Genomic DNA, 65,207 nt, shown 5'->3' with positions numbered 1-65,207 from the left:
AAAACTGTTGGGAGAGAAAACAGGAGTGATTGCCTGGGGCTGAGGCGGGGGCTGGGGCACTGATGACAAAGACAAAGAGGCAGAGGTGCTGCTTGGGTGATGGACACATTCTCTATCTTGACTGTGCTGACAGTTACATGACTGTAAACATTTGTCAAAACTCAAAGGACTGCACATTAAAACGAGTTGACTAAATTATACCTCAACAAACTTAACATTAAAAAGTTACCTGGCCCTAGCTGGTTTGGCTCAGTGGATAGAGCATTGGCCTGCAGACTGACGGGTCCTGGATTCGATTCAGGTCAAGGGCATATGCCTGGATTGCAGGCTTGATCCCCAGTAGGGGGCATGCAGAAGGCAGCTAATCAATGATTCTCTCTCATCATTGATGTTTTTGTATCTCTTTCCCTCTCCCTTTCTGTCTGAAATCAATAATATATATATATGAGTTATCTGCCCTCGCCTGTGTGCTGAGTGTCAGCCTATGCACCCAAGGTCACGGTTCTGAATCCTGGTCAAGGGCACATACCTGGGTTGCAGGTTCAATCCGGACCGTGGTTGGGGCATGTATGGGAGGCAACCAATCAATGTGTCTCTCTCACATCAGTGTTTCTCTTTGCCTCTCTCTCCCCCTCCTTCCTTCCCTCCATTCCACTCTTTCTAAAAATCAACTGGAAAAATATCCTCAGGTGAGGATTAAAAAAAAAAAAAGTTCTCTGAAGATAGGCTCATGGATTGGTAAGCCCACTTAGAAGTTCTCCACACTATTTCTGACCAAATCTATCCTTTGTGTGAAGCAGTAAGTAGAAGAGTAAACTAATCTGAATTTTATTACTATTCCATTTCCCTACCCATCTTTGGCAGATGAGTTAATGAGGAAAAAATAACCAACAAAAGGTGACAAGCAGGGAAGCTGGGAGCAGAGATGGCCCACAGGCTGAGTGACCAGAGCTCCCAGACAGGCAGGAGCCGCAACAGCTCACAAGTCTCTTGATCCTCTGTTCAAAGACCTCAGTGTTACTAGAAGCTGTGGTGCCTCCTCCTCATCATCATCTGAGGGAAAACACTGCCACTTGCTTTAAAAAGTTAACAAATGTCACAACTTTAAGTAAAACACAACCAAGTATTTTCATTTTAATTAAAAAACAAAGTATTTTGCTATAACACAACAAAGTCTTTTCAGCACCAGTGCCGTCCCTGGCAGCTTCATCATTGTTGTCAGATTACCAAAAAAAAGGGGGGGGGTTTAAAAACCATATCTGGCCTGGCCAGTGTAGCTCAGGGTTTGAGGGTCAACCCATGAACCAGGAGGTCACCTTTCCATTCCCAGTCAGGGCACATGCCTGTGTTGCAGGCTTGATCCCCAATAGGGGGTGTGCAAGATGATGTTTCTCTCTCATCACTGATGTTTCTCTCTCTCTCTCTCTCTCTCTCTCTCTCTCTCTCTCTCTCTCTCTCCTTCCTCTTTCCTATCAATGAAAAAAATACTGTGGGTGTTTTCTAGAGCATGGACCCTTGCACCAAGAGGGCACATGCTGGAGTTTCGGGCTGGGGTTTTGGGCTCCATCCCCAGCAGGAGGTGTGCAGGCAATGGATGTTTCTCTGTCATCGATGTTTCTATCTCTCCCTTCCTCTCTCTCTAAAATCAAGAAAAACACATTGAAAAATATTTAAAAAATAAACAATTACCCTAAAGAATTTTTTTAGAAAACATATCTGACCGTAGGTCCAACCACCTGCATGCCAGACCCCAAACTCCTTTCTGTCCCAAGAAGAGGGACTGGCACGGCCTCGGCAACAGCAGTGGGGGAGGCCTAAGGAGTGAGGGGAAGGTCCAATGCTGTCAGGCTCGGAGCTGCAGGAGGCACGGACCACCCCTGTCTGACTCTCCATGCCCAATGGCCACAGCAGGGCCTGGCCAGGGAACATACTGGAAGGTGTTCCATATTTCTGGAGGGCAGTCTGCCTGATACAACACAACTGCACGTCTACACCCTTGGATGAGGGATAGACAGTCTCTGCATTAACCTGGTTATGAGTTTAGCCGAGTGCTCAAGGAGAAAGAGCAAAGACAGGCTCCTCACACTTGCTCATTTCCTACAGGGGAGTCTCAGGTGTGCTGACAAGAAAAGAAGCACTCAGATAAAGTGACCAAGACTTCAGCATTGAGCAAAACATTTTTAACACGTGAATTTCCTATTTGTGTTAAAACAGGGCCATCTTCTCGGATGCCTCCGGTTTGCTTGATCTCTAAGGCCTGGAAGGGAGGTGCCCCCTGGGAGCTGTACCCCTTCTGGAGGCTGAAAGGTCCACTTGCACACCTTTTCCACAAGGGGCGCCACCGTTCAGGGGGAGCTCCTAAGTCCTACAAAAGCAGGGTGTGCTGTGACCTAGACTTGCGGTGGACCCCTGAGACAATCCCTTTCAGCACAGATACCTTTGCAGACATTTCTATGTCACTGATGAGTGAGAATGGAAGCTGACCCTTCTGCGGGGCATCAGCTCAGTAAATAAGTCTCTTTCTTTTCTTTTCTTTTTTAAAATATATTTTATTGATTTTTTACAGAGAGGAAGGGAGAGGGATAGAAAGTTAGAAACATCCATGAGAGAGAAACATCGATCAGCTGCCTCCTGCACACCCCCTACTGGGGATGTGCCTGCAACCAAGGTACATGCCCTTGACCAGAATCGAACCTGGTACCCTTCAGTCCGCAGGCCGACGCTCTATGCACTGAGCCAAACCAGTTACGGCATAAGTCTCTTTCTTACCTGTGAACCGTAGAAATACATTTTCCCACAATACTGTGAGAAAGATTACTGATGTCATTAGAGTATTTTGCCTCTAAGGACTTATTTAAGAAGTATTTTTAAATTGTTTCAAATCATCATTTGAAATAAAGCAATTATGACTTTATTATTTTTAAAATATGAAAGTAACATGTAGAGTGTTGTAAAAAGTTTGAATGACTAGAAATAAGGAAAAAGTGACAGCCACCTCCCTCCCCTCTAGTTTGGTAGTCCCTCGCCCTATCTTGTTCTATGCAAATTCGAACAAATACATTCCCAGTGAATCTCAAACGGAAGACCTTTTGTTTCAAAGTTGCAAACTGCGGAAATGTAGAAGCAGGAGGCAGAAGGCCTCTCTAATCCTGCTGCACCAGTCCCCACTCCCGCTCCTCCGGGCAGCCTTGGGAACAGTTCACATAAACAAACCCATGAAGGTGCATGAATGCCGCTCTTCATGGACCAAAGTGGAGTCACAGTGTGCATCCTATCCACTACTTCCCTTTTTTATACAATAATATACATTGGAAGTGTTTCTGTATCAATGCACAGGCCTTCACCTCATTAAAACAAAGTAGCTATGACTGCCCTGGCCCGGAGGCTTAGTTAGTTGGAGCGTCTTCCCATACACCAAAAGGTTTCGGGTTCACCTCCCAGTCAGGGCATACAGCTAGGTTGTGGGTTTGCTTCCTGGTCAAGGCACATACCTAGGTTGCAGGTTTGATCCTTGGTCGGACTCGTGGGGGAGGAAACCATCAATGTTTCTCTCTCACATCAATGTTTTTCTCTCCCTTCCTCTCTCTAAGATTAATTTTTTAAAAAGCAGCTGTGACTTCACTTTAGGAAAGATTGAATATACATCTTTCCCTCCTCCTAAGAACAACAAAACCCCTGAACATTATTATTAAAACCACCAAATCCTAAGAATTCTGGGCTTGGATATGTACTGGGGGCAGGGCAGATGGACACAACGAAGTGCCCCACCCCTTCTGCCCATGACGTCAGAGGGTGATGTTTCAGGCTCCATCCCCAGTAGGAGGCATGCAGGTAATGGATGTTTCTCTGTCATAGATGTTTCTATCTCTCCCTTCCTCCATAGAGACACCAAATTCCACTCTCATGAGGGTGAAACTTCCTACATCAGAGTTTATCCAGAGAGAAGCACCAGCTATGGCTACTCACAGTCTCGGTCTGGGTCAAGAGGCCGTGACTCTCCATACCAAAGCAGGGGTTCCCCACACTACTTCTCTCCCTTCAGGCCCTACTGAAACAGGTGGTGGGGATTTTTTCTTGAGCTGCATTGTGCTCAGAATTTACATTCCAGATTGATGATTTAGTGTCTTAAAAAATTTTTTAAAGGAAATAAAATTACATAATTTCTACCAGGGCCATATTAGCAATGAAACATTTTCAACTGCAGAAATTGTGGTTTTGGTTCAGAAACAAGTTGTATATTTTTCACCCATGATTATGGGGGGGCGGAATCAGTGCTATGTGTTTGTGGGTTGCTCTGCTATGGAGATCAGCAGTTACTGTGACTAAATGGACCCATTCTGTTTAGAAATATATTTTAAATGTTTCATAAAACATTTAATCACTTCTTTCTTTGTGCAATTCTGTGATTCCTTTTCGTTTAATATCAAGTACATATATCACTTTAAAAATGATTAACAAAAACAAATTTTACAGGACTTATTTAAAAAACAAAAAAGGAACTAATAAAATGAACCCAGGGAATTCATAAAACTTAACAAAAAGAAGATAAACAATCCAATCAAAAAATGGGCAAAGGATCTAAATAGACACCTTTCAAAAGAGGACATTCAGAAAGCCAAAAGACATATGAAAACATGCTCAAAGTCACTAATCATCTGAGAGATGCAAATCAAAACAACAATGAGGTACCATCTCACACCTGTCAGACTGGCTATCATCAAAAAATCAACAAACAACAAGTGCTGGAGAGGATGTGGAGAAAAAGGAACACTTGTGCACTGCTGGTGGGAATGCAGACTGGTGCAGCCACTATGGAAGACAGTATGGAGTTTCCTCAAAACACTAAAAATGGAACTCCCATTTGACCCTGTGATCCCACTTCTAGGAATATATCCCAAGAAAACAGAAACACCAATCAGAAAGGATATGTGCACCCATATGTTCATAGCAGCACAATTCACCATAGCTAAGATCTGGAAACAACCTAAGTGCCCATCAGTAGATGAATGGATTAGAAAACTGTGGTACATCTACCCGATGGAATACTATGCTGCTGTAAAAAAGAAGGAACTCTTACCATTTGCAACAGCATGGATGGAGCTGGAGAGCATTATGCTAAGTGAAATAAGCCAGTCAATGAAGGAAAAATACCACATGATCTCACTCATTCATGGATAATAAAGACCATTATGAACTATTGAACAATAATAGATACAGAGGCAGAGCTGTCTCAAACTGAATGTCAAACTGCAGCGGGAAGGCCAGGGAGGGTTGGGGGGCAGGAGGGAGGGGGGTAAAAGATCAACTGAAGGACTTGTATGCATGCATATAAGCATAACTAATGGACATAAGACACTGGGGGGTAAGGGAGGCCAGGGGATTGTCAAGGGCAGGGGGCGGGGGGGAAGGACACATATGTAATACCCTTTGTAATACTTTTAGAAATAAAAAAAATAACTGTAATAAAAAAAATGAACCCAGACTCAGATCTTTGCACTAGTAATAAATTACATTAAGTGAGATACATCTGAACTGAACTAGGTTTATCAGAAAAGTCAGTGAAATTTCGGGTACAAATGACCTTTCAGGACATGTGACCTTGTCAGAGCATTTCATGCATAGTCCCTCATCTGCCCCTCAGACAGACAAGGCAACAACTCAGATACACACTTCCATCTTCTTTAAGATCTCAAGGTCCATCCTATCTAATAAAAGAGAAACATGCAAATTGACCCTTCCCATTGGCTAATCAGCAGGATATGCAAATTAACTGCCAACCAAGATGGCTGCTGGCTGCCAGGCAGCTGAAGCAAACAGGAGGCTTGCTTGCTCCAGAGACAGAGGAAGCTAAGGTTCCCGGCCTGTAGCAGCCCAGCTCTGAGTTCCGGATGCAACAAAGTTGCAATTATAGAATCTAAACAAGCTCCAGATAGCTGCTTTCAGCTGGCAGCGGGCACAGAGCTTAGAGCAGCAGTGATGGCAACAGTGTTTCAATTATAGAACCTAAACAAAGCCCAGATATCTGCTTTCAGCAGCTGAGGCCTCAAGCTGGAGCCGGCCTCAGAGCTAAAGCCAGCTCTCAGCTCCAGTGACAGCCATAGAAAGTAAATAAATCACAGAATAAAAAAAAAAAAGAAAAAAAGAGGAAAGGCTGGGAGCTTCAGTCACCTGCCAGCCTGAAAACAAGCCTTCACCCCCTCACCCAGACTGGCCAGGCACCCCAGTGGGGACCCCCACTCTGAAGGGGGTGCGGGCAGCCTAAAAACAGCCATCAGCCCATCATCCAGGCTGGCCAGGCACCCAAGCCGGACCCCCACCCTCATCTGGGACACCCTTCAGGGCAAACCAGCCTGTCCCCACCCATGCACCAGGCCTCTATACTATACTACAGGCAGGGCGGGACAGCACGAGCTGCCAACCGGGCCCCATGTGCAGCCCTGGGCAGCGGGGCATAAACCCCGACCCCAGCCGGGACCTCTGTGTGCCACCTGAGCCCCCAGCCAGAACCCCCATGCCGCCTGAGCCCCACACTGCTAAGCCCCGCCCCCAGCCAGGACCCTATGACTATTGGAGAGCAGGAAAGTGCCGCGGGCCCTGGGTCGCTGTGGTGATCTGGCCATTGGTAAGTAGAAAAGTGCACCCTGTAGGCAGCCCAAAGCTGTGCCTGATCCGGGAGCAGGAAAGTCCGGCCTAAGGGCAGCCCCCAGCTGGGCCTGCTCCCCCATCGCCATGGCGATCCTGGAGCAGGAAAGCCCAGCTTGCAAGCAGCACCCCCATCTTGACCATAGCTCAAGGGAGAGTACAACATGCAGTGGAGGCCAGGAGCCTGAGAGATCAACACAGTGGGGCTCCTGCTCCAAGCCTCCATGGTGTGGCTGGGGGAAAGCCCCCAGCAGACACACACACACACACACACACACACACACACACACACACACACTGAGCCACCAATGTGGCTGGGGGCAGACCCCCAGTGGGGACACACACACACACACACACACACACACACACACACACACAGTAACTGCTTTGGGGGGCAGGCCACAGCAGCAGACACACACACACACACACACACACACACACGGGACGCCTGCTCCGAGCCTCTGCTGTCAGACTCTGGCCATTAGGAGGACATCCACTGAGGGCTCCCAGACTGTAAGAGGGGCATGCTGAGCTGAGGGACCCCCCAACCCCCAGTGCACGAATTTCATGCACCGGGCCTCTAGTCCTACATAATAAAAGTCTAATGATGCACAGTGACCACCTGGGGGCAGAAGCTCAATTCAGGAGCTTCCCCCTGGTAGTTAGTGTGCTCCCACAGGGGGAGCACTGCTCACCCAGAAACCAGCCTCACAGCTGGTGAGCACAGCAGTGGTGGTGGGAGCCTCTCTCGCCTCCATGGCAGCGCTAAGGATGTCCGACTGCTGACTTCTCCCAATGGCTCCTGGACTGCAATAGGGTGCAGGCTGGGCTGAGGGGACAACCCCCCCAACCAGTGCACGAATTTTGTGCACTGGGCCTCTAGTACATTATATTCTTCCTGCAACTTATTTCTTTTTAAATGCCACTGTAGAACTGAGCCCACAATATACATAAAACAATGAAACACAAAAGGGGCCACAACTGTAAAGATGGGTTCAAATTCTGTAAATTTATGGTCAAAATTGACATCTTTCAAAGGAATAGTAATCAATTTTTATTTTCAACAAATGTATTTTAGTATAGCACTTCTAAAACTAAGCTTTAAAAGTAATTAGAAATTACCCCAAACATGTCAGCTTAGGTCAAATTCAATCCACTGCCCTCCAAGTCCCTACTGGTAGGCAGTTAGCAGTATCTCACGGGCATCCCAGTGGTTTTCCACATACGAAAGTTCCCTTCTCCCTCAACACCTAATACACATGAATTTATTTAAACTCTCCCTAAAGTAATATGTATTATCAACCTGGACTCTTGGAGTACAAACTCCTTCTGACTATTACCTTGTGTTTAAGGTGAGACTGCATTTTATTTATTCTAAGGTCCCAAGGAGAGGAGAGTTCAGAGCCAGAATGTAATAGAGAAAATAATGGCTGAAAAATCCCCAAATCTGGCAAAAGACATAAGCTACAGATTTAATAAGCTACACAAACCCCAACTAGGATAAACCCAAGAAATCCATGCCGAGATACAACTATTTTACTCCCAGTTCAGATGGAAGAACACCACTTTTCTTGAATCACGAGTTAGATGTCTACCAGGATAAGCTAAGCAAAACCCACCAACCCCTTCAGAGCTTACCTGCTTTCAGTGTCCTGACCAAAGTGTACATCAGCACCATGGACAGAACCCATTCTCCTTGACCAGCCACATCTCAAAGGGAGACCTCATCTGCATCTCCTAGGGCTGAAAGCAAGCCTGCCCTTTGTTCCAGAGGCTGACATGCTCTTCCAAAACTGTTCCCTACACACCAGGGAACAAGGGCAGACAGTGCCCCGTACAAGACAAGCAGAACCATGGGGGAGCCCCAGAGAACTGTCTCCCATCAAGGCAACATGTAACATGTAACTTACACTTTCAGGAAATTGTGTTATGAACGAGCACCCTCTCCAATAGGAAGGTTCTTCTATACAAATCAACTAAGGACGGAGAACCTGATTTGATAAAGGATGTGGCATAGTTATTCCTTGCTGTTATCACTAACATAGTGACAGTACACTTTCCTGGCTATCTGACAGCCTCTGCAGTCAGGAGCAGGGCATGGCGTAAGTGGTCCCTCTGATTTGGGGCTCACAAGACCAGGGTTTTGGCTGAGACTGCGGTCTCCCCTAAGTGTCCAGGAGGAAAGGAGATGCTTCCAATCTCACCCCGGTTGTGGGCAGAATTCGGTTTCCTGCAGGTGTAGGACTGAGGGTGGATCTCCTGTGGCTGTGGCTGCAGACGTCCTCAGCTCCGAGAGGCCACAGGGAGCTTCTTGACCCGTGGGCCTCCCCAGCACGGCCACTTGCTGCTGCAGAGCCCACAGAGCAGAGGGCCGGCAACTCCAGCAGAATGGGCGCTGCAGTCGGTGTGAGGGAACCCGTCATTGTGTCGGTGCCACCACGGTGGACATGTGCTCTCCTGCTGTCCTCAGATGTGTTCCTGGATGGGGCTGGATGGGATCAGAATCAGTGGGGTGGGTGCCAGGGTGTCCTACCAGGAGCCACCATTTGGGGTTGAGTGACAGTGTGTGTGTGAGGAGGGTGTGGGCACGAGGTGCCTGTGGACTTAGAAACTTGAGAGAAGTGGCCGCCTAATTGTCATTTGAATGATCTGACTGGGTGTGTCTCTGTCCCACAGCCTGACCATTTCCTGACCCAAGGCCCTGAAGATCAGCAAGTGGAGCAGGGGCCCAGGACAGGAAGCACTTACTGGGCTTTTCCCCAAAGGCCTCGGCTGAGAGTCCAGAATCACCGTCCATGGAACGACCAGGGAGGAGGCGCGATCTCCTGAGAGCTGGGGCTGCATCTGTGATTCTTGGGGGCAGGAGTCCTGCAGCTGTGGGTGCGGGTTTGCGTTTCCTCCAGCTCCCACTCTAGCACCCAAACTAGCCGTCCCTGACCAGGCCCCTCATGGACTTCTACCCTCTGCCCTGTGCACAGGTGCAGGCCCAGGCTCATGCAGCCCAGCCCAGGGCCCTGGGGCCACCGCACAGAAGTTCCCGTATCCTTGGAGGGCAATGGGTGAGAACCTGCACGGCAGGTTGACTACTCAGTCACATAGGACAATCTCCTCGCACCCAAGAGAGAAGAAATGAGATTTCTTTTTTTTAAAATATATTTTATTGATTTTTTACAGAGAGGAAGGGAGAGAGATAGAGAGTTAGAAACATCGATGAGAGAGAAACATCGATCATTTGCCTCCTGCACATCTCCTACTGGGGATGTGCCCGCAACCCAGATACATGCCCTTGACCGGAATCGAACCTGGGACCTTTCAGTCCGCAGGCCGATGCTCTATCCACTGAGCCAAACCGGTTTCGGCAAGAAATGAGATTTCACTGGCTCCTTCCTGCCATATTCCTATGGATCAAACTTTGCCCCCTCTATCCTCAGGCCAGGGAAATATGTGGGTATTTTGCTTTTAGGAAAATGACCAAAGAGTATGGAAGGCCACTCAAAGTTCTAAGAGTGACTCTGTTTTAGTCTGTTTGGGCTGCTCTGACAAAAATACCATAAACTGCATGGCTTATAAGCAACAATTTACTACTCATAGTTCTGCAGGCTGGGAAGGCCAAGATCATGGTGCTGGTAGTTTCAGTGTCTGCTGAGGGCCTGCTTTCTGGTTCATTGACAACCTTCCCTTCACTGGGTCCTCACTTTGTGGAAGGGGCACTAATGCCAGTCAGGAATGCTCCACTCTCATGACCTAAGCACCTCCTGAAGGCCCACCTCCAAACACCATCACATACAGCATATGGTTTCCACATGGGAATTTCAGGGGGCGGGGCAGGCACAAGTATTCAGTCCTCTCAGCACGCTCCTTCTTGGACTGAAGTCTGCGGAGAAGAGGCATTTGAGCTAAACCCTGAGGGTTGGCATTCCAAATAAAGAAATGAGGATGTACCCAGATCCCAAGACCACAAAGTGCAAGGAGTGTTTGGGGACACTCAGGAGATGATCTTAGTGCAGACATAGGTTTCAGCCAATTTTATATTTCAGGATAAAGAATTTGAACTTGATTTCTTAGGCCATAAGTTGTCTATTGAATATATATAGTTTTCACCTGAAGATTTATTTATTTATTTAGAGAGAGAGAAAAAGAGGGAGACATCTATGTGAGAGAGAAACTTCAATCGATTGCCTCCTGCATGCCCCCTCACCCGGGATCAAACTGCAACCTCGGTATGTGCCCTGATTGGAAATCAAACTCACAACCTTTTTTGGTTACAGGAGGACGCTCAACCAATTGAACAACGGGGTCAGAGCTCCATTGATATTTTTAAAAAATATGTATTTCTTTATTGATTTCAGAGAGGAAGGAAGGAGACAGAGATAGAAACACCATTGATAAGAGAGAATCATCAATCAGCTGGCTCCTGCACACCCCCTACTGGGGATGGAGGATGGAGCCTGCAACCCAGGCATATGCCCTTGTCCAGAATAGAACCCGGGACCCCTCAGTCCGCAGGCTGAAGCTGTATCCACTGAGCCAAGCCGGCTAGGGCTCCATTGATATTTTTAACCTAGAGATCCTATGCAGTGGGAGTGTAGAGCTCGGGAAAGTTTTCTAGTTTCCATCAGTGTGTGATTGTACAGCTAAGTCCACGGAGAGGGAGGGCAGGTAAAGCTGGGTTCTCCATCCAGGTCTAGGGGTCACGGGGGGGGGGGGTGTGTGTGAAGCTCAGAAATTGCACGCCATGTGTCTGTGAGGACCTCCATGTCTTTCCTGCACTTTTCACAGGGTCTGGCCCTACAGGGTGAAAGAGCACCGGCACAGAGGAAATCAGCGCGCCCCTCACCGCCCCAATCCCACGGGGGAGCGAGCAAAACCAGCCTGGAAGTGCGCAGCTCAGGGTGGAGGCAGCTCGGGCTCGTAGTGACAGGACCGGGCGCAGACGGAGAGGCCGGGACGGTCCTGTCACAGCTCAGACTCCAGCTGACCGGGTCCTGGTTCTGGCTCCACGCTGCGCTGGGGACGGAGGCGGTACCGGCGGGCGGCCCCAGCAGCCTCCCCGAGGCGAGTAGAGCCGGACCGCGGGCTGAGGCACCTCCCGCGAGACCCGGTCCTTCCAGGCCCCGCCCCCCGGGCCCCGCGCAAAGCAGGACGGGACACTAAGATGGGTCCCATCGTTTGGTTTTAGAGCGGCAGCCAACGCCCGCGGTCCTCAGCTGCCGGTCGCTGTTTCTCGGGAGCGGGGGACGGAGCGGGAGGAAACGCTGCAGCGGCGGCGGAGTCCCCGTGACCGACTCTGCTGTGGCCCCGAGGGCGCAGCCGGGCTCCCCGCGCCTCACGCGTCCCGAGTGACTCAGGCGAGGCCCGGCCGGCGGCTCTGCCGATCGCCGCGTGTCCCTGACCCTGCACCCGACCGCCCCGGCCGGCGTGGCCTGGGGGCTGGGCTCCGGGCGCCCCTCCCCGTGCCGCCCCCCTGCCTCCTTCCGAGCTGAGCTTGGTGTCCGCGCGGCCGCAGCTCCGGGCCGGCCCGCCCCGCGGCCGGCGCTGCCTGAGGCCCGGCTCAGCCCGCGGGTCTCGCCAACTCTGAGGCCCTGGAGGCGGCCCTTACGCCGGACCCGGCTCCGGTGCCTTCCGTGCCTTCGGGTTCCCCTGATCCGCCTAGCGGTGCCCCTGGCAGGTCCTTGTTCCCAGGAAGCGAGGCCGCGGTCTCCATGGGAGCGCATCAGTTCAATGCGGTGCTGTTACAGGGGCCCCGGGAAGCGCACACACAAGTTGGGGCCGCAAAAGATCTAAATATACTAATCAGCACAAAGTGGTCATTGTTCTGTGCAGGCGATTCTTTAATCACTGATTCTGTGGCTTCCTCTCAGAGTGTTAATATGTTGGTTATCCCGTTGACTAGAATATAGGAAGACCGGCTGGTTTTTGTGGGTTTTTTGTGTAAGTTTTATAAGGCTCTGTGGGGTGCACAGTCCTCTGCCAGGGGCTGTAGCAAACAGTAGCAAACAGGAGCCATACCAAGCAGCCACGCACCGGCTGGTTAGTAACACGTTTATACTAACTTAGACACAAAGGCTTCCTGCCAAATAGTGACATCAGTATTTGGGTTAGAGTAAGGTACTCCTGCCCAGTGTGTTCAGTGCAATCTCTGTGTCCTTGCTTAGATTGGCCTTGAACATCCTGATTAGGGTTCTCCTGCTCAGATTGGCCTTGAACATCCAGCTACTCTGATTAGGCTCCCACAGGCACTATCTCAGTCATGGCCCAGGTTTAAGTGTTCTCAAAACTGACTGATCAGAAGGAGGAAAAAGTGTCATGAATGTGACACAACCGTTATCTCAGGAATAACACTTAATTCACAGAAAACATAACTACAACCCTAGAGGAGTTGCATGGGAACCACAGGCTCAGATATTTCAGCCAAGAAAGCTGCTGGTGCCAAGAAGACCTCAGAGGAGAAACGAAGTCAAATTAAACTGTTTGTGATGTGAAAGCCATTTCAAACACTGTTTTTAAAAGTTGTCTAGTGCTGACATGAATGTTTGTTTTTATTCCTGTATTTGAGGATTGCAGCTTAACTGCTATGCCACAAAACCGTTTTTCATATGAGAGTTGTCTCTGAGACAGAACTGGCATCCACCTTCTACAGTGTCCGAATTTGACTGGCTGTCAGTTACTGTTCGTAGAAATGTTCTGGAAGTAAGGGGTGAGGGCTGTTTCCACCCACAGCTCATCCACTTCTTTGTAGTAATAAGCTGAACTGTAGTAGATTATGTTCTTTAAAAGCTAGAACTGTTAAGTTTGCAAACAAGCATGACTATTCCATTGCCAGTTATTTTATTCATGCCTTGGTCTTTTGGGTTTGCACCAGAAATTGGAATTGCTTGCCATTATGTGTTTAGGTGGATTGAGGCTCAAAATTAATGATGACATTTAATAGTTTCTTAAAGCATCAAGTGGTTCAACTTTTGATGAATTAAAAATGATATGTAGTTTTTGTTTCATTTCAATATGCCAGTGATCTGTTAGGTGTGCTTTTTAAATGTTGTCCTAGCATTTGAACAGAAATGCCCTTAAATGTTGAGAGCCATTTACTATAAAGTAAAACTTGTCTAAATCCTTAAATGTGAAATGTGGAGAAATTAGTGAGTAGTAGTAGGAAATGTAGGATCAATATTGTCGGACATAAGTGCTTATCTCTCAGCCAAGTGATTTCCTACAGTTGATTATGTCAGCAACTAACATGTAGCTGTAATGTTATGTGCTGATAGTGTAAGGTAACTATGAAATGGTAACTAATTACCTGAAAGAATCAGATCTGGAATGCCCTTTGATGTTATGATTACTTGTACACCTACAATGTGATAGGATTGTATGACACTCATCTAAGGATTAATGGCTCTTCTGTATACTTCTGATAATTTTCTTCTCGTTTTGATTCCAAAAGCTGGCCAGAATGTGTTTGAATTCATACAGAAATAATGTTGATATCTAAAATCCATGTTGAACTTCTCTGAAGAAAGGGCAACAATGATTGCAGCTGTGGATTTGCAGGAATTTGTTCCTTTCGGTCGAGACCACTGCAAACACCACCCTATGCTTTGAACCTTCAGCTTCAGCAGCTGCAGCCAGCCTCTGAGCTGTGGTCGTCTGATGGTGCTGCTGGCTTGGTGGGATCCCTGCAGGAGGTTACACTCCACGAAAAACAGAAGGTTTTATTAAGATTCTCAGTTTGCTTTTGAAATGTAGAGAGATTCGATCTACTTGTAATTTAAGGCTACCCAGATGCAACTGAGAAATGAGTATGATGCTACTTCTAGGGTATAGGTTAAGATTTGCTAATTTTTATCAAAGCTAAAAATAATGACCTTAATTGTATTATAGTGTCATGGCTGTTTAGACATATAACTCAGGGATTTATAATGAGAGTTGCTATGATTATGGTCCATTTATTTTTTTTTCCCAATTCAATCCGAACCTTAAACTTTTATTTTATTTATTTTTCGCTAAAAGTATTACAAAGGGTATTACATAAGTGTCCTTTTTTCCCCCCCGCCCTTGACAAGCCCCTGCCCTCCCTTACCCCCCAGTGTCTTATGTCCATTAGTTGTGGTTATATGGATGCATACAAGTCCTTCGGTTGATCTCTTACTCCCCTCCCTCCTGTCCCCCAACCCTCCCTGGCCTTCCCACTGCAGTCCGACAATCAGTTTCAGGCAGCTCTGCCACTGTATTTATTATTGTTCAAAAGTTTGTAATGGTCTTAATTATCCATGAAAGAGTGAGATCATGTGGTATTTTTCCTTCATTGACTGGCTTGTTTCACTTAGCATAATGCTCTCCAGTTCCATCCATGCTGTTGCAAATGGTAAGAGTTCCTTCTTTTTAACAGCAGCATAGTATTCCATCGTGTAGATGTACCACAGTTTTCTAATCCATTCATCTACTGATGGGCACTTAGGCTGTTTCCAGATCTTAGCTATGGTGAATTGTGCTGCTATGAACATCTGGGTGCATATATCCTTTCTGATTGGTGTTTCTGGTTTCTTGGGATATATTCCTAGAAGTGGGATCACAGGGTCAAATGGGAGTTCCATTTCCAATTTTTTGAGGAACCTCCATACTGCCTTCCATAGTGGTTGCACCAGTCTGCATTCCCACCAGCAGTGCACAAGTGTTTCTTTTTCTCCACATCCTCTCCAGCACTTGTCGTTTGTTGATTTGTTGATGATGGCCATTCTGACAGGTGTGAGATGGTATCTCGTTGTTTTGATTTGCATCTCTCGGATGATTAGTGACTTTGAGCATGTTTTCATATGTCTCTTGGCTTTCTGAATGTCCTCTTTTGAAAGGTGTCTATTTAGATCCTTTGCCCATTTTTTGATTGGATTGTTTATCTTCTTTTTGTTAAGTTGTATGAGTTCCCTATAAATTTTGGAGATTAAGCCCTTATCAGATATGACGTTGGCAAATATGTTTTCCCACGAGGTGGGTTTTCTTGTTGTTTTGTTGATGGTTTCTTTTGCTGTGCAGAAGCTTTTTATTTTGATGTTGTCCCATTTGTTCAGTTTCTCTTTAGTTTCAACTGCCCTAGGAGCTGTATCAGTGAAGAAATTGTTTTGGCATATGTCTGAGATTTTGTTGCCTTTGTATTCTTCTAGAATTTTTATGGTTTCCTGTCGTACATTTAAGTCCTTTATCCATTTTGAGTTTATTCTTGTGTATGGTGTAAGTTGGTGGTCTAGTTTCATTTTCTTGCATCTATCTGTCCAATTTTCCCAACACCATTTATTGAAGAGACTATCTTGGCTCCATTGTATGTTCATGCCTCCTTTGTCAAAAATTAATTGAGCATATTGGTTCGGGCTAATTTCTGGACTCTCTATTCTATTCCACTGATCTATATGTCTGTTCTTGTGCCAGTACCAGGCAGTTTTGAGAACAGTGGCTTTGTAATACAGCTTGATATCTGGCATTGAGATCCCACCTACTTTGTTCTTTCTCAGGATCGTTGCAGCTATTCGGGATCTTTTTTTATTCCAGATGAATTTTTGGAGAGTTCGTTCTAGATCTTTGAAGAAGGCCATTGGTATTTTAATGGGAAGTGCGTTGAATTTATAGATTGCTTTGGGTAGTATGGACATTTTAATGATGTTGATTCTACCAATCCAAGAACATGGTATGTTCTTCCATCTGTTTATGTCTTCCTCTATCTCTTTTTTCAGCGTCCTGTAGTTTTCTGAGTAGAGGTCTTTAACCTCTTTAGTTAAGTTTATTCCTAGGTATCTTAATTTTTTTGGTGCGATGGTAAATGGGATTGTTTTTATAATCTCTCTTTCTGAAAGTTCACTATTGGTGTATAGAAATGCCTCAGATTTCTTGGGGTTAATTTTGTATCCTGCTACATTGCCAAATTCATGTATTAAGTCTAGTAGCTTTTTGATGGAGTCTCTAGGGGTTTGTTTGTATAATATCATGTCATCTGCAAATAAGGACAGTTTTACTTCCTCTTTTCCAATTTGGATGCCTTTTATTTCTTCTTCTTGCCTAATTGCAATGGCTAATACTTCCAGTACTATGTTGAACAGGAGTGGTGAGAGTGGGCATCCCTGTCTTGTTCCTGTTCTTAGGGGAAATGGTGTTAGTTTTTGTCCATTGAGTATGATGTTGGCTGTGGGCCTGTCATATATGGCTTTTATTATGTTGAGGTATGATCCTTCTATTCCCACCTTTCTGAGAGTTTTTATCAAAAATGGGTGTTGGATTTTGTCGAATGCTTTTTCTGCATCAATTGATATGACCATGTGGTTTTTTTTTCTTTCAATTTGTTTATGTGATGTATCACATTTATTGATTTACGGATGTTGTACCATCCTTGCATCTATGGGATAAATCCTACTTGGTCATGGTGTATGATCCTTCTGATGTACTGCTGGATCCGATTTGCTAAGATTTTGTTGAGGATTTTGGCATCTATGTTCATGAGGGATATTGGCCTGTAATTCTCTTTCATTGTGATGTCTTTACCTGGTTTTGGTATTAGGGTGATGCTGGCTTCATAGAATGAGCTTGGAAGTGTTCCTTCCTCTTGAATTTTTGTAGTAGTCTGAGGAGGGTAGGTTTTAGTTCTTCCTTGAATGTTTGGTAAAACTCCCCTGTGAAGCCGTCTGGCCCTGGGCTTTTGTTTGTTGGAAGCTTTCTGATGACTGCTTCAATATCTTCCATAGTTATTGGCCTATTGAGGTTTTTAGATTCTTCCTGATTGAGTTTTGGAATGTTGTATTTTTCTAGGAATTTGTCCATTTCCTCCAGGTTGTCTAGTTTGTTGGAGTAGAGTTGCCCGTAGTATTGTTTAACAATCATTTGTATTTCTGTGGGGTCTGTTGTTATTTGGCCTCTATCATTTCTGATTTGGTTTATTTGGGACCTCTCTCTTTGCTTCTTGGTGAGCCTGGCTAGGGGTTTGTCAATCTTGTTTATCCTTTCAAAGAACCAGCTCTTGGTTTCATTGATTTTCTGTATTGTTTTTTTGGTCTCTATTTCATTGATTTCTGCTCTAATCTTTATTATCTCCTTCCTTCTGCTCACTCTGGGGTTTTCTTGTTGCTCTCTAATTCTTTGAGTTGTAGAGTTAGATGATTAACTACCATTTTTTCTTGTTTTTTGAGATAGGCCTGTAGAGCTATAAACCTCCCTCTCAGGACTGCTTTCATTGTGTCCCAGAGGTTTTGGATTGTTGTGTTTTCATTGTCATTAGTGTCCAGGATGTTTTTAATTTCTTCTTTGATGTCATTGGTAACCCAATGAATATTTAATAACATGCTATTCAGCTTCCAAGTGTTTGAGTATTTTGGGTTGTTTTTATTGTAGTTTATTTCTAACATTATGCCATCGTGGTCTGAGAAGATGCTTTTTATGATTTCAATCTTCTTGAATTTGTGGAGACTTTGCTTGTGACCCAATATGTGGTCTATTTTTGAATGTGTCCCATGAGCACCTGAGAGGAATGTATATTCCGCAGCTGTGGAGTGAAGTGTTCTGAAGATGTCAATTAAGTCCATCTGATCTAGTGAGTCATTTAGGATTGCTGTTTCTTTGCTGATTTTTGTCTACCGGATTTATCCAGTGATGTCAGTGGTGTATTAAAGTCCCCTACTATGATTGTATTGTTGTCGATCTCTCCCCTGATATCTTCCAGAAGTTTTCTTATGTATGTGGGTGCTCCTGCATTGGGTGCATATATGTTTACCAGGGTTATATCTCCTTGTTGTATTGATCCCTTTAGTATTATGAAGTGGCCTTCCTTATCTCTGGTTATGGCCTTCACTTTGAGATGTATTTTGTCAGATATAAGTATTGCTACCCCAGCTTTCTTTTCCTTTCCATTTGCGTGAAAGATATTTTTCCATCCCTTCACTTTCAGTCTGTGTGAGTCCCTTCTAATGAGGTGGGTCTCTTGTAGACAGCAGATGTATGGGTCATTTTTTTTATCCATTCAGCCACTCGATGTCTTTTGGTTGGAGCATTTAGTCCATTTACATTTAAAGTTATTATTGAAAGGTACTTGTTTGTAGCCATTTCTTTTTGTGTGTGTGTGTGGCTGTTTTCTTTCTGAGCTTGATGTTTCTTCTTTTTACACCAGTCCCTTTAGCATTTCTTGCTTGGCTGGCTTGGTGGTGATAAACTCCCTTAGCCCTTTTTTGTCTGTGAAGCTTCTTATTTCCCCTTCAATTTTGAATGATAGCCTTGCTCATAGAGTATTCTTATATTCAGTCCTTTGCTTTGCATCACTTTGTAGATTTCCGTCCATTCTTTTCTGGCCTGATGTGTTTCTGTTGAGAAATCATTTGATAATCTAATGGGAGATCCCTTGTATGTTACTTTCCGTCTCTCTCTTGCAGCCTGTAAGATTCTCTCTTTATCCTGAACATTTGCCATGGTAATTATGATGTGTCTTGGTGTGGGTCTTTTCTGGTTCACCTTGTTTGGGACTCTCTGGGCTTGTGTGACTTTTTTCTTCCCCACCTCAGGGTAGTTTTCTGATATTATTTCTTCGAATAGGTTTTCTAATCCATGTTCATCTTTCTGTTGTTCTGGCACCCCTGTTATTCGTATGTTGTTTCGTTTCATGTTGTCCCAAAGCTCCCTTAGGCTCTCCTCCTGTCTTTTAATTTTTTTCTTCATTTGCAGTACAGTTTGAGTGTGTTTTGCTTCCTTGTCTTCTAATTCACTAATTCGGTCCTCCGCTTCTCCCAGTCTACTGTTGATACTTTCAATGGTGTTTTTTATTGCAGCTATGTCGCTCTTCATTTCTTCTTGGGACTTACTTAAGTTATTGTTTTTTTCATCTGTTTCTTCTAGCTTCTTGCATAAGTAGTTGAGTTTTTCATCTGTTTCTTCTTGCTTCTTGAACATCTGGTGCATGTACTCTAGGAACCTTATTCTGAATTCTTTTTCCGTCATGTTGCATATCTTTGTCTCACTTAGCTGCTTTCCTGGCGAGTCCTCCTTTTCTTTCCTTTGGGGGTTTCTTTGTCTACCCATGTTTGATCTCACTGACATGACTAGTTGTTGAGTCGTTCAGTGGCTGGACCCTGGGTGGCAGTGGCTGCTCCCTGGGTGGCAGTGGCTCCTCGGGCTGTGGTTGCTCCTTGGGCGGTTGTGGTAGCAGCGGCTCCTCTGTTGATAGCAGAGCCTCTGGTGGGTGCTGTTCACAGCTGTGGTGGCTCTTCTGGCTGGTGGAGGGAGGCTTCACAGACAGCAACTGTTCCCCAGGCAGAGCGTGTGATGATCAGGAGGCCGCTGTTGCTTGAATCGCGGCCAGTCAGACTCTACGGATTGGGGGGGTCCCTGAATGGTTTTGGGGAACCCGGACGAGCCCCCAAATGTTATGCCCAGATTTCAGGATCCCCAAGAAACCACATCAGGGAGCCAGCCAGTCCGATGCAAAAGCATAAGAGTCTTTATTCGAGCTAGCTCGGCTCCCCCACCTTGCCGACGCAGCGACAGGAAGCAGAGAGCGATTATGATCCATTTAAATCTCTTTTTCTTCACTTAGTATATGGGACCGGATTTCATGTTATTTGATGGTTAGATAGTAGAGTTAGCAATGGTCCCTGCTGCCAAAAACTTCCATGTTTCTAGAGGAGAAAAGAAATGCCACATAAGTAGATACAGTACTAGATTTTAAATAGGGGAATGAGAAGTAAGTGCATGTTAAACAGTCAGTCTTTCTCATCTTAATTCCATTTCTGTATCCCTTTTGGGATACCAAAATTTCCAGCAGCAGAAGTCTGTAGTTAGGAATCCAAACCTTTCTCTGCCCTGTTCATTTTGATGGTTGGCACAAGGGCAGGAAGGTGAATGTATATGCAGTTGTGAATCAGGGAAATCTGCATGGTGGGTAAGCTCCCCCAGTGTCCCATGTGCACTTCACTGCCCCCTCTGCTTCACCCCCCATATGCTTAATACGTCTTTAGTCTCCCAAGAATGTTGGCTTAATTTTTGGATATATAGGTAAGGTCTAATTTTTGTTTATTTATATTTTTGGCAGCATAAAATGGTAATGTAATAATAAATACTTAATATAGAGTATTCTTGAGGTAAATTCTCATTTTTGAAATCCTGTAAGATATAGTATGATACATACACCCACACCCCCTCCTCTGTTAATCAGTGGCACCAAACCTAAGAGTTGGGCTTGGATTGAGTCTTACTCCACAGACAGAGAGTAAGAGACTTGTATCTGGATTGCTGTTCAATTTTAATTAATAAATCTTGCTCCATAATGTTGCAAAAGAAATAAAAACTGCTTAAACATGTCTTACGTATGTAAATTTTTAAGGAAAGCTGGCAGCTAAGGAGAGGCGGAAGTGAAATTGGAGATGTGGATTATGACAAGGAACTCAATGTGGCTGGAAATATGGTGATATGGAGCAAAGGAAGTACAAGCCAGGCCTTTACAAGGCCTTTATAGTTAATAGTCCTGTTCAACAGGTGAGTTGATTTGAATTTTAGTATTTGATTGATTATTGAGTAATTTTTTAAAAACAAAGCTTTTATTTTAAAATTTAACAGAAATAATAAAAACAAAATATAATGATCCCAGTAGCTAGATATATGTTTTAACATGTAGTGAAGATAATGGTAGGGAAATAAACATTTCATTTATTTTCTGTATCATTTTTTTACATTGTTCTTTGTCAATTTAATGGTAATGTTTAAACACTTGAGTAATTCAATTAGTTATTGCCAAAAAAATTTATAAGACTTAATTTTAAGGGTATAAGAATATATTAGCACATGATTATATTTGGTTGCAAAGTGTTGAATAAATAAAAATCAGGTTCATAGTAAAAATACTCAGAGAGTAAGGGAAAGGAAAAAAAATCTAATTTGCTGTCATTGCACATGCTCAGGTTGCTGGCTCGATCCCCAGTAGGGGGCATGCAGGAGGCAGCAGATCAGAGTTTCTCATCATTGATGTTTCTATCTATCTCTTCCTCTCTGAAGTCAATGAAAATATATTTGAATATGTATTTATATTTCATAAGTTTATATATAAATTTATATGTATATTTATATGTAAACTACATATATTTCTGATTATAAAAAAAGAGTAAAAACAAATAAAAATTAGTAATTAAAGGGACAGAATTAAGCATTTGCCCTGCCTTTTTAGGAGCCTTGCAGTTCATCTCCAGTTAATAAAGGAAAACACTTAAAGAAGAATACCAGCTAATAAATATAGAAGGATTGGTAGAATTTGAAAATCGCTATTCTGTGTAACCTCTTACTCCATTGTAACTTCTGATTCAGACAAGGATTTTGAACAACAGGGTCAGAGCTCCACTGTTCTATGATAGTTCATTACTAAGCCAAATGAGATAGTAATGCCATTGCGTGAAAGGTGTTAGCATGGCACCAAGGTGTCACCCAAAGTGAAGAAACAAATGCATCTCTACTTTGAAGCTGCATGTTGTTCTCCACCTCCACAACCTGGTGGGTTTACCATCACTAATAGGGAACAGAGGACTCTTTTATACCTACAGCTGTAATGTGGCATGGAGACATGATGTCATCTACTCAGTTTTCTTCCCCAAAATATTTGACATGAATATGTAGACCTAACTTCCGGTTATAGGAATTATGGGGGCTAGAGGATCAGTTTGTAAAATGAGATGAGGAATAGGTGGAGGTATAGATGAAACAAGAACCCCCAGAAATTAAGAATTATTGAAGCTGGCTGTTGGAGATTTATTATGTTACTCTGTTTACTTTATATATATTTGAAATTTTCTATAATAAAGACTTAATGAAAAAAACACTATGAGATACGATTAGACAAATCCAGAATATGGGATAGTCTACATTCTGGTCTCCTTAAAGAGTTAGTCATGGAGGGGGAAAAAGGTGGGGCCTATTCTAGGTTAAAAGGACATCACCAAATGCAGTATTTTGTGCACCATGTTGAATGAACATTGATTGAGTCCTGGTTCTAGAAAATTGTCTTAAAAAACATTTTGTGGAAATTTTGAAAAAGTTGCAAATGGACTGAATATTAGGTGATGTTAGAAACATTTTCTTAGGCAAGATGATGGTTTTGTGGTGTACAGGAGAAAATATTTATTTTGGAGAAATGCATGATGAAGTCATGATGTGGGGGATTTTCAGGTAGTCAGCACCCCCCACTCAAATCCCTCACATGCACATAAGCAGATATGGCATAATGGTAACCATTGTTAGATTTATTTGTTTATTTTTAAAACATTTTTTATTGATTTTAGTGAGGAAGGGAGAGGGAGAGAGAGAGAGGAACATCAGTAACATCAATGGTGAGAAGAGAATCATTGATCGGCTGCCTCCTGCATGCCCACTACTGGGGATTGAGCCCGCAACCTGGGTATGTGCCCTTGACTGGAATCAAACCCAGGACCAGTCCACAGGCCGATGCTCTATCCACTGAGCCAAACCGGCTAGGCCTTAACAACTGTTAGATTTAGATGAAACAGGTGTTCACTGTATTATTTCAACTTTTCTTACTGAATATTTTTAGAATAAAAAGTTTTGGGGCGGGGGAGAATATATTTATAGCAGTTGGATTAATTGTTGGGCTATTGACAAGAGATTTCAAGACTTTTTGAGTAATGTTAAATTCCTTAGTGGTAAGCACTGCAATCTTGGTACCTGGACATTGCTTTTTTGTGTTTTCCCCCATTAACTGTTTCCTGATGAACATTGTACCCTTCTAACAATATACTGGGAACAATAAACTGAATTATTCCTAAACTTGAGGGCATGTGTAAAAGCATTTCTGTCCAGGAGTGTTGAAGCCAGTGACCATTTTTTAAAAAAATATATTTGATTGATTTCCAAGAGGAAGGGAGAGGGATAGAAAGATAGAAACATCAATGATGAGAGAGAATCATTGATTGGCTAGGGTGCCAGTGACCATTTTGATATTTCCCCCCCGCCCCTCACCCCATGTAACCATATGGTTAGTGTAGTTGTGAAAGTGGCATGACGATATCCAACAAGTGTTTGTTTGTTTTTTTTAATATGTATTTTTTATTTTTCAGAGAGGAAGGGAGAGGGAGAGAGAAATAGAAACATCAATGATGAGAGAGAATCATTGATTGGCTGCCTCCTGCACAACCCACACTGGGGATTGAGGCTGCAAGTCAAACATATGCCCTGACCTGGAATCAAACCGTGATCTCCTGGTTCATTGGTTGATGCTTAACCACAGAGCCATGCTGGCCGTGCTCAAACTAATTCTTTGCTTCTATGTTTCCATCTTAGATTCTCCAAAGGATGATTGCATGTTTACTAGTTTCCATGGATGTGCAGTTAGTTGAATTGTCTCTTTTGTCTCCGTTTATCTTTTTTTTTAATTAAATCTTTATTGTTCAGAATTATTACATTTGTTCCTCTTTTTTTTCCCCCCATAACTCCTCTCCTTCCAGCTCCCACCCCACACTCTGCCCTCACTCCCCACCCTCTGTCCTCATCCATAGGTGCACGATTTTTGTCCAGTCCCTTCCTGCATCTCCCACACCCCTCCCCCCCCCCGAAGAATAGTCAGTCTATTCCCTTTCTATGTCCCTGATTCTATTATAATCAACAATTCATTCTGTTCCTCAGATTATTTATTCACTTGATTCTTAGATTCATTTGTTGATAGATGCATATTTGTTGTTCATAATTTGTATCTTTACCTTTTTCTTCTTCTTCCTCTTCTTAAAGGATACCTTTCAGCATTTCATATAATACTGGTTTAGTGGTGATGAACTCCTTTAGCTTTTCCTTATCTGTGAAGCTCTTTATCTGACCTTCAATTCTGAATGATAGCTTTGCTGGATAAAGTAACCTTGGTTGTAGGTTCTTGGCATTCATCACTTTGAATATTTCTTGCCACTCCCTTCTGGCCTGCAAAGTTTCTGTTGAGAAATCAGCTGACAGTCGTCTGGGTATTCCCTTGTAGGTAACTGAGTTTCTTTCTCTTGCTGCTTTTAAGATTCTCTCTTTGTCCTTTGCTCTTGGCATTTTAATTATGATGTGTCTTGGTGTGGTCCTCTTTGGATTCCTTTTGTTTGGGGTTCTCTGCGCTTCCTGGACCTGTAAGTCTATTTCTTTCACCAAGTAGGGGAAGTTTTCTGTCATTATTTCTTCAAATAGGTTTTCAATATCTTGCTCTCTCTCATCTTCTGGTGCCCCTATAATTCTGATGTTGGTACGTTTGAAGCTGTCCCAGAGGCTCCTTACACTATCTTCGTATTTTCGGGTTCTTTTTTCCTTTTGCTTTTCCAGTTGGGTGTTTTTTGATTCTTCGAATTTCAAATCTTTGACTTGATTCTTGCGCTCCTCTGGTCTGCTGTTGGGAGTGTGTATAATATTCTTTATTTCAGTCCGTGGATGCTTAATTTCTAGTTGGTTCTTTATCACAGCATCGAGGGTCTCATTAGATTTCTTGTAGATCTCAATAAGTTTATCGGCGGCTTCTAGACAGTTCTCGAGAGACCTTAAAAGTGTGGTTCTGAACTCAGTATCCTCCCTTGATAATTTTGTCCTGTTTCTTTGTCTCAGCATTTTTTACCCTTTCTTGGTGCACCCCCTAGTGGTCTTTGTGCGTAGTCTTGTTGTAGTTAAGCCTTGATTGTTGTAGTTAATACTAGTGGGATTTGACCACCAGGCCCACTGGCTATGAGAATCAGCTGTGTCTGCAGTGGGAAAACTTCTGTCCTCTGGAGAGGTGCTTATCTAGCCTTTGCCTGAGGCTATCCGGCAAATGGCTCTGCGCAGGGCTTGGGCGGGGCGGGTCCCAGGGGATCAACAGGGCAGGCAGGCGGAGGGAGCAGTTATGGCTGCTGTCAGTCCCGTTCCCAGAGGCTCTGCTTCTCAGAACCCCAGCAACCGCTGCAAACCTCGGAAAGAAAGCTGCCCTCACGTTCCGACCGATGCCAGACAATCCTGCTTCTCCCATTTGAGTCTGAGTCCCTAGAGACTCGCCCGGATCTGGAGCTCAGAGTCTGAGACTCCCTCCCAATTGAAAACGACAACCGCACCCTCAGCCACCAGCCCGCCCCACGCGCACCTCCGTACCTTTGTATTTTCCACACTGCGCCTCCTCTGAGCCTCGGTATGCTGTTCTCTTTCCTTCTAGTTGAAGAATCTCTCCTCAGCCAGCCTTCCTGTGGTTCTGGGTGATGTCCGTTCCGTCTTTTAGTTGTATTTTTGAAGTGGTTGTTTGAGGCAGCAAACTCCGGTGTGTACCTATGCCGCCATCTTGGTTTCTCCCTTGTCTCCGTTATCTTAAGCTTGCTTGTAAATAGAACAATAAGATTTTTAATTTCAGTCCTTTTGGTCTGGAAAACATACTGTTATTTAGTCTTCTTACTATATGGGGGAAGATATTTTATATTTGATTAGGAATCAATACCAGGTGTATGTGACTCAGATTTAGTTGAACAAATAAACAGGTAACTAAAATGCTGTATGCAGATAAATTAAAATGCCATGTAATACCTGTGTGTCCACAGTGTGGTGAGAGTCAGGGGACTGGCTCTGAAGGAAGGATATCTCAAAGAAGTTGCTGATTGAACTGGAAGTTGGGAAAAGAAGGGCATTCTAGACAGAGCGAGTCAGCCAAATGATTTATGGAAAAACATGGTGTTTTCTAAGTTCAGAATGGATGTACCCAGGGTTTGGGTGTGGAGAGATGCTTGCAGGTGCTGAGTGGATCCAAATTGAAGGGCCTTGTTTGTACCTGGCAACTTGAAATTTAAACTGTACACAGAAGGAACCTGTCAAGGATGTTAAAATGGAAAGTACATCTTCAGTTCTGTACTTTGAGAAGATATGACTTTGGTGGCAATTTGTAGGATGTGTAGGATTGGCTGGAGAGTAGAGACTGTTGTCAAGGATACTGTTCTATGATAGTTCAGGGAGGAAAGATTGGCTCTGAAGAGAGAAGACGGAGATGAGAGACAGAGCTGAGGGAATGTGCAAGTCCTTAGACATCAGGAGTAAGGGAGAGTATGGAAATACTATTGGGGTGGGGATGGGAGTGGCCTGAAAGAGATTAATGGGGGGAAAGGAGGACCTATGTAATACTTTCAACAATATAGATTTAAAAAATAAAAATAAAATAAAATACTATCTTAGAGACTGGGAGGATGGGATTTCATAAAAGGAAGCTGAGTCAATAATAGGTACAGCGTAGATTTTGGACATTTCAGGAGGGAGTGCAGCTCTAATGCCGGTTTTTCCTAAATTCAACAACCACAGATCAGACAGTTCAATTTAAAACTGGACAGAGGGCTTGAATGGACATTTCTCTAAAGATGTGTACATGGCCAATGAGCACATGAAACAGTGCTCAGCATGTTTAATCATTAGGCATATGCAAATCAAAACCACAGTGAGATACTATGTCATACCTACTGAGATGACTGATATATTAAACAATGAAAAAAATAAGTGAGGATGTTTAAACTGGAACCCTGTGATTACTGGTGGAAAAGTAAAAATGCCACTGTGGGAAACCATTTGCTGTTTCTCAAAAAGTTAAACCTAGGCAGGGTGGAGGGGATCAATGAGGGATAGAAAGGGACATCTATAATATTTTCAACAATAAATTTCAAGATAAATAAGGGGGGAAAAGTTAAACCTAGAATCACCATATGATCCAACAATTCCCCTTTTGAGTATATATACACAAAAGACAGAAGCATCGATCAGATGCTCAAACCTCAGAGGGAAGGTAGGGGAGGGTGGGGGTAAGGGGTAGAGGTCAACCAAAGGACTTGTATACATGCATATAAGCATAACCAATGGACACAGACACCAGGGGAGTGAGGTCATGAACAGGAGTGGAGTGGGGGGCAATGGGGGGTTAGGACACATATGTAATACCTTAATAAACAATGTTGAAATTAAAAAAAAAGATTTGAAAGCAGGGACTCAGTCAAACACCAGTGTTCATAGCAGCATTATTCACAATAGTTGAAATTGGAAACAACTCCAGTGTGTATGCAGAGATGACTGGATATACAATATGTGGTATATGCCTACAATGAAATATTTAGCCTTTAAAATGAAGGAAATTCTGAGATGTGCTACAACATGGATGAACCTTGAGGATGTTATACCCAACATAACATAAATACTGTATAATTCCACCTTCATGGGGTACTTTGCTTCGAATAGGTAAATTCATAAGGACAGAAAATATAATAGAAGCTGAGGGAGGGGGAAAGGGGGAGTTGTTGAATTGGCAGTTTCTGTTTGGGGCAATGGAAAAGTTCTGGAAATGGATAGCAATGAGGTTACACAACTTTATGAATGAATGTATTTAATGGTACTGAATTTGTACACCACAAAATGGTTAAAATGGTAAATTTTACACTATGTATATTTAACCACAATTGAAAAACCCATAAAATACCATTAAATAATTTCAAGTAAGTGATTGTTAGGCATGCTAGTGAAAGTTGAATGGCATTTCCTAGTTTATATTTTGCAAGATGAAAGGGGAAGTTTAGTTTTTCTAAAGATTTTTTTCTGACTGTCTAAGATTGATAAGATCATTAAGAAAACTGTAGGTTATGAATAGCTCTTCTGGTAATCTTTAGTTTTATAAAGGACATAGGGTCAATACAGGTTGAGCCACGGTTTGAGGTCACTTTTGTGGCAAGGCTTCTATCTAGTAGATTTTTAAAATTTTGTCTACACTTTTCTTAAAATGTATTTACACACATACTTTATCTTTTCTTATAATATTTATCATTACTTTGTTTAATTTTATTTTACCTTACTTTTTTTGTTCCCATGGTGCATGTGTTGAGCTGGTGAGGAGATAGTATATATCTATATATCATAATTATTTATTTATTTATTTTAAAAATCTTTCTTTTTGAAAAGTATTATAGATGTCTCCCCTTTTTTATTGTCCCCTTCTAGCTCACCATAATTCTTATTTAGATACTATTTGTTAACAGGCTATTATTTAGATGCAATTCTTAGATAAGCATTATGTTTTAATTTTAGGCATTTATCATATCACAGGGTAAGTCTGAAAAAGCCTACAATAAGTTTCTTTTTGGAATTTTATTGAACTTTTTGATTCCAAATGTATACCTCTTTTTGTTGTTGTTCAAAACAAAATGAATAATGGTGGTTTTGTCTAAGCATTTTTATATTATTCATTAAAGGAAGAGTCCCACATCTCTTTCCGGAGAAGGTGCTGTGGAGACTGTGGAAATGACAACAAAGAGCCTCAAATCTCGTGGAGAAGGTGCTTTGGAGACTGGAAATGACAACAGAGGATTTAGAATATCACTAAAATCATTTAGGTGTTTTGGTATTCCTTTCATTTTCCAGCATTGTGATTACTTAATTTTCAAAATGTTTTAACTGATTTCAGGGACAGGAAGGGAGAGGGAGAGAAATAGAAATATCAATGATGAGAGAGAATCATCAGTTGGCTGCCTCCTGCACACTCCCTCCTGGGAATAAAACCAGAAACCTGGGCATGTGCCCTGGTCAGGAATTAAACCATGACCTCTTGGTTCATGGATTGATGCTCAACCACTGAGCCACACCTGCTGGGCCAGCATTGTGATTTTTTTTCATATTCTTAGATCAACTTAATGTGAAAATGGAACTTGAATTGCTTTAGTTGAATTTTTTTATTGTTTAAAGCAGCGGTTCTCAACCTGTGGGTCTTGAGCCTTTTGGGGGTCAAACGACCCTTTCACAGGGGTCGCCTAATACCATCGAAAAACACATATATAATTACATATTGTTTCTGTGATTAATCACTATGCTTTAATTATGTCCAATTTGTAACAATGAAATTGGGGGTCAACACAACATGAGGAACTGTATTAAAGGGTCTCGGCATTAGGAAGGTTGAGTTTAACACAGGTTTAAAGTATTACATATGTCTCCTTTTCCCCCCATCGCCCCCTCCTTGATCACTCCCACCCCCCTAATTACAAGGAGGCATGATTTAAAAATCAATATCTGTTTCTTCTTCTCGGGATTGGGAGTATTTACTGAATTCAGACCACCACCAGAAGGTTGAGTCTCACCTTTTTAACAGATTTTTGTGTCTGAATCCTTTGGAAAGTTTCTCAGATGAAGGATGAAGACTTGTCAGAGAATCTCAGTCTGGATTCTTCTACACTTCTCTCACACACCTGCAATCTTTTTCCTTCTTCACTGGGTCTCTGAGGAGCCTAAATGGAATACTCTGATGGGAGAAGGAATTCATTCACTTGTTGACCCCCCTTGTTCAGTTGGCAAGGTAAATACTGTGTGTAGAGTGAAAACTTCCAGGAGTGCTCAGGTGACTCAGAAATTGGCCTTCTTAAGAACCCAGAGCATTTTTTGCAAAACACAGACTTATTTGAAGATACTGGCCATGTAAGGGCTTGTGAGTCATCTTTGTCCTAAGATCAGCAGGAAGTCAGGAAACATGTTAAACACTGGGGGTGACCCGAAGAGCATTTCATGTTGACAAGCTGACTGCCTGCACTGTGGTGGAAGGTCTATAACAATACCTGCTATGCTGTAACAATACCTACATTCTAGTAGTGCTTACAGTTCAGAGAATTGCAGTTTAGCTACATAAATTGTCAACAAGGCAGGGAATCATGATCCCCATTCGTGATGAGAAAACCTGTCAGAGTGTGTTTCCAAGACCATGATGCTTGGCTAGCTGTGGGCTCTCTGCTGCACTTGTGCTGTCGCCTTCTGTGTCTTTCAGGTTCCTAGTGGATCTACATTTAAATGGCGCTAACACTGCACTTTCACAACCTTGCCAGCACTCTGTTTAACACTGAATTGCAAAGGTCACACACTTGGGTATTGTGACCCTTGATAATAAATAAAATTGAATGGAATAAAAATATCAACATCTGAGTTAATATTATAGCACGTTTTCTAATTTTTGTGATTTTTTTGAGATAAGTTGTATTCTGAGACATGGCACTTTTAATTTTTTTATTTCTCTTAGGAAAAATCATTACTATCATGAAAATAGTTTTGTAATGAAATGATTTCCAACCCTAATCATGGGCTCTGGTATTTTTCACATATTTTATTTAGTTTTAAAACATCACAGTGAATTAACTGGTATTTCCCCATTTTCTGGAAGAAAATATTGAGGGTCTAGAGATGGTTTGTTGAAGAACAACAGCTAGTAGGAAATGGAACAGAACCGAGATCACACTGTTTATATAGTAGTTTCTACTGCACAAAATTTGTCTAGCAAAAGTAGTTGAGGATTCACTTATCATACTGGGCACTGGAAAGTCCAGAAATAGAAAAAAGAGGCTCTGGATTTGATTATCTTTTTACTCATAAGTATGTTTTTAAATTGGAAAGTTCTGTTGATGAATGCTAACTGTTGAGGGTAGATATTGTAATACCTTCCTAGTTATTTCTATGTTATATGTTCTTGTTGTTTTGGGGCCTTAAAATTGGAGTTTTACTTAGATCATTACTGCAAGGATTACACAGTGCTTTTCAGACTACTGAAGAAGTATGCATGATTGATCAAGGTAAGCATCTGTGTCATTACAGCTTTTGTGAACAGTATAGTGACATTTGCTTGTATTTCTGTTATGTTTGGACTCTATGTCATCAACTCAGTTCTAAACAACATAGAGGACAGCCCAGCTGATGGGGTGTCAGGTCCTGTCACTTGTCTTGTGCTCTCGTTCTTGAGGTCCCTTCCTTCCTCTCAGCCTCTCTCTCGCTTTCTCTCTGTGTGCATCTCTGTCTGTGCCACTGACCTGTTGTTCTCTCTTGAAGCTGAGTCCACACCCTTTTCCTTAGCACTTTAGTAAATCTTGGTTTAGGTAAGTTCTCCACTTTACTCTGAGAGTGTCTTGGTCTGAGAAAATATACGGCATATTGTGCTGCTTTATTATAACTTCTAGACATAACCTGTCAAGTCCCATGAGTGGAATAGATTTCAACCTTGACATTCCTAATACAATGATTCTAGTGTGAAGCCATCAAGCTTAGCACCAAGAGTACTAAGCCACATTGACTTCAGGGCCTCCTGATACCATGTGTTCTCTGTGAGCTGTCAACCTCTAGTATTGCCGGGTCCCTAAGCATTCTCTGCCGGCAGCACGAAGGATCTTTTGAAAATGTAAATATGATCATGTCTCTTATGAAAACTAACAGTGGTCTCCTATGGCCTTTAGAAATGAGTCCCTAATCCTTAGCGTGTCCGTCCAGGCCCTCTATGATCTGACCTTAGCTTCTTTGGCAGTCGTGTCTCTCCCTCACCCCTTCTCTGTGGTCACACTTTGAGATCCTGATTGGCATCACACCCTCCCAGCCCAGCTTAGAGCTGTGCCATGCCCTGTGTCCCAACGTCTCCCTCTGGAGTCGGTGGAAGTCTGGTGTTCTTTCAGGCACCTCCCATCTTTCCCCTGTCCTGCTCTCTGCTCTCATAGTTTTTGTTTGGGTTTTTGTTGTTGTTGTTGTTGTTGTTTTTTGCAATACCATGCAATGCTACAACCTTGTCCACCCTCAGGAGTGTTAAGGATCTCATTCAGTGTGCAAGCTGAGAATTATAGGCAGCAGAATAGTGATGAAGCTAACAGTAGGGATTTGTCTTTCTCACAAAATAACAAGTGCACAGGTAGGTGGATCCAGTATTGAATTCAGCTGCTCAATGATGTCAGGGTAAGCTCCCAGCATCAACGAGAGGAAGAAAAGTCCGTACATTTCTTCTGTGTGGACTTGTGGAGGAAAGGTGTCCAGACATTCAGGGATGACTGTTTCACAACGGTTTCCTAGTGTCTTGAAGTTCCCTGTCTCATGGGGCAGTTTGGTGTCAAACTGCTCCTGAAGGAGGTGCCTCAGCCCAGGAGGAGGTGGTGAGGGGGAAGGGCAGTGGGGACAGCGGGGGCGTTAGGGACTAAGGGGTGGAGTGAGGAGGCTGGCGAAGGGGAGAGAGAAACATCAATGATGAGTTCTGTGTGGACTTGTGGAGGAAAGGTGTCCAGACATTCAGGGATGACTGTTTCACAACGGTTTCCTAGTGTCTTGAAGTTCCCTGTCTCATAGGGTCTATATTATCCACATATAACTTGTTAGACGTATATGTTTTAATTGATCTCAGAGAGAGGAAGGGAAAGGGAACAAAGACAGCGGGGGCGTTAGGGACTAAGTGGTGGAGTAAGGAGGCTGGAGAAGGGGAGAGAGAAACATCAATGATGAGAGAGCATCTTTGGTCACATAGCCCCTAGCGTGCAACCCCGGTACTGGCCCTGACTGGGAATGAAACGGGGATCCCTTGGTTCTGGGGTCGACGCTCAAGCACTGAGCCACACCAGCCCGGCAGCCACAGGTCACTTTAAAATGAAACTTTTATTCATTCAAATTTAGTAAAACGTAAAATTCACTGAGACGTTTAGGTGTCTCTTGTTGGATAGCTGAGGAGTGTTGGCTTGGTGTATTGACCAGCTGGTTTGCCTTGAAAGCAAATATGAAATGAAAGAAAGGAAATGTGTCTCCCCTCAGAGCAAGAGTGTTCACATGAGAACGATGAGCTTTGGATGGTTGGGCCACCGCACTGAATGGATCCCTCTTGCACAGCGTGCCTCCTTTGGAAATACTCACCAGTGGCATTCCTTTGTCCTTTTCTGCTTAGAATTTTCTGACATGATGCTTTTCATTTTAATTATAGATTGTTGCAGTGGTGGTGTCAGTGAACTATGGCCCTTCCGGTAGAACCAGGGCTGTGTACCTTGTTTCCGGACCGTCCTGTTCCAGTGGAACCATTGCCTCTTCCTAAGCTGAGTTGGACTGGTGAGTTAAATTCTGGGCTCATGGAGGAAGGGAAATGATTAAGGAAGTGTTTAGTGGAGGGAGTTGTTTTGAGTCACTCCTGTTGCAACCAAAGCAATGCTCTTTTGCTCCCTAGTGATTTTAAATATGGTTAAGAGCTAGTCTAGTGGTTGTTTCTGGCCAAATAGCAAATCTAGCTAAACAGCGAGGGAACTAGGATGCCCCCCATTAAGTGAATTTTCCTTTTATGAGAACATTTCAAGATGCAAATTGGCACTTGGGAAAGTTTAGAAAGGTTTGATTGAGTCTGGCCAGTGTCGCCCAGTGGTCCAACTGGGCAGGAGTGCACAGTTGGTGTGATTCCGGGTCAGGGCACAGGCCCGGGTTGCAGACTGGATCACCAATAGGGGTCGTGAAGGAGGCAACCGATCAATGCTTCAATCTCATCATTTACGTCTCTGTCTCGCCCCTTCTCCCTCCCTGAAATCAATCAAAGTGTATTTCTAACATATATATTGAGTCTAACCCCGGCTGATGTGGCTCAGTAGATGGGCATCTCCCCTTGCACTGAAAGGTTTCCGGATCAGTTCCCAGGGAGGGCACATGGCAGGGTTTTGCGGTCAATTCCATGTCGGGGGTGGGCAGGAGGCGGCTGATGTGCCTCTCCCCTATGTTTCTCTGCCTCTCCCTTCCTCTCTCTACTGTCTATCTATATATTGGAGGTATGATCCTTGTGTCAACCAGAACCTACACATGAAGCAAAATGAGAGGAAACTGTCACTTCTAGTAGATTCACTTCTGACAGTTCACTAGTGTTAACATTTTGGTGTATATTTCTCCAGATTTTATTTCCCCATTTTATAGATATCAGAAAAGAATTAAATGTTTCAAAACTGATTTTAAAACTGTATTATACAGTGAGCATCCTTCCATGTCAGCATATATGAGCATATATGTGTACACATGTGTGTGTGTGTGTGTGTGTGTGTGTGTATGGGATTATGTATAGGTACAAGAGTAGACATGGTATACACGTGTTTTTAATCAACAACTTTTTTATTCAAAAAGAGCACTTAACTTAATGGGAAATAGTCTACATAAATAGGTAGGTACTTTTAAAAATTATCATTATTTACTATTAAAAATGTACAGTTGGAATATATTCCTCTTAATTATTTAAGATAATCGCCTAGAACTCTTCTGACAGCACTAGAGAAGCCTTCCAGCACAGCCAGTAGCTGGCTCCATAATGGCTTGAGGTACTGCCTCGGGCCAGGCCAGGCCAGGGCAGGGCTTCTCCTTGGACCAGGCTCTGGCCCCTGAGCAGGCCCTTCCTCCGTCTCTGGAGAGCTCTGGAGCTCGGGGCGTGGACCTGGAGCAGGAGAAAGAGACAGATTGACTCACACACCTGGCTTTCCTGTGACTTTGCGCAGACAGGAAAGATGCCACCGCCTTTAAGGGAACTCCAGCCCGTGAGCCTGCCCTCCCCAGATGATCTGCCCCGATGACCAGTGCCCCTCACCTTGTGGAGTTGCCTCGGTGGGCTCAAGATGCTGCAGCTCCAACCATAGATTTTGGGCGTGGCCCACCAGGTGTGAGGCAGGGGAGTTGACGGGCACCAAGGCCTGCTCTGCCTCGAAACAGGCGAAAGGGAGGGGCTGCCCCAAACCCTGGACCTGGTCCAGCCAGGTCCCCACCATCGCAGCAAAGGCCCTGGGGAGAGGCAGGTGGGCAGCAGAGTCTGAGTCCTGGTCTTTCCTTCCACTCTGCCCTCCCATGGCACACTGGCTTAGATCAGAGCCTCTGTGCAGGCCCCCCTTGCCCACCCAGGGCACAGCCCCATGCCAACCCCGGCCCCTGTGGGGCTGTCCTGGTTGTAGCAGGTGTGGGATCCAGCAGGTTCAACACGGAGTCTGGGTGAGACTCTTCTTCCCACTGGCAGCTCTCCTGAAGGTCCAGTACACTGCCCAGCCCCACCCTCCAGGCCCTGGGCATCGGGGCTGAGGACTGAGACAGACTTGTGAGCAGCCTGCTCACCACAATTCTGTTCTGAGCCTCACCAGGGTGGTCAGGGGAGATGGATATGGAGAGGGGCAGGCAGAGCGGGGTGGGTCTGTGGGGGGGAGGGGACTCTGAGGGACAACTCAGCCCAGCGTCCCCTCTGGGTCTACCAGGCCAGGGACCCCACCCACTGTCGTCTTTGACTCCTGTCCTCCTGGAATAGAAGACTCCAGAGCTCAGGCCTTTCTTGGGAATCAGATGATGTATAAGATTAGGGTTCTGCCAGGCACCCCCCCCCCCACCAACACAGTACCCACTATGCTGACTCTGGGGGCCCTACTTCTGGACCCGGAGACCACTCACTTTATGACTTGGGCTTGCGGTGTGTCACCCCGGTCATTGTAAGCAGGTGTGCCTCCAGATGGAAAAAACACTCTGATGGCATGAGCCCTGATGGATGGTGGACACGACCTGCGAATGGTGGACAGCGTGACTGCTGGACCCATTGCCCAGAACTGAGGCCCAGGGATTGTGTCTGCTTCATTTGTTGAGTCAGGCTAAGTGTCTCAAAAGTGCATGCGCATTGTCGAGTAAAGAAACTCCAACGAGAAGCATGCCATACATCTGAGTGGGCCTGGGCCCCTGCTCTCCCCAGAAATCCCCAGTGTGGCTACACCAAGGACCAGGACCGGCTAGGTGAAATCTCACACTGCTTAACAGGTTGCTTTCCATGTGCTTTTCCACCCTCCGATACCACAGGCCGCTGATGGGTGTGTCAGAGTTCTTTCCGTGGGACAGAGTGAAAGAATTGCCACCAACAACCGCCGCACGTCCAGCTACCCTGTCTGCAGAGCCAGGGAGCAGGTGAGACCTGCCATGGCTTGACCCCACAGCAGTGCTATGAGGTTGACCCCCCAGCAGCCCACTTTTCAGAGGAGCATCCTGAGACTCGGGAAGATGTGGTGACGTTTCAAGCCTCACAGCTAGCAGTGGGCAGAGTCACGAGTGTGTGCTCACCTAGTTAGAAGCTCGTCCAGGAAGCGTTGGGCTCTGGAGAAGGCCAGCGTGGAGACGTGGGGGACGATTCCCCCCGGGAAAGCTGGTCCCATGGCCATGGCCACCTTCTCCGAGGTGCCTTCCTGGAGGGCCTGCATCCTGCAGGACTCATGCAGGTTACCAGTTCGCTCAGCTGCACACTGGGTGGGAGAAGGAAGGACATCCATGTCAGCGGCATGACCGTGAATCCCACAAGGATGGAGGTTTGGAGCTCACTCGGGAGGTCCCAGCCCCACTGGCACGTGTGCAAGAGGCGGGACAGGAGTGCCCCGGCCGGACGAGGTTCTAGGTCTTCAAAGTGCCACTGAATTTCCGTGCATGTTCATACAATTGCCACCTTCTCGGCATGTTTTTTTCTTCCCCCCTTCCCAACAGCTGAGGATCAACAAACCTCCTAGTAGTAATAGTCCAAATGCAGAGCCCGGGCCCTGTTAGTCCTCAAGAAACGTCCTCGTTATACAGATGAGAACACAGAGGCTTGCTTAGGAAATATCAGATGTCTGCTCAAGGGCATGCAGGTCAGAACTGGGTACTGTCCTGCATGACATTCCCTCTCAGGTACCTGAGACTTACCTGATGCTGACATGGGTGGAAAGGGTGTGGGAACATTTCCCCTCCCCAGCGTGGGAACAGTGTACAGGGTAGACATGGCCTATGAAAGCCTTTGACTTCAAAAGAGAAAGTTATGTTTTATCCTTTTACATTCAAGGGCATTTTAAGACCCTCATTATGGAGATCACAGGTTCCGCAAGGTGGCAAATGCCTGGAGACTGCAGATGGGAGAAAGGCGATCACGGGGCAGGAATCAGACCAGAGGACTCGGGGAGGAGGAGCTAATCCATGTGGTGGGTGAAAAGTGACAGGTGCCTCAGTGTCCCCATGAGGCCATGGCCAGGGAAGGAACACTGTGTTTGAGTTGGACAACTTGACGTCGGCCACGTGAAAATTTCAATGAGTGAGATTTCCCGGGCCAGGCTGGGAGCAAGGCGGCAGCCATCATCACAAACTGCTGTTGGCAAGGTCCCTGCCACAGCCCTTTGGGTTTGGAATCTGCCTGCAGCCCTTAAAATTTTACATGTGCTCGTCCTTCCACCAGCAGTGGGCGTCCATCTCTAGCTGGGGACATTACATGTACTGTGGTCTGAACTGTGTACCCCTAATCCCATGACTTTGCAAGCCCTAGAACTTTATGATGTGTCTGCATTTGAGTTTTAGTCTTCAAGCAAGTCATTCAGGTGACGTGAATTCAGTGATGTGGGTCTTCATCTAATCTGACCAGTGTCCTTAGAAGAGGAGGGGAGGACATGTGGCAGTGCAGAGGGGAGTCCATGTGACACACAGAGAGAAGACAGCCATCTACAAGCTGAGGAGCGACCCCCTCAGGAGATACCAGCCCCGCTGACAGCACCATCTCTCACTTCTAGCCTCCGGAATTGTGAGAAAATGAATGTCTGCTGTTAACACCACCCAGTGTGGTCCTAGGTTATGGCAGCCCAAGCAAGCAACCTAACAGTCCATTCCGACACACATCAGTGTTCCGGGCAGCACTGCTGACATGGCAGATGAACTGCATTAGGCCCATGTCCAACAACACTGAAAGGGTGCATCGCTGGTCAAACGACCTCCCCGATTAGACCATGTCTGCAAGGACAGTGGAGCTGAGTGCTCCAGAGGATACGTGGCAAGTGTAGTTTTTAGCAACACAAACAGCGAAATGCCCAAGTGCTCATGGTCCACTGTGAAGTCAAACAACGTTTCTCTCTCTGATATTTCTACAAATATGTGAGGAGCGTCTCTCTACCGTCCCATGGAGGGGGTCGTGGGGGTCAGCATTTCTTTCTCTTGGGGCTGTGGGACACTAGAGAGAGTCCTGGGAGGGTGCCCGGGGAGTCCCCAGATGTGAGTGTGGGTTCTGGGCACTGCCAGGTTGTGTTGGGGTTGTGGGTGTAGAGACCCTCAAGGCCAGCTCTCACCTCAGACAGGCACTGGTCTGTGTCGTCAGCCTGGTGCACCTGCACCCTGACCCCGTAGTGGTGTAGTCGGGTCCATGGGCCAGCACCTCAATGATGTCCTCCTTGGAGCTCTGCAAAGACAGAGTGGGTACTGAGCCAGGAAGCATCAGGAACCTTCCACCCAATCTGTGGTCCTGTGTCATGGCAGACCTAGTCTATGAGGACACGGGGAGGATGTTCCTGGCAGCCCTGGTGAGCTAGGAAGAATTGATTTGTGTCAAGGTGTAGCCACAGTGAAAGCCTGAATCACTGATGAAAACTCTGTCCTTCGTTGGGATGATATGGAGTTGGGTAAGGCCACAGCTCCTGACCTGGCCGCGCTGCAATGGTTTGTCATCCTCTGTGAGGTGATAGGTTGCAGAGAAAAGTATTCAAGACCTTAATCCCTTCCTACACCCCTAACTGCCCCCCCCTGCTTACCCCCCACTCTCTCTCTTTTTTTAAGTACACAGCATTATCAAGTGGGATGATGTGTAAGACTTGGAGAAGGTCTACCAGTACAGTCGGGCTGGGGCTGGTCCACAGGATACTTGGGGCAGGGAGTTCATCAATTGAAAGGATCATGAGGCAAAGACAGCAGCAAATGCTTTCCCTCTGATCCCAACAAGCACAGGAAGAAAGACTGCTTTTCTCCCCTACCACGGACCTGGTCGGGAGGATTGAAGGTACAGATCACTTTGGGAGTGGGCCTGTGAGAAATTTGAGGCCCCAGATTTGAGTCTGACTTCTGGTCCCACCCCAGTCACCTCAGGGTCCTGGGTGTGGGCCAGCTCTCACCTCAGTTTGGCACTGGACGGTTTCCCTGTCCTGACGCACTTGTCCTTTGTACCGGTTGAGGGCATAAGTGAACCTGTCCGCCAGCTCCTCTACCCTGCCCTTGTTGGAGCTCTGCAAAGACACAGCCCGCTACCGTGCCAGGAGGCATCAGGGGCCCGGGCATTACCAATGGGAAAGATGCCCACCACCCACTCTGCTCCCCAGATCAGGCAGAGAGGGCCATCTGCAAAGACCTCCAGTGAAGTTGATGACCGCTTGAGCACCCCTGCGATTAACAAGTGTGTAGCTGAGCTCTGACCCCCGCACTAAGCTTCCCTTCCTGTGAGCCATGACCTGGGCAGTGAACATGACACACCCTCCTACACCCTCCAGGCTTCTGACACTTACCAACCTGCTCCTGAGCCCGGATGAGCATCCCTCATCCCCCGCTTTCCCCTCACCATTCCGGGGACACACACACACACACACACACAACAACGGGATGAGGGGTAAGAGGTGTGGGGCTCCCCAGGTGTGACCCCCAGTTGGCGCCCAAGTGTGACCTGAAAGGGCCTGCCCTCGGTTACCTGTGTATGCCTCGTGCCAGAGGGCGAGGGGTATCGGTGGTGGCGCTTGCGCCTGTTTCTGCAGCAAGAGAAACATCTCTCACTCTGGGCTTTCTTCTGCCCAGAGCGCAGGAAGAACGGGAAGCAACAGAAAGACATCCTGGTGGTCTGACTTTCTCCACTCAAGTGACCTGGAAAGGCAGTTGTCTCTAGAATGTGGGTACCTGGTTACCACGGTTCCCATTTCTGTTGGGGATCTGTCCCCAGGGAAGTGAGGTCACCCCTTCAAGGTTCCATGACCTGTGCCCCTTCCTCCAATCAGAGCCACCCAGAGGCCCTCTGGGCTCCTGACCTCTCACCTTCCGGGCCCATGTTATCTCCATACCTGTATACAAGCATCCAACACAGCCCTTCCCCCAAGCTCCCTGGGAAGAATGAGGCCCCCAGTTTGGGGGAGAAAGCCCAGTTCACACCTCCTTTTTCTTAGGTGTTGTGTGCACTGGGGGAAGCCTCTGTGCCTCACAGGGCCTCCCCCAGGCTCCCAAGCTGCCCATTGAGGATGATGCTAGACACCATTTCCATAGGACGTCATCAGGTGCAGATGGGACAAGGCCCCTAACAGCTGTGGGCTGCTGTCCCATGAATCTGGTATGCAAACATAGAGGTGGAAGATGACAAGAATGAGTGGGACACAGCATGGAACACTAGACAAAAGCGCCCTGGGCCCAGCCTGTGATCTCAGGGAAGTCACTGCTCATGTGGGCCTCATTTTCAAGTCTGTACCTTTAAGGGTTGGAAATGTCAGGAAATTCAGATATGGTCACTCACTGGCCTAAAACCTCACCGTAGTCTCTTGTTAAACTTAGCCTCGGACAAGTGCCTCATGTGGGTGCAAGCGTTAGGGGCCTTGACAGTGGCTTCGAGGGAGTCCAGCCTCCTGGTGGGAACATCCTTGTGTATCCGCTGAGTGCTCAGTAACTGGCTTCTGAACAACAAATAGGACAGCCCAGCTGATGGGGTGTCAGGTCCTGTCACTTGTCTTGTGCTCTCGTTCTTGAGGTCCCTTCCTTCCTCTCAGCATCTCTCTTGCTTTCTCTCTGTGTGTGCGTCTCAGTCTGTGCCACTCACCTGCTGTTCTGTCTTGAAGCTGAGTCCCCACCCGTTTCCTTAGCACTTTAGTAAATCTTGGTTTAGGTAAGTTCTCCACTTTACTCTGAGAGTGTCTTGGTCTGAGAAAAGATACGGCATATTGTGCTACTTTATTATAACTTCTAGACACAACCTGTCAAGTCGCATGAGTGGGATAGATTTCAACCTTGACATTCCTCATACAATGATTCTAGTGTGAAGCCATCCAGCTTAGCACCCAGAGTACTAAGCCACATTGACTTCAGGGCCTCCTGATACCATGTGTTCTCTGTGAGCTGTCAACCTCTAGTATCGCCGGGTCCCTAAGCATTCTCTGCCGGCAGCACGAAGGATCTTTTGAAAATGTAAATATGATCATGTCTCTTATGAAAACTAACAGTGGTCTCCTATGGCCTTTAGAAATGAGTCCCTAATCCTTAGCGTGTCCGTCCAGGCCCTCTATGATCTGACCTTAGCTTCTTTGGCAGTCGTGTCTCTCCCTCACCCCTTCTCTGTGGTCACACTTTGAGATCCTGATTGGCATCACACCCTCCCAGCCCAGCTTAGAGCTGTGCCATGCCCTGTGTCCCAACGTCTCCCTCTGGAGTCGGTGGAAGTCTGGTGTTCTTTCAGGCACCTCCCATCTTTCCCCTGTCCTGCTCTCTGCTCCCATAGTTTTTTGTTTTTGTTTGCGTTTTTGTTGTTGTTGTTGTTGTTTTTTGCAATACCATGCAATGCTACAACCTTGTCCACCCTCAGGAGTGTTAAGGATCTCATTCAGTGTGCAAGGTGAGAATTATAGGCAGCAGAATAGTGATGAAGCTAACAGTAGGGATTTGTCTTTCTCACAAAATAACAAGTGCACAGGTAGGTGGATCCAGTATTGAATTGAGCATCTCAGTGATGTCCGGGTAAGCTCCCAGCATCAACGAGAGGAAGAAAAGTCCTCTCTTCGCTCTTGTGCTTTATATCAGAGAGGAAAATAGTGTCTCAGAAATCAACTATGAGACTCTTGCTTGAACCTTGGGCAGAACAGGCCGAATTGCAAGGGACATGGGGCAGTTTTGTGTCAAACTGCTCCTGAAGGAGGTGCCTCAGCCCAGGAGGAGGTGGTGAGGGGGAAGAGCAGTGGGGACATGTGGGATGGTGAGCTTCCCATTTCTGGTGAGCTTCCTGTTCTACTGGGATCACTAATGGCCCCGTACATTTCTTCTGTGTGGACTTGTGGAGGAAAGGTGTCCAGACATTCAGGGATGGCTGTTTCACAACGGTTTCCTAGTGTCTTGAAGTTCCCTGTCTCATAGGGTCTATATTATCCACATATAACTTGTTAGACGTATATGTTTTAGTTGATCTCAGAGAGACGAAGGGAAAGGGAACAAAGACAGCGGGGGCGTTAGGGACTAAGGGGTGGAGTGAGGAGGCTGGCGAAGGGGAGAGAGAAACATCAATGATGAGAGAGCATCTTTGGTCACATAGCCCCTAGCCTGCAACCCCGGTACTGGCCCTGACTGGGAATGAAACGGGGATCCCTTGGTTCTGGGGTCGACGCTCAAGCACTGAGCCACACCAGCCCGGCAGCCACATGTCACTTTAAAATGAAACTTTTATTCATTCAAATTTAGTAAAACTTAAAATTCACTGAGACGTTTAGGTGTCTCTTGTTGGATAGCTGAGGAGTGTTGGCTTGGTGTATTGACCAGCTGGTTTGCCTTGAAAGCAAATATGAAATGAAAGAAAGGAAATGTGTCTCCCCTCAGAGCAAGAGTGTTCACATGAGAACGATGAGCTTTGGATGGTTGGGCCACCGCACTGAATGGATCCCTCTTGCACAGCGTGCCTCCTTTGGAAATACTCACCAGTAGCATTCCTTTGTCCTTTTCTGCTTAGAATTTTCTGACATGATGCTTTTCATTTTAATTATAGATTGTGCAGTGGTGGTGTCAGTGAACTATGGCCTTCCGGTAGAACCAGGGCTGTGTACCTTGTTTCCGGACCGTCCTGTTCCAGTGGAACCATTGCCTCTTCCTAAGCTGAGTTGGACTGGTGAGTTAAATTCTGGGCTCATGGAGGAAGGGAAATGATTAAGGAAGTGTTTAGTGGAGGGAGTTGTTTTGAGTTACTCCTGTTGCAACCAAAGCAATGCTCTTTCGCTCCCTAGTGATTTTAAATATGGTGAAGAGCTAGTCTAGTGGTTGTTTCTGGCCAAATAGCAAATCTAGCTAAACAGCGAGGGAACTAGGATGCCCCCCATTAAGTGAATTTTGCTTTCATGAGAACATTTCAAGATGCAAATTGGCACTTGGGAAAGTTTAGAAAGGTTTGATTGAGTCTGGCCAGTGTCGCCCAGTGGTCCAACCGGGCAGGAGTGCACAGTTGGTGTGATTCCGGGTCAGGGCACAGGCCCGGGTTGCAGACTGGATCACCAATAGGGGTCGTGAAGGAGGCAACCGATCAATGCTTCAATCTCATCATTTACGTCTCTGTCTCGCCCCTTCTCCCTCCCTGAAATCAATCAAAGTGTATTTCTAACATATATATTGAGTCTAACCCCGGCTGATGTGGCTCAGTAGATGGGCATCTCCCCTTGCACTGAAAGGTTTCCGGATCAGTTCCCAGGGAGGGCACATGGCAGGGTTTTGCGGTCAATTCCATGTCGGGGGTGGGCAGGAGGCGGCTGATGTGCCTATCCTCTATGTATCTCTGCCTCTCCCTTCCTCTCTCTACTGTCTATCTATATATTGGAGGTATGATCCTTGTGTCAACCAGAACCTACACATGAAGCAACATGAGAGGAAACTGTCACTTCTAGTAGTTTCACTTCTGACAGTTCACTAGTGTTAACATTTTGGTGTATATTTTTCCAGATTTTATTTCCCCATTTTATCAGTGTATACATAGTTATCAGATGTTTCAAAACTGATTTTAAAACTGTATTATACAGTGAGCATCCTTCCATGTCAGCATATATGTGTACACATGTGTGTGTGTGTGTGTGTGTGTGTGTGTATGGGATTAGGATTATGTATAGGTACAAGAGTAGACATGGTATACACGTGTTAACAACTTTTTTATTAACAAAAGAGTACTTAATGGGAAATAGTCTACATAAATAGGTAGGTACTTTTAAAAATTATCATTATTTACTATTAAAAATGTACAGTTGGAATGTATTCCTCTTAATTATTTAAGATAATCGCCTAGAACTCTTCTGACAGCACTAGAGAAGCCTTCCAGCACAGCCAGTAGCTGGCTCCATAATGGCTTGAGGTACTGCCTCGGGCCAGGCCAGGCCAGGGCAGGGCTTCTCCTTGGACCAGGCTCTGGCCCCTGAGCAGGCCCTTCCTCCGTCTCTGGAGAGCTCTGGAGCTCGGGGCGTGGACCTGGAGCAGGAGAAAGAGACAGATTGACTCACACACCTGGCTTTCCTGTGACTTTGCGCAGACAGGAAAGATGCCACCGCCTTTAAGGGAACTCCAGCCCGTGAGCCTGCCCTCCCCAGATGATCTGCCCCGATGTCCAGTGCCCCTCACCTTGTGGAGTTGCCTCGGTGGGCTCAAGATGCTGCAGCTCCAACCATAGATTTTGGGCGTGGCACACCAGGTGTGAGGCAGGGGAGTTGACGGGCACCAAGGCGTGCTCTGCCTCGAAACAGGCGAAAGGGAGGGGCTGCCCCAAACCCTGGACCTGGTCCAGCCAGGTCCCCACCATCGCAGCAAAGGCCCTGGGGAGAGGCAGGTGGGCAGCAGAGTCTGAGTCCTGGTCTTTCCTTTCACTCTGCCCTCCCATGGCACACTGGCTTAGATCGGAGCCTCTGTGCAAGCCCCCCTTGCCCACCCAGGGCACAGCCCCATGCCACCCCCGGCCCCTGTGGGGCTGTCCTGGTTGTAGCAGGTGTGGGATCCAGCAGGTTCAACACGGAGTCTGGGTGAGACTCTTCTTCCCACTGGCAGCTCTCCTGAAGGTCCAGTACACTGCCCAGCCCCACCCTCCAGACCCTGGGCATCTGGGCTGAGGACTGAGACAGACTTGTGAGCAGCCTGCTCACCACAATTCTGTTCTGAGCCTCACCAGGGTGGTCAGGGGAGATGCATATGGAGAGGGGCAGGCAGAGCGGGGTGGGTCTGTGGGGGGGAGGGGACTCTGAGGGACAACTCAGCCCAGCATTCCCTCTGGTACTACAAGGCCCGGGACCCCACCCACTGTCGTCTTTGACTCCTGTCCTCCTGGAATAGAAGACTCCAGAGCTCAGGCCTTTCTTGGGAATTAGATGATGTATGAGATTAGGGTTCTGCCAGGCACCCCCCCCACCAACACAGTACCCACTATGCTGACTCTGGGGGCCCTACTTCTGGACCCGGAGACCACTCACTTTATGACTTGGGCTTGCGGTGTGTCACCCCGGTCATTGTAAGCAGGTGTGCCTCCAGATGGAAAAAACACTCTGATGGCATCAGCCCTGATGGATGGTGGACACGACCTGCGAATGGTGGACAGCGTGACTGCTGGACCCATTGCCCAGAACTGAGGCCCAGGGATTGTGTCTGCTTCATTCGTTGAGTCAGGCTAAGTGTCTCCAAATGTGCATGCGCATTGTCGAGTAAAGAAACTCCAATGAGAAGCATGCCATACATCTGAGTGGGCCTGGGCCCCTGCTCTCCCCAGAAATCCCCAGTGTGGCTACACCAAGGACCAGGACCGGCTAGGTGACATCTCACACTGCTTAACAGGTTGCTTTCCATGTGCTTTTCCACCCTCCGATGCCACAGGCCGCTGATGGGTGTGTCAGAGTTCTTTCCGTGGGACAGAGTGAAAGAATTGCCACCAACAACCGCCGCACGTCCAGCTACCCTGTCTGCAGAGCCAGGGAGCAGGTGAGACCTGCCATGGCTTGACCCCACAGCAGTGCTATGAGGTTGACCCCCCAGCAGCCCACTTTTCAGAGGAGCATCCTGAGACTCGGGAAGATGTGGTGACGTTTCAAGCCTCACAGCTAGCAGTGGGCAGAGTCACGAGTGTGTGCTCACCTAGTTAGAAGCTCGTCCAGGAAGCGTTGGGCTCTGGAGAAGGCCAGCGTGGAGACGTGGGGGACGATTCCCCCCGGGAAAGCTGGTCCCATGGCCATGGCCACCTTCTCCGAGGTGCCTTCCTGGAGGGCCTGCATCCTGCAGGACTCATGCAGGTTACCAGTTCGCTCAGCTGCACACTGGGTGGGAGAAGGAAGGACATCCATGTCAGCGGCATGACCGTGAATCCCACAAGGATGGAGGTTTGGAGCTCACTCGGGAGGTCCCAGCCCCACTGGCACGTGTGCAAGAGGCGGGACAGGAGTGCCCCGGCTGGACGAGGTTCTAGGTCTTCAAAGTGCCACTGAATTTCCGTGCATGTTCATACAATTGCCACCTTCTCGGCATGTTTTTTTCTTCCCCCCTTCCCAACAGCTGAGGATCAACAAACCTCCTAGTAGTAATAGTCCAAATGCAGAGCCCGGGCCCTGTGAGTCCTCAAGAAACGTCCTCGTTATACAGATGAGAACACAGAGGCTTGCTTAGGAAATATCAGATGTCTGCTCAAGGGCATGCAGGTCAGAACTGGGTACTGTCCTGCATGACATTCCCTCTCAGGTACCCGAGACTTACCTGATGCTGACATGGGTGGAAAGGGTGTGGGAACATTTCCCCTCCCCAGCGTGGGAACAGTGTACAGGGTAGACATGGCCTATGAAAGCCTTTGACTTCAAAAGAGAAAGTTATGTTTTATCCTTTTACATTCAAGGGCATTTTCAGACCCTCATTATGGAGATCACAGGTTCCGCAAGGTGGCAAATGCCTGGAGACTGTAGATGGGAGAAAGGCGATCACGGGGCAGGAATCAGACCAGAGGACTCGGGGAGGAGGAGCTAATCCATGTGGTGGGGGAAAAGTGACAGGTGCCTCAGGGTCCCCATGAGGCCAAGGCCAGGGAAGGAACACTGTGTTTGAGTTGGACAACTTGACGTCGGCCACGTGAAAATTTCAATGAGTGAGATTTCCCGGGCCAGGCTGGGAGCAAGGCAGCAGCCATCATCAGAAACTGCTGTTGGCAAGGTCCCTGCCACAGCCCTTTGGGTTTGGAATCTGCCTGCAGCCCTTAAAATTTTACATGTGCTCGTCCTTCCACCAGCAGTGGGCGTCCATCTCTAGCTGGGGACATCACATGTACTGTGGTCTGAATTGTGTACCCCTAATCCCATGACTTTGCAAGCCCTAGAACTTTATGATGTGTCTGCATTTGAGTTTTAGTCTTCAAGCAAGTCATTCAGGTGACGTGAATTCAGTGATGTGGGTCTTCATCTAATCTGACCAGTGTCCTTAGAAGAGGAGGGGAGGACACGTGGCAGTGCAGAGGGGAGTCCATGTGACACACAGAGAGAAGACAGCCATCTACAAGCTGAGGAGCGACCCCCTCAGGAGATACCAGCCCCGCTGACAGCACCATCTCTCACTTCTAGCCTCCGGAATTGTGAGAAAATGAATGTCTGCTGTGAACACCACCCAGTGTGGTCCTAGGTTATGGCAGCCCAAGCAAGCAACCTAACAGTCCATTCCGACACACATCAGTGTTCCGGGCAGCACTGCTGACATGGCAGCTGAACTGCATTAGGCCCATGTCCAACAGCACTGAAAGGGTGCATCGCTGGTCAAACGACCTCCCCGATTGGACCATGTCTGCAAGGACAGTGGAGCTGAGTGCTCCAGAGGATATGTGGCAAGTGTAGTTTTTAGCAACACAAACAGCGAAATGCCCAAGTGCTCATGGTCCACTGTGAAGTCAAACAACATTTCTCTCTCTGATATTTCTACAAATATGTGAGGAGCATCTCTCTACCGTCCCACGTAGCTGGAGGGAGTCGTGGGGGTCAGCATTTCTTTCTCTTGGGGCTGTGGGACACTAGAGAGAGTCCTGGGAGGGTGCCCGGGGAGTCCCCAGATGTGAGTGTGGGTTCTGGGCACTGCCAGGTTGTGTTGGGGTTGTGGGTGTAGAGACCCTCAAGGCCAGCTCTCACCTCAGACAGGCACTGGTCTGTGTCGTCAGCCTGGTGCACCTGCACCCTGACCCCGTAGGTGGTGTAGTCGGGTCCATGGGCCAGCACCTCAATGATGTCCTCCTTGGAGCTCTGCAAAGACAGAGTGGGTACTGAGCCAGGAAGCATCAGGAACCTTCCACCCAATCTGTGGTCCTGTGTCATGGCAGACCTAGTCTATGAGGACACGGGGAGGATGTTCCTGGCAGCCCTGCTGAGCTAGCAAGAATTGATTTGTGTCAAGGTGTAGCCACAGTGAAAGCCTGAATCACTGATGAAAACTCTGTCCTTCGTTGGGATGATATGGAGTTGGGTAAGGCCACAGCTCCTGACCTGGCCGCTCTGCAATGGTTTGTCATCCTCTGTGAGGTGATAGGTTGCAGAGAAAAGTATTCAAGACCTTAATCCCTTCCTACGCCCCTAACTGCCCCCCCTGCTTACCCCCCACTCTCTCTCTTTTTTTTAAGTACACAGCATTATCAAGTGGGATGATGTGTAAGACTTGGAGAAGGTCTACAAGTACAGTCGGGCTGGGGCTGGTCCACAGGATACTTGGGGCAGGGAGTTCATCAATTGAAAGGAGCATGAGGCAAAGACAGCAGCAAATGTTTCCCTCTGATCCCAACAAGCACAGGAAGAAAGACTGCTTTTCTCCCCTACCACGGACCTGGTCGGGAGGATTGAAGGTACAGATCACTTTGGGAGTGGGCCTGTGAGAAATTTGAGGCCCCAGATTTGAGTCTGACTTCTGGTCCCACCCCAGTCACCTCAGGGTCCTGGGTGTGGGCCAGCTCTCACCTCAGTTTGGCACTGGACGGTTTCCCTGTCCTGACGCACTTGTCCTTTGTACCGGTTGAGGGCATAAGTGAACCTGTCCGCCAGCTCCTCTACCCTGCCCTTGTTGGAGCTCTGCAAAGACACAGCCCGCTACCGGGCCAGGAGGCATCAGGGGCCCGGGCATTACCAATGGGAAAGGTGCCCACCACCCACTCTGCTCCCCAGATCAGGCAGAGAGGGCCATCTGCAAAGACCTCCAGGCAGGGAGTGAAGTTGATGACCTCTTGAGCACCCCTGCGATTAACAAGTGTGTAGCTGAGCTCTGACCCCCGCACTAAGCTTACCTGGGCAGTGAACATGACACACCCTCCTACACCCTCCAGGCTTCGGACACCCTCCAGGCTTCGGACACTTACCAACCTGCTCCTGAGCCCGGATTAGCATCCCTCATCCTCATCCCCTCACCATTCCGGGGACACACACACACACACACACACACACACACACACACACCAACGGGACACCAACGGGATGAGGGGTAAGAGGTGTGGGGCTCCCCAGGTGTGACAAGTGTGACCTGAAAGGGCCTGCCCTCGGTTACCTGTGTATGCCTCGTGCCAGAGGGCGAGGGGTATCGGTGGTGGCGCTTGCGCCTGTTTCTGCAGCAAGAGAAACATCTCAAACATCTCTCACTCTGGGCTTTCTTCTGCCCAGAGCGCAGGAAGAACAGAAAGACATCCTGGTGGTCTGACTTTCTCCACTCAAGTGACCTGGAAAGGCAGTTGTCTCTAGAATGTGGGTACCTGGTTACCACGGTTCCCATTTCTGTTGGGGATCTGTCCCCAGGGAAGTGAGGTCACCCCTTCAAGGTTCCATGACCTGTGCCCCTTCCTCCAATCAGAGCCACCCAGAGGCCCCTCTGGGCTCCTGACCTCTCACCTTCCGGGCCCATGTTATCTCCATACCTGTATACAAGCATCCAACACAGCCCTTCCCCCAAGCTCCCTGGGAAGAATGAGGCCCCCAGTTTGGGGGAGAATGCCCAGTTCACACCTCCTTTTTCTTAGGTGTTCTGTGCACTGGGGGAAGCCTCTGTGCCTCACAGGGCCTCCCCCAGGCTCCCAAGCTGCCCATTGAGGATGATGCTAGACACCATTTCCATAGGACGTCATCAGGTGCAGATGGGACAAGGCCCCTAACAGCTGTGGGCTGGTGTCCCATGAATCTGGTATTCAAACATAGAGGTGGAAGATGACAAGAATGAGTGGGACACAGCATGGAACACTAGACAAAAGCGCCCTGGGCCCAGCCTGTGATCTCAGGGAAGTCACTGCTCATGTGGGCCTCATTTTCAAGTCTGTACCTTTAAGGGTTTGAAATGTCAGGAAATTCAGATATGGTCACTCACTGGCCTAAAACCTCACCGTAGTCTCTTGTTAAACTTAGCCTCGGACAAGTGCCTCATGTGGGTCCAAGCGTTAGGGGCCTTCACAGTGGCTTCGAGGGAGTCCAGCCTCCTGGTGGGAACATCCTTGTGTATCCGCTGAGTGCTCAGTAACTGGCTTCTGAACAACAAATAGGACAGCCCAGCTGATGGGGTGTCAGGTCCTGTCACTTGTCTTGTGCTCTCGTTCTTGAGGTCCCTTCCTTCCTCTCAGCCTCTCTCTGGCTTTCTCTCTGTGTGTGCGTCTCTGTCTGTGCCACTGACCTGTTGTTCTGTCTTGAAGCTGAGTCCCCACCCGTTTCCTTAGCACTTTAGTAAATCTTGGTTTAGGTAAGTTCTCCACTTTACTCTGAGAGTGTCTTGGTCTGAGAAAAGATACGGCATATTGTGCTACTTTATTATAACTTCTAGACACAACCTGTCAAGTCGCATGAGTGGGATAGATTTCAACCTTGACATTCCTCATACAATGATTCTAGTGTGAAGCCATCCAGCTTAGCACCCAGAGTACTAAGCCACATTGACTTCAGGGCCTCCTGATACCAGGTGTTCTCTGTGAGCTGTCAACCTCTAGTATCGCCGGGTCCCTAAGCATTCTCTGCCGGCAGCCCGAAGGATCTTTTGAAAATGTAAATATGATCATGTCTCTTATGAAAACTAACAGTGGTCTCCTATGGCCTTTAGAAATGAGTCCCTAATCCTTAGTGTGTCCGTCCAGGCCCTCTATGATCTGACCTTAGCTTCTTTGGCAGTCGTGTCTCTCCCTCACCCCTTCTCTGTGGTCACACTTTGAGATCCTGATTGGCATCACACCCTCCCAGCCCAGCTTAGAGCTGTGCCATGCCCTGTGTCCCAACGTCTCCCTCTGGAGTCGGTGGAAGTCTGGTGTTCTTTCAGGCACCTCCCATCTTTGCTCTCTGCTCCCATAGTTTTTTGTTTTTGTTTGCGTTTTTGTTGTTGTTGTTGTTGTTGTTTTTTGCAATACCATGCAATGCTACAACCTTGTCCACCCTCAGGAGTGTTAAGGATCTCATTCAGTGTGCAAGCTGAGAATTATAGGCAGCAGAATAGTGATGAAGCTAACAGTAGGGATTTGTCTTTCTCACAAAATAACAAGTGCACAGGTAGGTGGATCCAGTATTGAATTCAGCTGCTCAATGATGTCAGGGTAAGCTCCCAGCATCAACGAGAGGAAGAAAAGTCCTCTCTTCGCTCTTGTGCTTTATATCAGAGAGGAAAATAGTGTCTCAGAAATCAACTATGAGACTCTTGCTTGAACCTTGGGCAGAACAGGCCGAATTGCAAGGGACATGGGGCAGTTTTGTGTCAAACTGCTCCTGAAGGAGGTGCCTCAGCCCAGGAGGAGGTGGTGAGGGGGAAGAGCAGTGGGGACATGTGGGATGGTGAGCTTCCCATTTCTGGTGAGCTTCCTGTTTCTACTGGGATCACTAATGGCCCCGTACATTTCTTCTGTGTGGACTTGTGGAGGAAAGGTGTCCAGACATTCAGGGATGACTGTTTCACAACGGTTTCCTAGTGTCTTGAAGTTCCCTGTCTCATAGGGTCTATATTATCCACATATAACTTGTTAGACGTATATGTTTTAGTTGATCTCAGAGAGACGAAGGGAAAGGGAACAAAGACAGCGGGGGCGTTAGGGACTAAGGGGTGGAGTGAGGAGGCTGGCGAAGGGGAGAGAGAAACACCAATGATGAGAGAGCATCTTCGGTCACATAGCCCCTAGCGTGCAACCCCGGTACTGGCCCTGACTGGGAATGAATCGGGGATCCCTTGGTTCTGGGGTCGACGCTCAAGCACTGAGCCACACCAGCCCGGCAGCCACATGTCACTTTAAAATGAAACTTTTATTCATTCAAATTTAGTAAAACTTAAAATTCACTGAGACGTTTAGGTGTCTCTTGTTGGATAGCTGAGGAGTGTTGGCTTGGTGTATTGACCAGCTGGTTTGCCTTGAAAGCAAATATGAAATGAAAGAAAGGAAATGTGTCTCCCCTCAGAGCAAGAGTGTTCACATGCGAACGATGAGCTTTGGATGGTTGGGCCACCGCACTGAATGGATCCCTCTTGCACAGCGTGCCTCCTTTGGAAATACTCACCAGTGGCATTCCTTTGTCCTTTTCTGCTTAGAATTTTCTGACATGATGCTTTTCATTTTAATTATAGATTGTTGCAGTGGTGGTGTCAGTGAACTATGGCCCTTCCTGTAGAACCAGGGCTGTGTACCTTGTTTCCGGACCGTCCTGTTCCACTGGAACCATTGCCTCTTCCTAAGCTGAGTTGGACTGGTGAGTTAAATTCTGGGCTCATGGAGGAAGGGAAATGATTAAGGAAGTGTTTAGTGGAGGGAGTTGTTTTGAGTTACTCCTGTTGCAACCAAAGCAATGCTCTTTCGCTCCCTAGTGATTTTAAATATGGTGAAGAGCTAGTCTAGTGGCTGTTTCTGGCCAAATAGCAAATCCAGCTAAACAGCGAGGGAACTAGGATGCCCCCCATTAAGTGAATTTTGCTTTCATGAGAACATTTCAAGATGCAAATTGGCACTTGGGAAAGTTTAGAAAGGTTTGATTGAGTCTGGCCAGTGTCGCCCAGTGGTCCAACCGGGCAGGAGTGCACAGTTGGTGTGATTCCGGGTCAGGGCACAGGCCCGGGTTGCAGACTGGATCACCAATAGGGGTCGTGAAGGAGGCAACCGATCAATGCTTCAATCTCATCATTTACGTCTCTGTCTCGCCCCTTCTCCCTCCCTGAAATCAATCAAAGTGTATTTCTAACATATATATTGAGTCTAACCCCGGCTGATGTGGCTCAGTAGATGGGCATCTCCCCTTGCACTGAAAGGTTTCCGGATCAGTTCCCAGGGAGGGCACATGGCAGGGTTTTGCGGTCAATTCCATGTCGGGGGTGGGCAGGAGGCGGCTGATGTGCCTCTCCTCTATGTATCTCTGCCTCTCCCTTCCTCTCTCTACTGTCTATCTATATATTGGAGGTATGATCCTTGTGTCAACCAGAACCTACACATGAAGCAAAATGAGAGGAAACTGTCACTTCTAGTAGTTTCACTTCTGACAGTTCACTAGTGTTAACATTTTGGTGTATATTTTTCCAGATTTTATTTCCCCATTTTATCAGTGTATACATAGTTATCAGAAAAGAATTAAATGTTTCAAAACTTATTTTAAAACTGTATTATACAGTGAGCATCCTTCCATGCCAGCATATATGTGTACACATGTGTGTGTGTGTGTGTGTGTGTGTGTGTATGGGATTATGTATAGGTACAAGAGTAGACATGGTATACACGTGTTTTTAATCAACAACTTTTTTATTCAAAAAGAGTACTTAACTTAATGGGAAATAGTCTACATAAATAGGTAGGTACTTTTAAAAATTGTCATTATTTACTATTAAAAATGTACAGTTGGAATGTATTCCTCTTAATTATTTCAGATAATCGCCTAGAACTCTTCTGACAGCACTAGAGAAGCCTTCCAGCACAGCCAGTAGCTGGCTCCATAATGGCTTGAGGTACTGCCTCGGGCCAGGCCAGGCCAGGTCAGGGCCTCTCCTTGGACCAGGCTCTGGCCCCTGAGCAGGCCCTTCCTCTGTCTCTGGAGAGCTCTGGAGCTCGGGGCGTAGACCTGGAGCAGGAGAAAGAAACAGATTGACTCACACACCTGGCTTTCCTGTGACTTTGGGCAGACAGGAAAGATGCCACCGCCTTTAAGGGAACTCCAGCCCGTGAGCCTGCCCTCCCCAGATGATCTGCCCCGATGTCCAGTGCCCCTCACCTTGTGGAGTTGCCTCGGTGGGCTCAAGATGCTGCAGCTCCAACCATAGATTTTGGGCGTGGCCCACCAGGTGTGAGGCAGGGGAGCTGACGGGCACCAAGGCCTGCTCTGCCTCGAAACAGGCGAAAGGGAGGGGCTGCCCCAAACCCTGGACCTGGTCCAGCCAGGTCTCCACCATCACAGCAAAGGCCCTGGGGAGAGGCAGGTGGGCAGCAGAGTCTGAGTCGTGGTCTTTCCTTTCACTCTGCCCTCCCATGGCACACTGGCTTAGATCGGAGCCTCTGTGCAGGCCCCCCTTACCCACCCAGGGCACAGCCCCATGCCACCCCCGGCCCCTGTGGGGCTGTCCTGGTTGTAGCAGGTGTGGGATCCAGCAGGTTCAACACGGAGTCTGGGTGAGACTCTTCTTCCCACTGGCAGCTCTCCTGAAGGTCCAGTACACTGCCCAGCCCCACCCTCCAGACCCTGGGCATCGGGGCTGAGGACTGAGACAGACTTGTGAGCAGCCTGCTCACCACAATTCTGTTCTGAGCCTCACCAGGGTGGTCAGGGGAGATGCATATGGAGAGGGGCAGGCAGAGCGGGGTGGGTCTGTGGGGGGGAGGGGACTCTGAGGGACAACTCAGCCCAGCATTCCCTCTGGTACTACAAGGCCCGGGACCCCACCCACTGTCGTCTTTGACTCCTGTCCTCCTGGAATAGAAGACTCCAGAGCTCAGGCCTTTCTTGGGAATCAGATGATGTATAAGATTAGGGTTGTGCCAGGGACCCCCCCCCCACCAACACAGTACCCACTATGCTGACTCTGGGGGCCCTACTTCTGGACCCGGAGACCACTCACTTTATGACTTGGGCTTGCGGTGTGTCACCCAGGTCATTGTAAGCAGGTGTGCCTCCAGATGGAAAAAACACTCTGATGGCATCAGCCCTGATGGATGGTGGACACGACCTGCGAATGGTGGACAGCGTGACTGCTGGACCCATTGCCCAGAACTGAGGCCCAGGGATTGTGTCTGCTTCATTCGTTGAGTCAGGCTAAGTGTCTCCAAAAGTGCATGCGCATTGTCGAGTAAAGAAACTCCAACGAGAAGCATGCCATACATCTGAGTGGGCCTGGGCCCCTGCTCTCCCCAGAAATCCCCAGTGTGGCTACACCAAGGACCAGGACCGGCTAGGTGAAATCTCACACTGCTTAACAGGTTGCTTTCCATGTGCTTTTCCACCCTCCGATGCCACAGGCCGCTGATGGGTGTGTCAGAGTTCTTTCCTTGGGACAGAGTGAAAAAATTGCCACCAACAACCGCCGCATGTCCAGCCACCCTGTCTGCAGAGCCAGGGAGCAGGTGAGACCTGCCATGGCTTGACCCCACAGCAGTGCTATGAGGTTGACCCCCCAGCAGCCCACTTTTCAGAGGAGCATCCTGAGACTCGGGAAGATGTGGTGACGTTTCAAGCCTCACAGCTAGCAGTGGGCAGAGTCACGAGTGTGTGCTCACCTAGTTAGAAGCTCGTCCAGGAAGTGTTGGGCTCTGGAGAAGGCCAGCGTGGAGACGTGGGGGACGATTCCCCCCGGGAAAGCTGGTCCCATGGCCATGGCCACCTTCTCCGAGGTGCCTTCCTGGAGGGCCTGCATCCTGCAGGACTCATGCAGGTTACCAGTTCGCTCAGCTGCACACTGGGTGGGAGAAGGAAGGACATCCATGTCAGCGGCATGACCGTGAATCCCACAAGGATGGAGGTTTGGAGCTCACTCGGGAGGTCCCAGCCCCACTGGCACGTGTGCAAGAGGCGGGACAGGAGTGCCCCGGCCGGACGAGGTTCTAGGTCTTCAAAGTGCCACTGAATTTCCGTGCATGTTCATACAATTGCCACCTTCTCGGCATGTTTTTTTCTTCCCCCCTTCCCAACAGCTGAGGATCAACAAACCTCCTAGTAGTAATAGTCCAAATGCAGAGCCCGGGCCCTGTGAGTCCTCAAGAAACGTCCTCGTTATACAGATGAGAACACAGAGGCTTGCTTAGGAAATATCAGATGTCTGCTCAAGGGCATGCAGGTCAGAACTGGGTACTGTCCTGCATGACATTCCCTCTCAGGTACCCGAGACTTACCTGATGCTGACATGGGTGGAAAGGGTGTGGGAACATTTCCCCTCCCCAGCGTGGGAACAGTGTACAGGGTAGACATGGCCTATGAAAGCCTTTGACTTCAAAAGAGAAAGTTATGTTTTATCCTTTTACATTAAAGGGCATTTGAAGACCCTCATTATGGAGATCGCAGATTCTGCAAGGTGGCAAATGCCTGGACACTGCAGATGGGAGAAAGGCGATCACGGGGCAGGAATCAGACCAGAGGACTCGGGGAGGAGCTAATCCATGTGGTGGGTGAAAAGTGACAGGTGCCTCAGTGTCCCCATGAGGCCATGGCCAGGGAAGGAACACTGTGTTTGAATTGGACAACTTGACGTCGGCCAGGTCAATTCAATGAGTGAGATTTCCGGGCCAGGCTGGGAGCAAGGCAGCAGCCATCATCAGAAACTGCTGTTGGCAAGGTCCCTGCCACATCCCTTTGGGTTTGGAATCTGCCTGCAGCCCTTAAAATTTTACATGTGCTCGTCCTTCCACCAGCAGTGGGCGTCCATCTCTAGCTGGGGACATTACATGTACTGTGGTCTGAATTGTGTGCCCCTAATCCCATGACTTTGCAAGCCCTAGAACTTTATGATATGTCTGCATTTGAGTTTTAGTCTTCAAGCAAGTCACTCAGGTGACTTGAATTCAGTGATGTGGGTCTTCATCTAATCTGACCCGTGTCCTTAGAAGAGGAGGGGAGGACACGTGGCAGTGCAGAGGGGAGTCCATGTGACACACAGAGAGAAGACAGCCATCTACAAGCTGAGGAGCGACCCCCTCAGGACCATCTCTCACTTCTAGCATCAGGAATTGTGAGAAAATGAATGTCTGCTGTTAACACCACCCAGTGTGGTCCTAGGTTATGGCAGCCCATGCAAGCAAGCTGACACAGTCCATTCCGACACACATCAGTGTTCCGGGCAGCACTGCTGACATGGCAGATGAACTGCATTAGGCCCATGTCCAACAACACTGAAAGGGTGCATCACTGGTCAAACGACCTCCCCGATTGGACCATGTCTGCAAGGACAGTGGAGCTGAGTGCTCCAGAGGATACGTGGCAAGTGTAGTTTTTAGCAACACAAACAGCGAAATGCCCAAGTGCTCATGGTCCACTGTGAAGTCAAACAACATTTCTCTCTCTGATATTTCTACAAATATGTGAGGAGCGTCTCTCTACCGTCCCATGTAGCTGGAGGGAGTCGTGGGGGTCAGCATTTCTTTCTCTTGGGGCTGTGGGACACTAGAGAGAGTCCTGGGAGGGTGCCCGGGGAGTCCCCAGATGTGAGTGTGGGTTCTGGGCACTGCCAGGTTGTGTTGGGGTTGTGGGTGTAGAGACCCTCAAGGCCAGCTCTCACCTCAGACAGGCACTGGTCTGTGTCGTCAGCCTGGTGCACCTGCACCCTGACCCCGTAGGTGGTGTAGTCGGGTCCATGGGCCAGCACCTCAATGATGTCCTCCTTGGAGCTCTGCAAAGACAGAGTGGGTACTGAGCCAGGAAGCATCAGGAACCTTCCACCCAACCTGTGGTCCTGTGTCATGGCAGACCTAGTCTATGAGGACACGGGGAGGATGTTCCTGGCAGCCCTGCTGAGCTAGCAAGAATTGATTTGTGTCAAGGTGTAGCCACAGTGAAAGCCTGAGTCACTGATGAAAACTCTGTCCTTCGTTGGGATGATATGGAGTTGGGTAAGGCCACAGCTCCTACCTGGCCGCGCTGCAATGGTTTGTCATCCTCTGTGAGGTGATAGGTTGCAGAGAAAAGTATTCAAGACCTTAATCCCTTCCTACGCCCCTAACCGCCCCCCCCCCTGCTTACCCCCCACTCTCTCTCTTTTTTTTAAGTACACAGCATTATCAAGTGGGATGATGTGTAAGACTTGGAGAAGGTCTACAAGGACAGTCGGGCTGGGGCTGGTCCACAGGATACTTGGGGCAGGGAGTTCATCAATTGAAAGGAGCATGAGGCAAAGACAGCAGCAAATGCTTTCCCTCTGATCCCAACAAGCACAGGAAGAAAGACTGCTTTTCTCCCCTACCACGGACCTGGTCGGGAGGATTGAAGGTACAGATCACTTTGGGAGTGGGCCTGTGAGAAATTTGAGGCCCCAGATTTGAGTCTGACTTCTGGTCCCACCCCAGTCACCTCAGGGTCCTGGGTGTGGGCCAGCTCTCACCTCAGTTTGGCACTGGACGGTTTCCCTGTCCTGACGCACTTGTCCTTTGTACCGGTTGAGGGCATAAGTGAACCTGTCCGCCAGCTCCTCTACCCTGCCCTTGTTGGAGCTCTGCAAAGACAGAGCCGGTTACCGGGCCAGGAGGCATCAGGGGACCGGGCATTACCAATGGGGAAGATGCCCACCACCCACTCTGCTCCCCAGATCAGGCAGAGAGGGCCATCTGCAAAGACCTCCAGGCAGGGAGTGAAGTTGATGACCCCTTGAGCACCCCTGCGATTAACAAGTGTGTAGCTGAGCTCTGACCTCCCACTAACCTTCCCTTCCTGTGAGCCATGACCTGGGCAGTGAACATGACACACCCTCCTACACCCTCCAGGCTTCTGACACTTACCAACCTGCTCCTGAGCCCGGATGAGCATCCCTCATCCCCCGCTTTCCCCTCATCCCCTCACCATTCCGGGGACACACACACACACACACACACACACACACACACACACCAACGGGATGAGGGGTAAGAGGTGTGGGGCTCCCCAGGTGTGACCCCCAGTTGGCGCCCAAGTGTGACCTGAAAGGGCCTGCCCTCGGTTACCTGTGTATGCCTCGTGCCAGAGGGCGAGGGGTATCGGTGGTGGCGCTTGCGCCTGTTTCTGCAGCAAGAGAAACATCTCTCACTCTGGGCTTTCTTCTGCCCAGAGCGCAGGAAGAACGGGAAGCAACAGAAAGACATCCTGGTGGTCTGACTTTCTCCACTCAAGTGACCTGGAAAGGCAGTTGTCTCTAGAATGTGGGTACCTGGTTACCAGGGTGCCCATTTCTGTTGGGGATCTGTCCCCAGGGAAGTGAGGTCACCCCTTCAAGGTTCCATGACCTGTGCCCCTTCCTCCAATCAGAGCCACCCAGAGGCCCCTCTGGGCTCCTGACCTCTCACCTTCCGGGCCCATGTTATCTCCATACCTGTATACAAGCATCCAACACAGCCCTTCCCCCAAGCTCCCTGGGAAGAATGAGGCCCCCAGTTTGGGGGAGAAAGCCCAGTTCACACCTCCTTTTTCTTAGGTGTTGTGTGCACTGGGGGAAGCCTCTGTGCCTCACAGGGCCTCCCCCAGGCTCCCAAGTTGCCCATTGAGGATGATGCTAGACACCATTTCCATAGGACGTCATCAGGTGCAGATGGGACAAGGCCCCTAACAGCTGTGGGCTGGTGTCCCATGAATCTGGTATGCAAACATAGAGGTGGAAGATGACAAGAATGAGTGGGACACAGCATGGAACACTAGACAAAAGCGCCCTGGGCCCAGCCTGTGATCTCAGGGAAGTCACTGCTCATGTGGGCCTCATTTTCAAGTCTGTACCTTTAAGGGTTTGAAATGTCAGGAAATTCAGATATGGTCACTCACAGGCCTAAAACCTCACCGTGGTCTCTTGTTAAACTTAGCCTCGGACAAGTGCCTCATGTGGGTGCAAGCGTTAGGGGCCTTGACAGTGGCTTCGAGGGAGTCCAGCCTCCTGGTGGGAACATCCTTGTGTATCCGCTGAGTGCTCAGTAACTGGCTTCTGAACAACAAATAGGACAGCCCAGCTGATGGGGTGTCAGGTCCTGTCACTTGTCTTGTGCTCTCGTTCTTGAGGTCCCTTCCTTCCTCTCAGCATCTCTCTTGCTTTCTCTCTGTGTGTGCGTCTCAGTCTGTGCCACTCACCTGCTGTTCTGTCTTGAAGCTGAGTCCCCACCCTTTTCCTTAACACTTTAGTAAATCTTGGTTTAGGTAAGTTCTCCACTTTACTCTGAGAGTGTCTTGGTCTGAGAAAAGATACGGCATATTGTGCTACTTTATTATAACTTCTAGACACAACCTGTCAAGTCGCATGAGTGGGATAGATTTCAACCTTGACATTCCTCATACAATGATTCTAGTGTGAAGCCATCCAGCTTAGCACCCAGAGTACTAAGCCACATTGACTTCAGGGCCTCCTGATACCATGTGTTCTCTGTGAGCTGTCAACCTCTAGTATCGCCGGGTCCCTAAGCATTCTCTGCCGGCAGCCCGAAGGATCTTTTGAAAATGTAAATATGATCATGTCTCTTATGAAAACTAACAGTGGTCTCCTATGGCCTTTAGAAATGAGTCCCTAATCCTTAGCGTGTCCGTCCAGGCCCTCTATGATCTGACCTTAGCTTCTTTGGCAGTCGTGTCTCTCCCTCACCCCTTCTCTGTGGTCACACTTTGAGATCCTGATTGGCATCACACCCTCCCAGCCCAGCTTAGAGCTGTGCCATGCCCTGTGTCCCAAGTCTACCTCTAGAGTCGGTGGAAGTCTGGTGTTCTTTCAGGCACCTCCCATCTTTCCCCTGTCCTGCTCTCTGCTCCCATAGTTTTTTGTTTTTGTTTGCGTTTTTGTTGTTGTTGTTGTTGTTGTTGTTTTTTGCAATACCATGCAATGCTACAACCTTGTCCACCCTCAGGAGTGTTAAGGATCTCATTCAGTGTGCAAGCTGAGAATTATAGGCAGCAGACTAGTGATGAAGCTAACAGTAGGGATTTGTCTTTCTCACAATATAACAAGTGCACAGGGAGGTGGATCCAGTATTGAATTCAGCTGCTCAATGATGTCAGGGTAAGCTCCCAGCATCAACGAGAGGAAGAAAAGTCCTCTCTTCGCTCTTGTGCTTTATATCAGAGAGGAAAATAGTGTCTCAGAAATCAACTATGAGACTCTTGCTTGAACCTTGGGCAGAACAGGCCGAATTGCAAGGGACATGGGGCAGTTTTGTGTCAAACTGCTCCTGAAGGAGGTGCCTCAGCCCAGGAGGAGGTGGTGAGGGGGAAGAGCAGTGGGGACATGTGGGATGGTGAGCTTCCCATTTCTGGTGAGCTTCCTGTTTCTACTGGGATCACTAATGGCCCCGTACATTTCTTCTGTGTGGACTTGTGGAGGAAAGGTGTCCAGACATTCAGGGATGACTGTTTCACAACGGTTTCCTAGTGTCTTGAAGTTCCCTGTCTCATAGGGTCTATATTATCCACATATAACTTGTTAGACGTATATGTTTTTATTGATCTCAGAGAGAGGAAGGGAAAGGGAACAAAGACAGCGGGGGCGTTAGGGACTAAGGGGTGGAGTGAGGAGGCTGGCGAAGGGGAGAGAGAAACATCAATGATGAGAGAGCATCTTTGGTCACATAGCCCCTAGTGTGCAACCCCAGTACTGGCCCTGACTGGGAATGAAACGGGGATCCCTTGGTTCTGGGGTCGACGCTCAAGCACTGAGCCACACAAGCCCGGCAGCCCCATGTCACTTTAAAATGAAACTTTTATTCATTCAAATTTAGTAAAACTTAAAATTCACTGAGATGTTTAGGTGTCTCTTGTTGGATAGCTGAGGAGTGTTGTCTTGGTGTATTGACCAGCTGGTTTGCCTTGAAAGCAAATATGAAATGAAAGAAAGGAAATGTGTCTCCCCTCAGAGCAAGAGTGTTCACATGAGAACGATGAGCTTTGGATGGTTGGGCCACCGCACTGAATGGATCCCTCTTGCACAGCGTGCCTCCTTTGGAAATACTCACCAGTGGCATTCCTTTGTCCTTTTCTGCTTAGAATTTTCTGACATGATGCTTTTCATTTTAATTATAGATTGTTGCAGTGGTGGTGTCAGTGAACTATGGCCCTTCCGGTAGAACCAGGGCTGTGTACCTTGTTTCTGGACCGTCCTGTTCCAGTGGAACCATTGCCTCTTCCTAAGCTGAGTTGGACTGGTGAGTTAAATTCTGGGCTCATGGAGGAAGGGAAATGATTAAGGAAGTGTTTAGTGGAGGGAGTTGTTTTGAGTTACTCCTGTTGCAACCAAAGCAATGCTCTTTCACTCACTAGTGATTTTAAATATGGTAAAGAGCTGGTCTAGTGGCTGTTTCTGGCCAAATAGCAAATCCAGCTAAACAGCGAGGGAACTAGGATGCCCCCCATTAAGTGAATTTTCCTTTCATGAGAACATTTCAAGATGCAAATTGGCACTTGGGAAAGTTTAGAAAGGTTTGATTGAGTCTGGCCAGTGTCGCCCAGTGGTCCAACCGGGCAGGAGTGCACAGTTGGTGTGATTCCGGGTCAGGGCACAGGCCCGGGTTGCAGACTGGATCACCAATAGGGGTCGTGAAGGAGGCAACCGATCAATACTTCAATCTCATCATTTACGTCTCTGTCTCGCCCCTTCTCCCTCCCTGAAATCAATCAAAGTGTATTTCTAACATATATATTGAGTCTAACCCCGGCTGATGTGGCTCAGTAGATGGGCATCTCCCCTTGCACTGAAAGGTTTCTGGATCAGTTCCCAGGGAGGGCACATGGCAGGGTTTTGCGGTCAATTCCATGTCGGGGTTGGGCAGGAGGCGGCTGATGCGCCTCTCCTCTATGTTTCTCTGCCTCTCCCTTCCTCTCTCTACTGCCTATCTATACATTGGAGGTATGATCCTTGTGTCAATCAGAACCTACACATAAAGCAAAATGAGAGGAAACTGTCACTTCTAGTAGTTTCACTTCTGACAGTTCACTAGTGTGAACATTTTGGTGTATATTTTTCCAGATTTTATTTCCCCGTTTTATCAGTGTATACATAGTTATCAGAAAAGAATTAAATGTTTCAAAACTTATTTTAAAACTGTATTATACAGTGAGTATCCTTCCATGTCAGCACGTATTTGTACACGTGTGTGTGTGTGTGTGTGTGTGTATGGTATTACGTATAGGTACAAGAGTAGACATGGTCTACATGTGTTTTTAATCAACAACTTTTTTATTCAAAAAGAGTATTTAACTTAATAGGAAATAGTCTACATAAATAGGTAGGTACTTTTAAAAATTATCATTATTTACTATTAAAAATATAGAGTTGGGATGTATTCCTCTTAATTATTTCAGATAATCGCCTAGAACTCTTCTGACAGCACTAGAGAAGCCTTCCAGCACAGCCAGTAGCTGGCTCCATAATGGCTTGAGGTACTGCCTCGGGCCAGGCCAGGCCAGGGCAGGGCCTCTCCTAGGACCAGGCTCTGGCCCCTGAGCAGGCCCTTCCTCCGTCTCTGGAGAGCTCTGGAGCTCGGGGCGTGGACCTGGAGCAGGAGAAAGAGACAGATTGACTCACACACCTGGCTTTCCTGTGACTTTGGGCAGACAGGAAAGATGCCACCGCCTTTAAGGGAACTCCAGCCCGTGAGCCTGCCCTCCCCAGATGATCTGCCCCGATGATCAGTGCCCCTCACTTTGTGGAGTTGCCTCGGTGGGCTCAAGATGCTGCAGCTCCAACCATAGATTTTGGGCGTGGCCCACCAGGTGTGAGGCTGGGGAGTTGGCACGCACCAAGGCCTGCTCTGCCTCGAAACAGGCGAAAGGGAGGGGCTGCCCCAAACCCTGGACCTGGTCCAGCCAGGTCCCCACCATCGCAGCAAAGGCCCTGGGGAGAGGCAGGTGGGCAGCAGAGTCTGAGTCGTGGTCTTTCCTTCCACTCTGCCCTCCCATGGCACACTGGCTTAGATCGGAGCCTCTGTGCAGGCCCCTCTTGCCCACCCAGGGCACAGCCCCATGCCACCCCCGGCCCCTGTAGGGCTGTCCTGGTTGTAGCAGGTGTGGGATCCAGCAGGTTCAACACGGAGTCTGGGTGAGACTCTTCTTCCCACTGGCAGCTCTCCTGAAGGTCCAGTACACTGCCCAGCCCCACCCTCCAGACCCTGGGCATCGGGGCTGAGGACTGAGACAGACTTGTGAGCAGCCTGCTCACCACAATTCTGTTCTGAGCCTGACCAGGGTGGTCAGGGGAGATGGATATGGAGAGGGGCAGGCAGAGCGTGGTGGGTCTGTGGGAGGGATGGGACTCTGAGGGACAACTCAGCCCAGCGTCCCCTCTGGGTCTACAAGGCCCGGGACTCCACCTACTGTCATCTTTGAAACTGTCCTCCTGGAATAGAAGACTCCAGAGCTCAGGCCTTTCTTGGGAATCAGATGATGTATAAGATTAGGGTTGTGCCAGGGACCGACCCCCTCCCCCCCCCAACAAACACAGTACCCACTATGCTGACTCTGGGGGCCCTACTTCTGGACCCGGAGACCACTCACTTTATGACTTGGGCTTGCGGTGTGTCACCCCGGTCATTGTAAGCAGGTGTGCCACCAGATGGAAAAAACACTCTGATGGCATCAGCCCTGATGGATGGTGGACACGACCTGCGAATGGTGGACAGCGTGACTGCTGGACCCATTGCCCAGAACTGAGGCCCAGGGATTGTGTCTGCTTCATTCGTTGAGTCAGGCTAAGTGTCTCCAAAAGTGCATGCGCATTGTCGAGTAAAGAAACTCCAACCAGAATCCTACCATACATCTGAGTGGGCCTGGGCCCCTGCTCTCCCCAGAAATCCCCAGTGTGGCTACACCAAGGACCAGGACCAACTAGGTGAAATCTCACACTGCTTAACAGGTTGCTTTCCATGTGCTTTCCCACCCTTCGATGCCACAGGCCGCTGATGGGTGTGTCAGAGTTCTTTCCGTGGGACAGAGTGAAAAAATTGCCACTAACAACCGCCGCATGTCCAGCTACCCTGTCTGCAGAGCCAGGGAACAGGTTAGACCTGCCATGGCTTGTCTCCACAGCAGTGCTATGAGGTTGACCCCCCAGCAGCCCAATTTTCAGAGGAGCATCCTGAGACTCGGGAAGATGTGGTGACGTTTCTAGCCTCACAGCTAGCAGTGGGCAGAGTCACGAGTGTGTGCTCACCTAGTTAGAAGCTAGTCCAGGGAGCGTTGGGCTCTCTGGGAGAAGGCCAGCGTGGAGACGTGGGGGGACGAATTTCCCCCCGG

The 65,207-nt window shown here is 47.6% G+C and overlaps 2 long non-coding RNA genes across 3 annotated transcripts; both read left to right on the top strand.

Annotated features, from left to right (window-relative positions):
• Positions 1–13,952: 13,952 nt before the first annotated feature.
• On the top strand, positions 13,953–36,269 carry LOC106695296. 2 transcript variants are annotated; one of them, XR_002827324.1, is made up of 4 exons: positions 13,953–14,345; positions 20,978–21,129; positions 33,347–33,468; positions 36,208–36,269. It is a non-coding gene; the product is annotated as an uncharacterized LOC106695296 (long non-coding RNA). The 2 variants fall into 2 exon arrangements; XR_002827325.1 differs by lacking the exons at positions 33,347–33,468; positions 36,208–36,269 and adding an exon at positions 28,845–29,050.
• A 6,661-nt stretch (positions 36,270–42,930) lies between these two features.
• On the top strand, positions 42,931–62,065 carry LOC106695297. The gene is made up of 3 exons (XR_002827326.1): positions 42,931–43,012; positions 52,435–52,556; positions 62,001–62,065. It is a non-coding gene; the product is annotated as an uncharacterized LOC106695297 (long non-coding RNA).
• Positions 62,066–65,207: the final 3,142 nt, after the last annotated feature.

The sequence above is a fragment of the Myotis lucifugus genome, unplaced genomic scaffold (genome assembly GCF_000147115.1).
Source record: "Myotis lucifugus unplaced genomic scaffold, Myoluc2.0 scaffold_1054, whole genome shotgun sequence".
In the NCBI taxonomy this organism is placed as follows: domain Eukaryota; kingdom Metazoa; phylum Chordata; class Mammalia; order Chiroptera; family Vespertilionidae; genus Myotis; species Myotis lucifugus.
This window is presented reverse-complemented; position numbering and strand designations above follow the sequence as displayed.